This window comes from Oryx dammah, unplaced genomic scaffold, assembly GCF_014754425.2.
Source record: "Oryx dammah isolate SB20612 unplaced genomic scaffold, SCBI_Odam_1.1 HiC_scaffold_28, whole genome shotgun sequence".
Taxonomy (NCBI): domain Eukaryota; kingdom Metazoa; phylum Chordata; class Mammalia; order Artiodactyla; family Bovidae; genus Oryx; species Oryx dammah.
This window is the reverse complement of record NW_024070212.1, coordinates 108,822,260-108,894,348: the sequence shown is the minus strand read 5'-3', so window position 1 is coordinate 108,894,348 and position 72,089 is coordinate 108,822,260. Positions and strand designations below refer to the sequence as shown.

The following is a 72,089-nucleotide window of genomic DNA, read 5'->3' as shown; positions in this document are numbered from 1 at the left end:
CTTCAGCACTCAGCTTTGTTCACGGTCCATTATTAGAGAATAAGGCTCATTATTAGAGAAATGCAAATCAAAACTACAATGAGATATCATCTCACACCAGTCAGAATGGCCATCATCAAATAGTCTACAAACAATAAATGCTGGATAGGGTGTGGAGAAAAGGGAATGCTCTTGCACTGTTAGTGAGAATGTAAATTGATACAGCTACTATGGAAGATGGTATAGCGATTCCTTAAAAAACTAGGAATAAAACCACCATATGGCCCAAAAATCCCACTCCTAGGCATATACCCTGAGGAAACCAAAATTGAAAAAGACACATGTATCCCATTGTTCATTGCAGCACTGTTTACAATAGCTAGAACACGGAAGCAACCTAGATGTCCATCAACAGATGAACGGATAAAGAAGTTGAGGTACATATACACAATGGAATATTACTCAGCCATAAAAAGGAATGCATCTGAGTCGGTTCTAATGAGGTGGATGAACCTAGAACCTATTATACAGAGTGAAGTGAGTCAGAATGAGAAAGCTAAACATCATATTCTAATGCATATATATGGAATCTAGAAAAATGGTACTGAAGAATTTACTTAAAGGGCAGCAATGGAGAAACAGACATAGAGAACAGATTTCTGGACATGGGGAGGGGAGAGGGTGAGATGTATGGAAAGAGTAACATGGAAACTTACATTACCATATGTAAAATAGTAAGATAGCCAACAAGAATTTGCTGTATAACAAAAACTATACAGGGGCTCAAACAGGGGCTCTGTATCAACCTGGAGGGGTGGGATGGGGAGGGAGGTGGGAGGGAGGTTCAAAAGGGAGGGATCTATCCATATCTATGGCTGACTCATGTAAAGGCTTGACAGAAAACAACAAAATTCTGCAAAACAATTATCCTTCAATTAAAAAGTTAATTTTAAAAAATAAAATGGGTTTCAAAAGATAAATAGGAGCTGCCTGGAGAGAGGACAGGCACCCCACACAAGGGCAGGGGTGTAGGAAGAAGTCTGCAAGTTTGGGAAGCAATAGAGAGCTTGGTTTTAGAAATTCTGAAAGAAAAGCAGAGGGAGCCTGATCAGGAAGGCCAGTTGTAGGCTGTTCTAAGGACTTTGTTGTGATGATAATCAGAGGATATGAGAGGTTTTTAAACAGAAGCCTGTAGCCACACTTTTTATTTCAGCTTGCTCACTCTGCAGTGGGTCAGTGAGTGAGTGAGTGAAGTCACTCAGTCGTGTCCGACTCTTTGTGACCCCATGGACGGTAGCCTACCAGGCTCCTCTTTCCATAGGATTTTCCAGGCAAGAGTACTGGAGTGGGTTGCCATTTCCTTCTCCAGGAGATCTTCCCAACCCAGGGATCAAACCCAGGTCTCCCACATTGTAGGCAGACACTTTACCATCTGAGCCACCAGGGAAGAGCCCAGCAGTGGGTCAGAGGAAGTGAAATTCAGTCAACATAGGTTGATACAAGGGACCAGGTAAGAAGTTAAGTCAGAAAGAGAAAAATAAATATCATATATTAATGCATGTATGTGAAATCTATAAAAATGGTATAGATGATGTTATCTGCAAAGCAGAAATAGAGACAGACATAGAGACCAAATGTATGAAAAATAAGGGGGGAACCGAGGGTGGGTTGAATTGGGAGTTTGAGATTAACATATACACACTGTTGATACTATGTCTAAAATAGATAAGCAGTGAGAACCTACTGGATAGCACAGGGAACTCTACTCAGTGCTCTGTGATGACCTAAATGGAAGGGAAACCCAAAAAAGAGGGCACATATATAGATATATATACACACAGCTGATTCACTTTGTTGTACAATAGAAGCTAATACAACATTGTAAGGCAACTATACTCCAATAAAAATTTCTTTAAAAAAAAAAAGAAAAGGGACCAAGCAAGAGATTATCCTTATTCATGTGGTAGAAATATAGATAGAAATGCCTGAAATTAAGAAATGTTTAGGATGTATGATAGATTCGGCAGTAAGTTGGACTGGAAGACAGATTCAATTATTCAATAAGCATTTATGGAACACCTACTATGGAGTAGGCACTATTCTAGATACTGGGAATTTAACACTGAACAGGGGAGCCAAAGTCTTGTCCCTGTGAAACTTAGGTTACGGTGCAGTGAAAAAAATTATAATAAAATAAAGAAGCAAACAAAAACAAACATGATTAAAAACGTGTGAGCTTGAATAAGTCACTTAACTTTTCTGTGCCTCGGTTTCCCCGTCTGCAAAACGAAGATGTTAACAGTATCTACCTCACAGGGTGGTTATGAGGATGCAGTGAGTCAGTATCATAAAAGACTCTGAACAGGCCTGGCCCATAGTAGCCACTATGTAAGTGTTAGTCATCGTGATTAATAAAAACAACACAGGCCCACACATTAGAGAGGGACTCTCACGGTAGAGGTAGGAAAAGATTATTTTGGTTGCCAGGTTAAGAAATTCTTTTCTGGGCTGCTATTCTTGGGCTGGGGCTTCCTAGGTGCTCAGCGATAAAGAATCTCCCTGCCAGTGCAGGAGACTCGAGATTGTCCGGGGTGATCCTCTGGAGAAGGGAATGGCACCCCACTCCGTACTCTTGCCTGGAAAATCCCACGGACAGAGGAGCCTGGTGGGCTACAGTCCAGGGGGGTCGCAGAGTCAGACACAGCTGAGCAACAGCGTGCACATTCTTGACCTGAGATCTTAACAATGGATGCAGAAGCCAAAATGGTTAAGTTCTTTAGAATAACATTCCAGAAGAAAAGCTCCTGAGGCTTGAATGAGCTAGGAGCAGCCAAGAGATAGACAGAAGCCCAGGGTGACCAGAGCACAGTGAATGAAGGATAGGGGTGAGGGATAACCCTAAAGAGGTCGGCAGGGACCAGATCATGGAGGGCTGCCAGACCATGGGTTTTTATTTCAGTAGCAGCATGAAGGAGGCCATCAGAGGGTTTTACCCAAGAGAGCAATAGTCTCTGATTCTTACTTTTGCAACACCATTCTAGCTGCCTGTAAAAGGTTCCAAAATATGGCTCCAATTTCATCTAATCCCTCTATGCATATCCTTTGCTGTTAGAGTTGCCACTCCCTCACCAAGAGGAGAAGCCTGTTTCCCCACCCCGCTTGAATCTGAGCTAGCCTTGTGACTTACTTTGATCAGTGCAGTGAAATGTTTGGCGGTTCAAAAGCTAAACCTCAACAGAGGCACTGTTCATTTTTCTTCCACACTGACCATCTTGCTACCCTATGTGCTTACTTTGTGTGAAATATTAATGTGTCAGTCGCTCAGTCATGTCCACCTCTTTGCAATGTTGTGGACTGTTGCCCACCAGGCTCCTCTGTCCATGGAATTCTCCAGGCAGGAATGATGGAGTGGGTAGCCATTCCCTTCTCCTGGCATCTTTCCAACCCAGGGAATGAACTCATGAACCTGGATCTCCTGGATTGCAGGCAGATTCTTTACCATATATGCTAATCATATTTATTATTTTCTATGTTTTATGATGTTTAGGTATCTTTAGAGGGTCTTGCTGACTGGAGAGAGACTGCCCCTCCCAGAGCTGGCCAATCTCTAGACAATAAACAGTTTGTCAGTGAGCCCACCTTTCATATATATACCAACCAGTTCCCAGACCATAACCCCAGTTACCTCTTTTATCTAACTCTCACACCAGGCCAATATTTCCCCCACCCTAAATCAACCAGGGCCTGCTACCAAACAAGTAGAGATAGCTCCTCTGCCTCAGAGCCTGCTAGAATTATTCAAACCAGCCAGTTCTAAGCTGGTTACCCTGCCCTGCCTGGCTTCCCACACACATTCCAATAAAGACTGTGACCAGTGCCTTCCCCTTACTCCCTTCTGCCTCCTCACTGACACTGGTGATCTGGGGCCCCTGCATGGAGTTCTGTGCTTCTCACTTCTAATGGGACTGTGGTGAGTTTAAATTATTCTTTCAATGACATTGACTTCTCTGTGTTGTTACGCAGTCAACTTCACAGATTAAGATCAGACACAAACCATCCTACCACGTGAGGAAACCCAGACTAGCCTACTAGAAGACGAAACCACATAGAGCAGAGACAAGATCCCACAGCTGAGGGGCCCTACACCAACCAGCCCCAGCCAATCTGTCAGCTAACTGCAGTGGAATGAGTGGCCCAGGTCAGACCAGCAGAAAAACCAGCCAGCTTGAGCCTGACCCAAACTGCTGACCCACAGAATCATAGACAAATAAAGATAGGGGATGATTTGTTGCACAGCAGTAGGTAACTGATACACTGCTCTATGGGGAAAGTGCACTATAAGAATCAGAGTAGAGGCCAATGTTAGGAGGCATTGGTCCAGGCAGGAATGAACATGACTTGGCCTGGAATGGTAGCAGTGGAGATGGAGGGGAGTGATCAGAATCAAGATATGGTTTGAAGGTAACACTTGCTGCTTAGATGTGAGTGGAAGAGGCAGAGCAGACTCAAGTAAGATGCCATGTTTTTAGCCTGAGTACTTGGGTAACAAAGGGGGCATTTACTGAGATGTGAAGAACTGGGGGAGGGGTGGGTTTGAGTTAGGTACAGAGGGAGATCAGCAGTTCACTCTGGGATGGATTCAGTTAGAAATGTCTATTAGATAATTCAAGTGGAAATGTGGAATTCCAAGTTGGACATTCACACTGGAACTCAAGGGAAAGATTTAGGCTGGAGATATGAACGTGTGAGTCAATCAGCTTAGAGGAGACATTGAAAGCCATGGTGTTGAAGCCAAGTCTTTTGAGATCACCAAAAGACGGTAGAGAAAGAGGAGAAAAGAAGGTATAGGATCCCTAGGGTTTCAGTCTGGAGTTGAGGAGGAACAAGCAAGGCAGACTGAGAAAGAGCAGAAAGCAAGGCAGGAGGAGAACCAGTCCGGGGTTTCAGGGAGAAACAGGTGATCCTGTTGAGCATCTGGGTAAGAGGAGAAAGAGAAAGAGCCATTAAATTGGGAAACATGTGAACTCTTCGCTGAGATGAGAGCAATTTCAGTCGCCTAGAGAAGAAGGAAGCCAAGTTCAAGTATGTGGAGGGAAAAAAAATGAGAGTGTGGATGTGAAAACAATGAATCTAAACAAATCCTTTGAGAAACTTTGCTGTAAGAAAACTTTGCCATACAGGGATAGGATGCGAGGCTAAGGGAAGAACTTTGGTTTCACTTTCTATGATTGCAAAGTGCATTCGACCTTCAGAAGAAGAACGATAGCATCTATGTGCTGTTTGAAGGGAGTTTTCTCTCTCTTTTTTAAGATGAGAGGTACTACAGCATTTTGTATGCTAATGGGAATGATCCAGTTGAGAGGGGAGAAACTGATGATGCAGGAAAGAGAAAGGATATTTACAGGAACAAAGTCCTTGAGAAGGTGAGAAAGAATGGGATCCGGGACAGCGTGGAGGGGTCGGCCGCTGTTAAGAGTAGGGACACATCTGCCATTGTAATAGGAGGCTTGTCAGTTTAGTGATGGGAAGACACAGGAGTTCTTGTCTGATTGCTTCTACATCTCATTGAAGTGTAAGACAAGGTCGTGAGCTGACAGTGAGAATGTGGGGGAGGGTTGGGGGGTTGAGCAAAGAGAAACTGAAGTCTCTGAGTGGGAAAGGGAACACGGGGAGGAGGTGTCATGGCATTGCCGGGCACTGTCTACTGCATATCTGAGGTCTGCAGTCACGAATTCAGAGCTAGACCAGTCAGCGGGGTTATAGGGTTTCTGTAGCAGTGCTCAGAGCTGCTGATGATCACAGGACCAATGAGTACGGTTGCGGCTTCCCTTGAGGCTCAGCAGTAAAGAATCCACCTGCCGCGCAGGGGCTGTAGGAGTCATGGGTTTGATTCCCGGGTCCGGAAGATCCCTGGAGGAGGGCATGGCAACTCACTCCAGTATTCTTGCCTGGAGAATCCCTTGGACAGAGGAGCCTGGTGGGCTACAGTCCACAGGGTCGGAAAGAGCCGGACACAACTGAAGCGACTTAGTATGCATGCACACACGAGTAGGTTAGTCAGGTTAGGTCTCTTGCCAAGATGGAGGTTTAGCTCGGAAGGCAGTTAAGGACATTTACAAGGAAACAATTATAATACATCCTGAGCAGGCTAAGGAGCGGGTGAGGGAGATGGTGGGTGACTCGTAGGTTTTTGCTGTGGACCTGCAGGTAGGTGCCATCTGCCAAGACGCCATTCCCATCCAGGAGGAAGCCCAGGTTTCGGGAAGGGCAGACTCTGCGTGAGGACACATAGTGGTGTCTATGGGGACGCGGGCAGGCAGGACACCACCTCCCCTTCCTTCGCCCTCTCACCTGCCCCCTTACCTGGGAAGGTGGGACACAGCCCCAGGGGCCCCGGTGCCCACTGCCCTGCACAGTCAGCTGCAGCATCCCTCCTTCTTTGGGAACCTGTCAAGGCCTGTTTGCAAGTCTTTTTAGTTGAATACATTTTAATCAGAAAATTAATCAGGAAACACCAGTTCAGCAGATAATTGAACAATGAGGAGACACGATAATTGCTGTTTAGTCTAATTAACTTTGGTAAGTCTTTATTGGTAACAGAGACTTCCTGAGTGAAACTTATTAAATGTCCTCCCCTGGAAAACTCAATTCCTAAAGGAAAAGTCACAGGTTCCGGATCTTTGTCTGCATTATTTCCAGAAAAACGACCTCAGCCCCTCAGCAGTCCAGAACATCGCTCCTCCACTTTGGGGGCAGAGGAGACCTGTCAGTCTCTCCATGGGCTCTGCCCAGCTTCCTTCTCCTGAAATCACAGGCATTCCAGCTCCAAGGCACAGGGCTCACTGCCTCCATCTTCCACTCCCCTTTGCCAACTTCTTCCTTCTTTAGTCTCCTTTCCATGTTGACTCCACTTCTCCTGTATTCTCTACCTTGAGTTTTCATTTTGCTGCTCCATCTTGGAACCTTCTCACTTGCTCCGTTCTCCTTCTGCCATGCACTGAAGGGTTTTGGGGTGAGCTCTGGGTTTAGAGGTCTCTTCCATCCCTCAACTACCCTGCATCTCTACCCAGCTCCTCCTCAGATCTCCTGCTGCAGGGGTCATAGCCCTCGTCTGGGACCGTGTGTGGAGGGAGAGGGCTGGTTCCCACCCCTTCCTCCCTTTGTGCTCCCTGCTGCTGCTGCTGCTGCTACTGCTGCTAACTCGCTTCAGTCGTGTCCAACTCTATGCGACCCCATAGACACATCATAAAAATCTTCCCTACATCCTCCTCTCCCTTCATTATTATTTTTTGATTTGTACAGCTTGTAACTAGGCGTTTATGAAGTAAAGGAAAAAGGCGGGGGGGAAGAGAGCCACTTCTGTAGGTCACTAGGCTCTCCCCAAACCACATGACCTACAGCCCATTTGTCCTGTCCTCCTTTTATGCTTTGAGGACGTTCTTAAATAGAGTCATGGAAAGAGCACCAAGCCCTCCACCCAGGGGCAGGGACCACGCATGCAAATCACCTATAGGCAGGACCTGGCAGATATTACACTAATACACCAACAGGCATCTGGCTCCAAGCCATTCAAAAGCAAGCTGTTGGCCTGAGTTTTCCAAATAAAGTGCTGCTTAATCCATATGGTCCCTTTGCAAAGGAGACTGTGACTTCAGGGCCCCAAAGGTATGCAAGGAGATTGATTCATACACTAAATGTTTTCCTCCTTACAATTTCTTCTCACTCTTCCCTCTGCAATCATTTCTTACGTGGGTCCTCTCAGAGGGAACTTGCTTGTAATCTGCTGCCTTGCTACACACAGCTAGTTCCAGCCCCCAGCTCCCATTTCCCCCATGGAGAACCATCCTGATACCAGCACCAGCAGACACAGTCAGGACATCTAACTCATGGAAGCCCCAGAGATTTTACTGAATGACAGGAACTAGGAAATAAGTTGGGGCTTCCCCAGTGCTCAGTGGTAAGGGATCCACCTGCCAGTGCTGGAGACATAGCTTCAATCCCTGGTCCAGGAAGATTCCTACATGCCATGGACATAACCTGTGCACCACAACTATTGAGCCTGTGCTCGAGAGCCGAGGAGACGCGAACTATTGAGCCCACGTGCCAAAACTGCTGAACCCTGTGTGCCTAGAGCTTGTGTTTCCTAACAAAAGAAGCCACTGCAATGAGAAACCCAAGCACTGCAATGAGAGAACAGTCCCCACCTACCGCAACTAGGGGAAAGTCCATGCAGCAACTAAGACCCAGAGCAGTCAAACACAAATAAATAAATAAAACTATTTTTTAAAAAGTAAATGTTACCTGTCAAGCTCAAAAAGCAGGACACTCAGAAGATGCTTCAGTAAGACAGAGAAAGCCCCTCTCTCCTGTTGCAACTCTGCGCGGCCACCTTCGTTTCAACCCCCTCTCACCACCATGGCAACTGGCAAGAGGGCCACCGGCCATCACGACCGCAGCCTGTATTCCAGGGATGCTTGTCCTGAGAGGTCCCCTCCTCCCTCTGCCTTGTGAACTCTTGGCACCTGACCTTTAGCACCTATTCACATGTGCTGAAGGGTCTGGCTGCTCCAGACAGTCTGTCACAGGTGGTTTTATTTATCACAAGGGCTCTCTGTCATGTCTAACATCAATAGGTCAAACAGGTATTAAAGGTATTTAGATCCTGCATGTCAGCCAGGGGAAAGGCGACAGTGAAATGTGCCAGGGAAAAAGGAGGTACAGACCATTTCCAGTGGTTTGGTTTAGCAGGCAAAAAAGGGAAGGGAGACAGGCTTCCACTTCTGCCTTGTCTGGGATAACATCTCCCTCACTGCTGGAAATGGACCCCTCAACCAGTCCTCCAGCTCCTTCTGAGAGTCTCCCCAGGTACAGCGCAGGGTATTCTGGAAGGAGCTGCTGCCATGGCCTCGGGTGAGGTCAGGAGGCTGCTGAGCCCGGTGACCCACCTGATGCCCCCAGATGACCACCTCTGATGCCCTGGCTCAGGATGTGGCTGCTCTTCTGAACCTGTGTCATCTCTTCCCCAAGTTTGCTAATCCCTATATTAGTTATATTAGTGCTGAGAACAAGCTAGAACTTTAGGGAGGATTATTGAAGATTTCAGACTAAAGAAAAGTAAGTACAGCATAAGGCACAATTTAGAACTACTCCTAGAAGTGGTCACCCTTGGAAAAGCTAGCCCCAAACCTGACCTCAAAACCTCTTCCTGGACTGGTTCCCTGCTTAGATGCTGGGCAATTCTTCCCTTCCAAGCACAGATCTGCCTCCCAAGTCCTCAAATCCTATCCCAAAATGCTGGACAACAGGGTCCCCACTGAACTGACCCCACCCCCCCACAGGGGTCTAGCACCAGGTCCCCAATAAGACAACCCCTCGAGAATCTCATGGCACATTTCCCAAAGTCTGGGTCCCTGGTGGAGCCAGGCTGTGCTGGCTGAGGCCAGTCCAGACCTTTCCCCAGTCTGTCCCCTGCAGTGCCTGAAGGTTCAGCTCCACACCCCTCTGTGCTCCCCACTTCCCCAGTCCCTCCTTCCCTTCCATCAAGGGCTCAAAGAAAACTCTCACCATCTTGGTACAAATGCGACAATTTATAGGCTGCTTGGGCAGTCTGGATCCAGAATTAGAAAGGAAAGATTTCTCTAAAGGAAACATAATTTGCAGAGGCATGGCTCTGCTAAAATACCCTCCTGATTTACATTACTAAGCAGTACACCTAACATCGCATTTAGGTCTTCTCCAAGTATCAAGGAGAGCACTTGCTTCTCATTTGCATAACCACAAGGACCCACTCAAGAGGTCTGGCCAAGAATAAAGGGACAGGCTCCACCCTAAAAGACAGACACTGCATTATTTTTAAAATAAGTTTTTCTACTTCAAAAATGGTAAGGTCCGAGCTACCAGGTGCCCTGTTATATAAGGAGTGGAAGGAGGGGATAAATTTGAAGGCAGGGATGATGTCATATTTATCTCTAGATGTGTGAATGCCCTGCTTAAGAGTCTCTGCACACATATAGGTTGTCAATAAATAGTAGTCAAGTGAAATGGTGTGGACAGGGGCAGGTGTGAGATCCAGGTCTGGGGCAGCCTGGAAATGAAAACTAGAGGGACACCAGGCCTAGCTATGCAAGCCAGAAGGAGCCAGAGAAGGTCTTCTCAGGCTGGAAGATGCTGTGGGCTCAGAGAGGCTAAAGTCCCCCATCAAGGCTGTGTGCTCTGGCCTTGGGCCCTAGCTACACCTCCAGCTGAGAGCACGTGGCTCTGAGTCCATGGAGTTTGGCTGCAGTTTCTGTAATAATAATACTTATGTAATAATAATATTCATAGCCTAAGCAGCATGATATATATCAGCTCAAACAATAATCCAAATTCATTTTAATAGGGGGAAGATACCAAGAAGAAGGTATCATTACCACTTCCAATTAATAATTGCAAAGTGAGGCACAAGAGGTTAAGATGTTTGCCTTTTCTCATAACAACCCAGATAGTATATAAGTATTTAGCTTTGCAAGCCATATGGTCTCCATTGTTAAGTCTGAAACTCTGCATTTGTAAAGCGAAAGCAGCCATAAGCAATATGGTAATAAATGGATGTGGCTGAGTCCCAGTAGTGTGAGTTGTTCAGTCCTGTCCAACTCTATGCAATCCCACGGACTGAGGCTCTCCAGGCTCCTCTGTCCGTGAGATTCTCGAGGTAAGAAGACTGGAGTGGGTAGTCATTCCGTTCTCCAGGGGGATCTTCCCAACCCAGGGATCAAACCTGGATCTCTTGTGTTACGGACAGATTCTTCACCCTCTGAACCACCACTATATGTCCCAATAAAACTTTATTTCCAAACCCAGGCAGTGAGACAGATATGGCCCACAGGCTGTAGCCTGCCAGTCCTTGAGCTAGGAGGTAACTGACTTTAGGGTCCACATTCTAAACCATTACCTATATCCTTTTCTAGCAGCTGAAGTGAGGTCCCAGAGCGCAGATCATCAGAGACGGGGAGGCAGACTTTACTTATTGGTCAGGAACTAGGATCAGTCTAGCAGCCAGAGGCTGTGGTCCACACACTTGATGATCTCAACTCTTCACATCGTGTACAGGTGACGCTTTCTGTATTAGGGATGAGAGCTGAACCCTCAAGTCAGAAAGGAGAGGAGATAGAGGTTAGGTTAGAGGTTAGGGTCTGGAGAAAGGCATGGCCCAGATTCTCCCTCACAGCTCTCAGAAGGAACCAGCTCTGCTGACACCTCAATTTAGGCTTCTAGCCTCCAGAACTGCAAGACAATACATTTCTGCTGCTTAAGCCTCCCAAGTTGTGGTACTTTACTATGGCCGCCCCAGCAAATGAATACAATCTCATCAAGTCATTGCTACCACTCTTGGAAATCAGCTCAGTTATTATCCCCATTTTACCTAAATTGAAACTTGAAACTCATAGGCATTGAGTAACTTACCTATAAGAAGTGGAGCTAGAATTTGAACCAAGGTTTGCCAGATTTCAGACACATTTCCAAATAGATGTCTCCAAACAGAATATGCCACTCCCAGAGAACACTTCTTGGGCATAAGGATTATTTTGAGCTGAAGGCAACTGCAAAGAAGCAGATACAAGAAAAACTCTCTACCCTCCCTTATTTGCCTAAAAGCAGGACATAAACTTACAAAGGTGTCCCTCCTTCTCTCTGGACCAGGAAGAACAAAGGTTAATCCACAGAGACAACTGTAGAATCTTACTAGTGATGAAGGCACCAACTTAAATCCGTGTTACAAATTTTACTCTTGTTTGCTGTGCTTTTCCTGGTCATCACCCCAGAACTGGCCTCCCTGACACCTTTCTCTCTTTTGCCTTTAGCTGAAGATGGCATTTAAGCTTGAGTTCCAAGCCACCTCCTGGAGTTACTCATTTTTCTCTAGGTCTCTCCCATGTAGACTTGTGTATGCAGGTTAATAAGCTTCTGTTTCTTTTTCTCTTGTCAGTGTGTCTTTTATGCCAGGAGTCTCAGCCAAGCACTCAGAAGAGTGGCGGGAGCACTCTATACATATTTTAACCACTAATCTACATCACACTGCATGCAGTATGGGGTGCAGGAGAGGGCTGAGTGGCTCTTATCATCTCTTACTTATATCTGCTCCCTGTGCCCTCTCCCTTGCAGGACAAGCCCTGACCTTTCACCTCTCCTGAAGGCCTCACTCTTGCTCCTCAACTATCAGTGCTCTGCCTTGGGGGAAGGCTCAGCTCTGAACTCAGCAGAGTTGGTGAGGAGCCTGGTGACTGTGCTGCAGTATGCCCCATCCCCACAAGAGGCAGGTAATTTTCCCTCCAGTGTTAAAAGGCCTGTGGGGCTGTCAGCCTGCCCAGGGAAGGATCCACATGGTCCACATAGACACTCCTACCCCCATCCAGCAGACACTGGTTGGCCTGTCTCTTCTCATTAGGTCTGAGGGGGCAGGAAGCAGCTCAGTCCAGCAGCTTGCTGCAGCGTCTTCTGCCCAGAGACCAAGATTCTGCTGTGGAGATGCTGTGGCTGCCAGCCCTGAGTCACCTTGTCTGCTCCGGGAGCTTCGGCCTTCCTGGCTGATTATCCCAGGATCAGCAACATTCAGAGGCCTTCTTCACAGAGACAACCACATGCTTGGCCTTTCACAGACAGGAGAAGCCTTCTGAGGCTGTTTTAAGAGAGCAGATTTGTCAGAGTCCGAGAGGAAATTAGTATTTAAGAAGTGCAAGTTAGTGAGGGTGAAGGCTAAGAAATAAACACACACTCTCTCTCTCTCTCATGCACAGTTTCAAATGATTCTTAAAAACTAAACAGAGAGATATGGCACATATATGGAAACCTATTAAAGAAAGGTAGGATTTCACACCAAAGAAGACCAGGGCCCCTCTTAGGCATCACTGCTTAGGACAAACAGTTCAGCTGGGCACTTTAAGGGCTGCAGAAGTTGGTCTTCTTCCTCCTCCTTCCTTGTCTCTGCTAAAGGCTCTACCATCTTGCCAGCCCATGACCAACACTCCTCCACCACACTGTGCACTCACACCCCACATTCCAGGGATGTGCCCTTGCCCATGAAGAGTCTTGAGAGTCCCTTGAATAGCAAGGAGATCCAACCAGTTCATCCTAAAGGAAATCAGTCCTGAATATTCATTGAAAGGTCTGATGCTGAAGCTGAAACTCCAATACTTTGGCCACCTGATGCAAAGAACCAACTCATTGGAAAAGACCCTGATGCTGGGAAAGATTGAAGGCAGGAGAAGGGGACGACAGAGGACAAGACAGTTGAATGACATCACCGACTCGATGGACATGAGTCCAACTCCAGGAGTTGGTGATGGACAGGGAGGCCTGGCGTGCTGCAGTCCCTGGGGTCGCAAAGAGTCAGACATGACTGAGTGACTGAACTGAACTGAACTGAATGAATTTCGTATCACACCCCTCTCTCCAGGCTTCCAGACTCTGCCCTCACTCTGGTCTCATCCCTGGCATGAACCACTGTAAGTTCTCCTATGTGGTCACTCTCTCATTCAATCCATTTTCCATAAAGAATTCAATCATGTTGCCCTCCTGCTTCAAATGCTTTCAGGGCACCCCCTCTGTCCCCCCCGCTTGGCCCTGCCCCAGCCACTGCCGCCAAAATGCCCCATGCAATAGTGCACTCCCCCTTAATCTCCAGCACTGGATTTGAACTGAAGCTCTCCCTAGTTTCCATGTGGCTTTGAACAAGTTATTAAATCTCTCCAAACTCAGCTTCCTCTTCTGTAAAAGGGAGGGTTAAAATCTTACTTACCTCAAAGGATCATTATGAGTGGTTAAAGTAATCAGAGACTTGGAGAGGTAAATGACTCAATAAGGCATGTCTTGTATGATTATCAACACAAGAAGGATAAGGAGCTTGTCCAAGATTGCCAGGAGGATTTGTAGCAAGTCCAGGTCTTCCAACTCCCATGGCCTTGCAACTATTTGTGGGATAAACGATCATCAATCACTCCATCCCAGCCTCCTGTGCTACCCCTCTAGGGATTAGGTCCCATGAGTCTGTTAAAAACCATAAAGACAAAGTTAAGGAAGTCCACTGTCCTTTTTTGACCCAGACATCTCAGGTGGCTTTGTGGCAAAGAATCCACTTGCCAATGCAGGAGACTTGGGTTTGATCCTTGGGTCAGGAAGAACCCCTGGAGAAGGCAATGGCAACCCACTCCAGTATTCTTGCCAGGAAAATTCCATGGACAGAGGAGATTGGCAGGCTGCAGTTCATGGGATCGCACACAGTCTCTTTCAAGACTCAAGAGAGCCCCCTGGCGCTCTCAGCTGGGATTGTTTGAGTAAGCCCAGATTGGTTTGGACCTCCTAAACCCTGCTCTGGTTCAGCTGATCCAGCTGATACAGACTGAAAAGGCACCGTTCCTCTGGTTTCCACATAAGGGTGCCTTGCCCTGTATTGCAACCCAGCAGAGATTCCTTGAGCTCCTGTAGCTGACTCAGGTGAGACGTCAGGTGGTCAGACAGAGGGACCAGAACTGCTCTCTAATGGGATGAGGTCTAGCTGTGGAGGATGGAGCCCCTGAGCCCTTGAACATGAGCCTTATCAGGGGCGCAGCTCAGAGCACTCCTCTGAGATGTGTCGGAGGTCAAGAGCCCTGAGACCTTCACCCACCCTAGCCCAGACCCACCACACCCCCTGCTCAAACTCTCAGCCCTTTGATGCCTGGGGCTACAGACATAAGCATCTTCCTCAACCCCTTTCTCAACTCAGCCCCACACCAAGTCCTATCCATTCTAACTCCCAAATGTGTCCATTTCCCTCCAACACTACCGCCATTGACCTATTCTAAGCCACCCTCATCCCTCTCCTGGGATGGTGCCACAGCCTCCTTTCTGGTCTCCCTGCCTCCAGCCTCACCGCCTGCTATAACCAGAACAATCTTGCTAAAACACAAATCCTACCTCATCATTCCTCTGCTTACAAAAGTTTCTCACAGCACCTGGGAGAAAGTCCCCAATCCTTAACTGGGTTGACAATGTCTGAACCATCTGCTCCTTGCCTTTGGCCCAATCTGATCAGACCCTTGACCTGCCCACTTTTAGAGTGTCAGATTCCTTCTCTGCTCTGGCCCTCGGTATGTGTTATTCCCTCTGCCTGAAATGTCTTTCCACCTCTTCCTCACCTGCTGAGTTTATTCACTGAGCTCTATGGAGTGCCATGGATATGCCAGGCATTGTCCTTCTGAGGCTTTGAGTCTCATGGAGGAGTCATCAGTTAATCAGATAACCATGCAGTGTGTAATTTAAAACTGTGATCAATGCGATGGAGGAGAATGACATGGGGACCTAACCTGGCCATCTGGGAGGAAGCCCTGAGGAAGGGGTCTTTGAGCTGAAGATGGGCAGGAGTTCTAGAACTGGCAGTATGGGCACGTGGGACTGTGAGTGGTCCCATTCCCCACTAAGTGGGAAAAGCCCACCTGCTGTGAGGATAAAGGAAGCAAGAGATAAGAGGAAAGAAGGATCCTGAAGGTGGGTGTGGCTCTAGTTCCTGACCTGAGGCTCCTGAAGCTTCTGCCTCTTATTTTCTGAGGCTCCTCCATCTTTCTTTCATAGACTAGTAATGAGCAAACCCTGAACAATAAAGCAATAAGTCTCCTGGCAGACAGTGGCATGGTTTTGAGATCAGAGGCTTGGATTCAAATTTTAGTGTGTTCACTCTTTACTATGTGTCCCGGAGCCAGTTACTTCCCCTATGTGAGCTTCACACATTTTATCTATAAAATGGGGCCACAGTCCTCTCTTTGCAGAGTTCTCATGAGGATGAAATGAGATGGAAGGTGTGTGCCTTTCATAACGGACTGCAAAGGCATGGCCAGGCATGGGTATTTTTCAGTCTGAGTGAAGGTGAAAGAATGAGGGGACCCTCATGTTCCAGGCCAGATCCAGAAGCTGTGTGAGTTCACAGAGGCAAAATTGGAAGACTCAAAATTTCTCATCATGGAGAAAAGTTAGCAATGCCATCTAAACTGTTGATGTATTCCATTAAAATTGGTTCCCTTTCTGGTGAAAAAAAGTGTAATTGAATCCCTGGACCACTCAATATTAAAGAGGTTCCTGGACTCCTTTCCTGCACTGCCAACCCTCCAACTCTGAAGAAAAGACAGGTTGTAAGGAAACTATCTGCTACTTGGCACTTGACCAGCCCTCCAAACTGAGAAACAGTGGACTCTGGGCCAGACAATGAAGAAAGAGGAGTGGCTGATAAGATCTTATAAGTGACACATTTCTGATTCTGCTTGAATACAGAACTTAGGGAGGCCTGCAGATGGAGAGTGAAGTGCCAACTGTACTATCACGAGTGACGGGCACTCACTGGGAACTCAGATGGCAACACTGGGCTCGTGAGTCTTCCCTAAGTGTCAAACAGCCTCACATCTCCAGCCAGAGGGAGCAGCAGGACTGCAGACTCCACCTCACGGGGCAGAAGATCCGCAGAGACACGAGGGTAGCTGAGCACTCACCCACCCCTCCCAAACTCACTAGTCAGAATTATCAACTGTCCTCTCAAGGAGAAAAGAAGAAATGAGGCAGAAAGAGGCTGGGAAACACTGGATGTAGGAAATAGTCACATCCCTCAACATCATTCATCCCATTCTATGCCCTCTCGATGCTGATCTTTCTTTTGAATCTGCAAAAATGCATGCTTCTTCCCACCCAGGACCTTTGCACAGGCCTTTCTGGGCAGGTATACTTGAAACACTCTCCTCTTTTCTCCCTTTGTCTATTTACTCCTTACTCATCTTTCAGGTGTGAGCTTAAACACCACTTCCCAGGAAACCCTTTCTGATCCCCCATACAAGTTCACATGCTCCTATTATATGCTCTCCTAGCTGTTGTCCGTCCTCCTCACAGCATTTGTCATGACTTTCTGTGCATAACTGTTTCTATGATTATCTGACTAATGACTGTTCTCTGGAGAAGGCTGAGTGCATTGAAGGCAGAGGCCATGGGCATGAGAGTGTCTGCTGTACCCCCAGCAACAGTTCCAGCAATGGCACATGGCAGGTGCTCAAAATAGTGGCTTTACTGTTTGTTTGATTGCTTGTTTGCTTGTGTTGAGTTTTTCTCACTTGCTCAGTCATGTATGATTCTTTGCAACCCACGAACTGCAGCCCACCAGTCTCCTCTGTCCACGGGATTTTCCGGGCAAGAATACTGGAGTGGGTTGCCATTTCCTTCTCCAGGGAAGTGTTGAGTTTTGTTTCTTTTTTAACAGCTTTATTGAGATATAATTGATATACAAAAATTGCATGTAATTAATTTAATGTATACAATCTGATGAGTTTGGGTATATGTAGACACTCCTGGATCTGCCCTCAATGCAAGAGACACAACCCCTGGGTTGTGAAGATCCCTGGAGAAGGAAATGGCAATGCACTCCAGTATTCTTGCCTGGAAAATTCCATGGACAGAGGAGCCTGGTGGGCTCCAGTCCCTGGGTCACAGAGTAGGACATAACTGAGCGGCCAAGCATGAACAGCCTCATAAAACCACCTCCACCCTACTGAACACACCCATCACCTCCTGAACATACCCATCACCTCCACCCTACTGAACACACCCATCACCTCCAAAAGTTTCCTCATGCCTTTTGGTTTTTTTTAAATCTTTTTAGGATTTTGTTTTTGTTTTCATGGCAAGAACACTTAATATGAGATCTACCCTCTTAACAAAAATTTTAAGTGCATAACACAGTATATTAAAAAACAGAGATATTACTTTGCCAACAAAGGTCCATCTAGTCAAGGCTATGGTTCTTCCAGTGGTCATGTATGGATGTGAGAGTTGGACTGTGAAGAAAGCTGAGCACCAAAGAATTGATGCTTTTGAAGTATGGTGTTGGAGAAGACCCTTGAGAGTCCCTTGGACTGCAAGGAGATCCAACCAGGCCATCCTAAAGGAAATCAGTCCTGAATATTCACTGGAAGGACGGATGCTGAAGCTGAAACTCCAATACTTTGGCCACCTGATGCTGGGAAAGATTGAAGGCAGGAGGAGAAGGGGACGATAGAGGATGAGATGGTTGGATAGCATCACCAACTTGATGGACATGAGTTTGAGTAAACTCCGGGAGTTGGTGATAGACAGGGAAGCCTGGCATGCTGCAGTCCATGGGGTCGCAGAGGGTCGGACATGACTGGGCGACTGAACTGAACTGAACACAGTATTGTTAACTATAGGCTTAATGCTGTACGGCAGATCTCTGGAACTGATTCCCCTTGCAGAAGTGACATTTTATAGCCATTGAATAGCGGCTCCCCACTTCCCCCTCCCTCCAGCCCTGACAACTACTCTTCTACTCTCTGCTTCCATGAATTTGACTATTTTTAGATACTTCACATAAGTGGGATCATGCAGTATTTGTCCTTCTGTAACTGGCTTATTTCACTTAGGATAATGTCCTCCACTTTCCTCCATAGTGAAGCATGTTGCAGAATTTCCTTCTTTTTGACGCCTAGACAATATTCCATTGTATGTAATATTCCATTTCTTTATCCACCCATCCACCAAAGGGCATTTCGGTTTTTTCCACATCATGGCTGCTGTGAATAATACTGCAGTCAAATGAGAATGCAGATAGCTCTTTGAGATCTTGATTTCAATTCTTTGGGATATATACCTAGACGTGAGATGGCTGGATCACATGAGGGTGCAATTTTTAATTTTTTGAGGAATTCCCACCCCATTTTCCATAGCTGCTACACCATTTTACAATCTGTGAGTGCTCAAAATATTAATGAAGGAATAATAGTTAACATCAAAGTCATTTTTAGCACGTTACACACATTAAGTTCTTGAAGGTTTTTAGTAACCCTGTGTGTGTTCGTGCTCAATCTCTCAGTCACATCCAACTCTTTGTGACCCTATGGACCATAGCCCACCAGGCTTGTCTGCCCATGGAACTTTCCAAGCAATAACACTGGAGTGGGGTGCCATTTCATATTCCAGAGGATCTACCCAATCCAGGGATCAAACCTGTGTTTTCTGCACTGGCAGGCAGATTCTCCACCACTGCATCATCTGGAAAGCCAAAGTCATCACCACCTCTCTATAATTTCTTTTAATAAAATATGTATTATAATCCTGAGATGAATACTTTTAGTACCTACATTTTACAAGTGTAGAAGCCAAGGCACAGAGAAGTTGGATAATTTGCTCAAGGTCACCCAGCTAACAAGTGGAGCCGGAACCAGAAGGCAGACAGTCAATCTCCACCTACATGTTATTCACCGCTACACTATTCTGGCCCTTGAGGAAGAGGGCACTGGAGAACGGTCGTCCTAGGAATAGAGAGGTGGAGGAGGGCTATGATGCAGAGGGTGTTTGGTGCCCAAGAGACTAGCAGAGGGAAATAAAGACTATGAGAAAAGGCATAAAATAACATCCCAGATGCCACACTAGGATGATGAGTCAGGAGACACCTATGATTTGGGAATCAAATGTGAGCTATAGACAGCCCTGGTACTCACTTCTGCCTCTGGAATCTTAAGCCTGGCCATCAACTCCTGCCCTTGGAGTAGGTACAAGGGCATGGCTATCCGGTTGCCATGGCAAGCTGGCTCTCTCAGCCCTTTGGAGTGGTCTGGCTCTGGGGACCACTGCCTCCTAGATATTCTCAGTACACCTGAGAGATCACACCTGCCTTGTATCAGCACAGCACCTGATGCAGTAAAAGTTTAATAAATGCTTTTAAATCCTTTTAGAAGGGCCCATGTGGGAGGCACAGCCCTGACCAAGGCCTAATAGATGCCAGGGGATGCCTCTCCCTGGAGGGAAATCTCCCTGGGGGACTAATCTTTCATTAACTCTGCCAATGAAGTCCAATAGAGATGGAATGCCGCTGCCTTCCCATGCCCACACCTGCACGGTCAGCATTTGGCAGGCTCATTGTTTTAAGTGATGAGCAATTGTCATTTTCTGTCACCTCCATGATAAATCACTTTAAGAACTCCCTTCTCTCGACAGCATAAGTAATTACAGACCTGGTATCTGGGGCCCTGGCACCGATTAGAAGGGAAGCAAACTACATTGGAGCTGATGCTGACTAATTTTTCTTTTTCACAAGGGCCTAGAGGCCACGAGGTCGGAACCGGCTGGCTGGACCCTTCCTGAGCTGAAAGATGACCCTCCCTTGCCCCAGGAGCCCCTCAGCATCTCTGAGCCCTCCGCTATGCAGCCCACAAAGCCTCCCACCGTTCTTTCCTGCCTTCAAGACACTGTTCCCAAATGGACCAGTGATTAGCAGGAAAATGTATTATAAGAAGGAGGAAAAAAAAAAGGAGAAAAAATTAGGCTAGATAATAAGAGAGGGAAGTGTACCTTGTAAGAGATTCTGCGTGTGGTAACGCAAGCTTGGTATATCCTGTTTTCTTGGTAGACAAGGAATGTATTGAATTAGTAGAATTAATAAACATCTTGGTCTGCAAGAGCAACACATCTCAGTCGGGAAGAATCTCGGTGACCTGGAAATGACAATGGGGAAATGATTAAATGATCCTGACACTCTTGGAACCTGTGACAGAGATCCTGGAATCGAACTGGGCAACGTTTGCATATAGGATAAAGAATTAAAGCCCATGGGACAGGCTTAAGTGGTCTAAAGGATAAACAAAACCCAACTGCTCAGCAAGGTCGTGGGCTCGGTGCCCACGGTCACTTCTCCTGCCATATTGTTACAGCCTAAATAAACCCAGAGAAGAACCCACAAGAAACCACATCTTGCACCTGCGTGCCTACCTCTGCCCACGAGTTAAGGAAGGTCATTCTCTTGGCGGCTTCTGTGAGTCCACTTGGATGCGAGCTATCGTGACAGCCTCCTGTCTTGATTACTCTCCTTGCCCCTTATCAAGAGCCAGGGAGGCGTAAGCTTTCCCAGAAGTGATTAGCTTAGAGAGTCAGCAAACAGTGCTGGGCAATGATGCCAAAAATAAAAAGAGGGAGAGATGCACATGATTAAATAAACGTGGGGATGCTGTGGACTTTAACCTTCTTTAAGAGAGTCCCAGTACTCATTAGCATCGTAAAAGCTCTGAGAAATCCTGCAGTAAATAACCTATTTAGCACTGTTTAACCCATTGCTTCCCAAACTGCTTTGATTGAGACCTTCTTCACAGATAGAAGACCCTCTTTAAGAAAATGTTCCCGGGGCAGCTAAGACATTTGACTGAAGGTAAAGGGACAGGAGCCTGACTCAACCCAAGACCACAGTGACCTGATCTAAGAGGAAATGCTGAAATCAGCTGTGTTCATCTGAAAAAAAAAAAAAAAACAGTAGCTCACACTTGCTGGGCACTTACTCTGAGTTCACGGGTTTCCAGCTGCAGAAACTAAGATTAGAGGAGCTCAAAGTGATGTGCCCTATGACATATAAGAAGTGGTCAGGTCAAGATTGAACCTTGGCCTTCCTGACTTGGGTCTGTCAGGGAGTTTATGAAACTCTCTGGGCTTTCATTTCCTTATGTATGACATGACTGGTGTACCTACATGTACAAAATTGCAGTGAGGAGTGAGCGAGATAAAAAGGACTTAATGCAGGGCTTAGCACATAGTAAGCTTTTAAGAAGCATTATCTGCACAACAGACCCCACAGAATGCCAGACTTACCCTCTACAGTGTGGGTGACAGGGAACTCATTATCTTACAAAGCCCTTTGGGGCAGTTCTAGCCATTAGAATAGTCACCCTGCTACTGAGCCAAATACCTGTCTCCTCTTCCACCTAAGTCCTAAGTCTTCCCTGGAAGAACCCCGGAACTCCCATCCCCCTGCAGCTCCGATGGGACCTCAGACCAGAATGGCATCCCTGCGTTTAACCCTTTAAGTGGAGCATGCCACGTCCCACCACTGTTCTATGTGCTTTATCTACAGATTAACTCCTCTTCCCCACTCATCTGCTCCCCCAGCACACTGAGCTTGGAGGACAAGATGCTCTGCCATGAGCTTAGGACCTTTGAGCACTTCTTTCTCTTCATCCCTCCTCTGGGCAGAATCCTTGGTTTCTCTACCTGGGAAATCCAGCATCTGCCACAGAGCGCTTAGCTCATGAGCAGAGAGGAAGGACATAATCAGCCCAACTCACCTGGGATGACCTTGGGGAGAGCCAAGGGCAGGAGCAGGGACTTGCCGGCCAGCCCTCCATGCAAACTTCATTTCAGGCTGACTGAGATTGCCCCATTGCCAAGGCTCATGGGGGCAGGTCCAGCTTGACCGTGACCTGGAGCTAGTGGGTCGAGGTTCGGCAGGGAGGTGCTGTCAACAGGCCCAGGCACATCCTGAAGGTGAGGGTCCCTGGGAGACCCAGAGGATGGAGGGAGAGAGCAACGTTTAATGATGGTTTAACCCTTTAAGTGGGACATGCCAGGTACCGCCACTGTTCTATTGCTTTATCTACAGATTAACTCATTCATCCTATCTAGACCTCAACTGTTCCCTTTTGGGAAGTGAGCAAACCAGGTCAGACAGAGGTTAAGTAACTGGGCCAGGAAAGGAGGAAAGAAGAAATATAGCTGGCCTGTGAATCCAGGCCACCTAGCTCCAGAGCCCACAGATCTGAACTACAGAGCTTCCCAATACTATACCATCTGGAATTGTCCAGGGAAGAAAGGACCAGAGGAAGGAAGGTTAGAACAGAGACTAAAAGGGTGCAGAAATTTCAGAACGTTGGAGACAAAAAAAAAAGTCCATTCTCCCAGGGAACAGCAGAGATGGGCCTGGAGGAGCAGTGGACGAAGGATGTCAGCTGAATGAACCAGAGTCCAAGACTAAGCTGATTTCATTCTCCCTTCAAGCTGAGGACAATAATCCTCACAGAAGAGACAGGGCAGAGGGGATGGAAGACAGAGTCCCAGCCAGGTCTCTTCTGGGACAGAGACCCAAAGATAAAGAAAGTCCCCATCCCAAGGGGCTCACAGTCTGTGGGCAAAGGCCAAGGCAGTGGCCACAGCAATGACATGAGCTTGAGAGGGCCGCCTCCCACAGATCTAGCCCCTGTGACTCTGAAAGACAGCATCTCCCCATGAAGGGAGCTTGGGAGCTGCTCGGCTTCCTCCATAAAGCAAGTCAGACTCCAGTGGGAAAGCTTCTGGAGTCCCATTAGTACTGAAACAGCCCAGTGCCCCCTCCCTCCACCCTCGCAATGAATTAACTCCTTGACAGAGATGGAGAAGATGCCAAAATGCCCCATCGTCTTCCCTAACCTTGGGACAAATTAAATCAAATTCCCCCGCACAGCCTGAAGGCATAAACTTTGTCAGCTGCACCAATATATCCTGCCAGGCAGGCAGGCTCCCAGGTACTAATTACTTTATTCAGCAAGTTAAACAAATGATATGATATCTAAATTCGAAGAAGCACCCAAGAGTTATGGAGCACATACCACTGGGACTTGCCAATGAATAAAGCAAAACAGAATTGCTAAACTAACAGCTCAAAGTGTTTATCTGTCTGTCCTTTAAAGTTTAGCTCAGGGCTTCCGTTCACCCCTCCTCCAGGAAGCCTTCCTTACTGATACTGTCTCCATGGATCTTTTCTCTCCAGAAGGCTGTATGGCCTGGTGGTTAAGAGCATGGCTTTGGTCTTGGCTAGAGTGGGGTTCTACCATGGACTATCTGTGTGGCTTGGCACATTGCTTAACCTTCAGATCACTCCAAGCTGCCATTTCTTTATTTAATTTTTATTTCGACTGCACTGGGTCTTCCTTGCGATGCACAGACTCTTCACTGCTGCACCCAGGCTTTCTCTAATTGCTGCACATGGACTTGTCTTGTGGTGCACCAGCTCGAAGCATGCAGGCACAGTAATTGTGGCATGAGGGCTTAGACATTGCCCCGTGGCATGTGGGATCTTAGGTCCCCCAGAGACCGAACCCACATTCCCTGCATTGGAAGGCAGATTCTTCACCACTGGATCAAAAGGGAAGTTCCAAGCTTAAGTTTCTTGAATTGTACAGTGGAGATAACTTTAAGACAACTTCCACCTCCTCACATCCACTGTCATGGATTCCAAGTAATCCATGCAAGGATGTGAGCATACAGGAAGATCTCCATAAATGCGAATTATTTCCATTATCATCCTTATTGCTGTTACATCTTTTGGTTATCCTATTTATGTTGTTAGTAACCATTGCAATGTTGGGGTCTCCAAGGGATTCCCAATAAGTAACAGCCTTCTTCTTCACTTAGTCTAGAAAAAAATTTTAATGAAACAAATATGTGCAAGATCAAAATAGTAACAGTATTACTGACAGGGGCTGAGCTGGGACATGGGACTTAATAACCGAAGATGGGTGGGAGAATAAATCCTGGGTTTAAGTGTCATGACAATCCTGACCAGGGCAGACATCTATGTGGGAGGCGGAGCCTGTCAAGACTATTGCAGGGTGGAGCCCTCGGTTCTCTTCTGAAACCGATCATTCCCATGAGAGAAAAGGCACCACACAGGCATGGCCTGTTTTCCTTCCTGAATTTACCAGTTGGTAAGATGAGTCATTCTATCTCCCCTGGGTAGAAAAATAAATGGGTGGAAAGGGTCCCAGAGTTAGGCTAATTGAACTCCCTTCACAGGAAGAACCATCTAGAGCCTTTCCCAATAACACATAGGAGACAATGAAATGTGATTAGAGTCCAAAGGGATGGATTTGGACCCATTCTTTCATCACATATGTTGTATGTGTTTTGGAGAGAGAGCCTTAATCTTTTAAGGCTCCTATAAAACCTGGCTTTAGCAACACACAAACCACTCAGCACTTTCCTGAGCTTGCTCCTTGGTTCTTTGTTCCCAGAATGCAGACACAGCCATGGATCCTGAATCTGGCATCGCCTTGGGACCTTGACTTTCTGACTTCCTCCACTCGTGTCCTCATTGCTGACCCTGTTGCCCACTTTCAGAGCTCCTAGAGCAGAGACAAAGCTCACACATCACCAAGCAGAACCACGATCAGCCGAGCCACCTCACATACATGTCCACAGGCACCCAGTCAAAATGCAGCTTAATGTCAATCCTACACTCTAGGATAAGCATTCAGCCCCTCCTGCTTCTTCCAGCTACTGAACATCTCCCTCACTGCTGGGTGACAAAGTGAGGAAGCAAGTGCCTCTGGTCCCAGAAAAGAAATGGATATACAATAGCTATTTGTATGTGGTGCTGTAGAGCTGACAAAGAACTTCCGTGTACATACCTTATCTCCTTTCCCCTTCATTATAGGTAGGAATTGTCATCCCACTTCCTAGAAGAGAAAACTGAGGTTGGAAATATTAGAGTCTTTTGGAGGACCGTGAGTCCCTTTCTGGATACCCAAGATGATTGACCACACCAACATTAATTGTAGGAAACGACTTCATCTTCCTGGTTACATCTGATTGGACGACAGGGAGCACATGACTCAAGCTGAGCCAATCAGGTTCTCCCAGTAATGTGTGGCTTCCATAATTCATGCTGTTGAGAAAGTTGGAAACAGTGGGGCAACCATCTAATCTGTCAAAGGGATAGATAAAACCAGACAAGAGAGAATGAGATTGAAACATGAAGCACAATCCCAGAGAAATCCCAAGATGAAAGACCTTCTGGCTCCAGAGAAAATAAGACACACAAACGGGAGACTGCAGTGTCTCTTGGTAGCTTCCTGGTTAATGATCTCTGTATCCCTGCAAAAAAAAAAAAAAATCTGCTTTTGTTTAGGCCAAGTTGGTCTCTGATACTTGCCAATGAAAGAATAGTAATTAAAATACTCAGAATGGTTAAGGATCAAGCTATAGAGCCTCCAATCTTCTAAATCCCACCCTCCTGGCTGACTGTGGGGAAAGTGGGTTCTGGAAGGACCTATTGCCCCTTCCAGGAGGGAGGGAGGAAGTCCTGAAAGTGAAGCTGATGATATGTGCAGACTCAAAGCCTACTATCCATGTCCTAGACCCAGTACAGTCCAGAATCCCAAACCAGAGGACAGTTCCCATTCTGTGACTCATTATGGCAATTCTCCACTAGGGAGGATGGCAATTCTCAGATTTCATGAGAAATTTTCTTTTAACTAGTATTTTTGGGGTTTTACAAAAAAAAAAAAAAAAAAAAAACAAGCACATGATTCTGAATTTTCCATTGGAATGCCCAGGACAATTTACACTCAGTCACTCCCACACATCTGGGTCTGAAAAACTTCGCATTAATCTATCATGAGAGAAAAATTCACTTTTTCTTTTTCTGATTTTGGCATCCACCACATTGGCAGTCTGGATGCTCCCAGTAGCAGGCAGTGAGACCATGGAGTTACCAGCTCCTCAGATGTGTACACCAAGGGGGTGGACAAGGGGTCTTCTCAGAGTTGTTAGTGGGGGCAAGTCAGAGGCTATGCAGGAATTCTACTCCTGGGCAAAGGACCCACCCAGAACTCATGACCAAACCCTGACACATATTGCTGAATAAACGTTTGATCAATAAATTAATCCCATCTACCATTCAAGCCCTCATCCCCACCACCAACCTTCATTGGCCCAATCCAACCCACACTCCCTCCCTGAAGCTTCACCAGAACCACCACTGGTCTTGATTAGATCGTATATTCTTCTCCCAGAGACTAGCAGAAAATAATTCTCTGGACTCCTCATCAACCCTCTCTCTCTGCCCCAATCTAACTTCCACTGCAGTGGCTGCCCAGTGGTCTTCCTGAAAGAGCCCCTTCACTCCCAGATTAACAGCCTAGAGAAGCTTCCACCAAGGTCCCCAGAGACCTGCCACTGCCCATCACTCAAGCTCCAACTCTTACTTTACCTCTTGCCCTGGGCAGCTCTGAGCTCTTGACCTTATGGAGCTCTTTCCAGATTCCATGCCTTTGTACAGGCAGTGCCTTACCCTTCTTCTGTCCTTGGCCTGTCTACCTCTTAACTCCCCGCATAGCCCTCATGACTCACTTCCGGCAAACGTCCTCTGGGAAGCTCCTCCTACCTCCGCTTTCCTGTTCCGCCCTCCGTGGGCCTGGGTTCATCGGGCCTGGGTTCATCGAGCCTGTCACGTGACCGCAGGGCTGTGGTGATGGTGAAGGAGCACAGGAAACGAGGCCCTGTCCAGCGTGGGGAGGGATAATGCACGGAGGGACAGGCACAGCGGGAAGCTGACAGGTGCATGGCTGAGAAGTCCAGGAAGCAAAAAGTCGGAACTGAAAGGCAAACGTGAGAACAAAACCTGCCCCAGGAATCTGCAGAAAGCCTGGGCAAGGCACTGAAGAAAGGACAGGGCTTGTCATTTTCTTTAAATGTTTGACGCGTGTTCAAACGAATTGAATCGAAACACTGGTCAGTTTGGAGACCTCTGAGACTGGCCTGCAAACAGGTGGGGCAGCTGTCTTCCATGACAAGTGGGAGAGGGGAAGAATGTCAGAAATGCTTAGCAAAGAGTATTTCCCATGGCTTAACAGAGGGTGTATGAAGAGAGAGACTCTGGAGAGAGATGAACGCTGACAAGGTTTTCTTAGAAAGGCTGGTGAGAACACTGGAGGAAACAAAATCTTCAAAGGCCTGAGTAAGAGGAAACCTTAGGGAACATCTGGTCCTCAGATGGCAAATGGAGCTCAATGTAAGTGCCAACTCTGATCGACTGGTAGTGGCTGTCATAGCACTGCCTTAGGAAGAATTCTAAGGCTCTAAAGCTTGTCTGGAGTCAGCAAGAAAGAATTCAGTGATCAATTAATATGTCTGCCACTGGTGCGGGAATGAGAGCATGTGTGCCGCATCTTTGCCATCTCTAATCTAGCCCAACTTCCCTTTCTATAGATGGAAAAAGGGAGGAACTTACCCAAAGTCACATAGTCCCTGGCTAGAGCAAGTGTTGAATTCTGGATTCTTCTATGCACTGCACTAACTACATATACATGAAACAAAAGGTGGGGGAGTGGGAAAAATTAACACATCGGCTCACTATCTGGTCCAACAACCAGTGCAGAAGCACAGACTGTGCCAGAAGAAGGGGCAAGTGAAACTGTATTAGGTTTATATCAGGAACAGGTTTGGGCCAGACAGTCTCTTCATTCACTTTGAGGCCATGCGGCTTCACGGTGCAGAAGAGCTGCAGTTCAGCTTAGCATAGCAGTGTAACCACGATCCAAGCTCAGGAGTAGGGCTAGAAATCCCCATGACAGGGAAGAAGACAGAGTGACCTAGGAAGTTCTGGTTAGTGTTTTTAGAGTCTTATGCATTCATTCAAAAATATTTTTTGAGCATCTTTCAACAAACTACAGAACAGGGAGCTGGGGCTACAGTTTTTGAGACTTTTACATCAAGGAAGAGGGCGGAGACAGGCGTGAAACAGCTAATTATGCAATTAGTTCTTTGATTACAAATGATAATAAATGCCATGAAGAGGTACAGGGAGCTCTGACAGCAAACAACCCGGGGATCTGGAGTAATCCAGACAGAAAGGGAAAGCTTTCCCAAGGAAGTGGCATTTCAGCTGAGACTAGGAGGATCAGAAGAGGAGTGAGAGATGGATGGTGGGTAGAAGGCGGCAGCAAGGGGGAAAAAGACGGAGACAGAGGGCAGAAGGAAGAGCCTGTTTAGCGCCTAAGGAGGGGAGAAACATGACACTTCTGAGGAACTGGAAGGCCAGAAGGCCAGAAGTGTGCTTCAGTTTTTTTCCAGATTGCTGTTTTCAGAGGGAAAGAGTTGGGAACCAACAAAGGATAAACTGTCACAATGAGCTCAGCAGAAATGGCAGCCCAACAGCCTACCTCCCCTGCTCCCCTCTGCAACCTACACAGAGCCTTGGCATGAATTTTTAGAAGCACCTCTCTGGACTGACCACTCAGGCACACAGCTAGGTGAGTAGAGCCCAGGCTGGCTTTCAGCCCTCACTTGCCTCCTCAGCCAGGCAAATTTGTGGAGTGTGTAACCTGCACAACCGCCCGTGGCAGTCCATCCCCACCCCACCTCATCACAGCCCAGGGAAAGTAAGCTAGATCCATTGGCACAGGAAACTCCTGGAGGTCCCATTAAAATGCAGATTCTGATTGTAGCCTGGAGTGGGGTCCAAGATTTTGCATTTCTAATGCACTTCCTGTCTCTTTTTGAATAGCAAAGAACCAGCAGACAAGTTGTGAAGGATTGGGCTTTAATATCCCAGGGCAAACTGGGAAGTAAAAGAAACCCACAGAACACGATTCTGCTTGATTAAATGAAATCCTTTTTGGATTGTTCTCCACTGTGTCCCAGGCCTTTTCCTGCTGGAGACAGGCAGGCATGGCACACTCCTTGTCCACATGCATGCATGCTCAGTTGTGTCTGACTCTTTTGCAACCCCATGGACTGTAGCCCTCAGGCCCTTCTGTTCATGGGATTATCCTGGCAAGAATACTGGAGTAGGTTGCCGTTTCCTCCTCCAGGGGATCTTCCTGACCCAGGGATAGAACCTGCGTCTCCTGCGTTGGCAAGCTGATTCTTTACCACTGAGCCACCAGGGAAGCCACTTGTGCACAGAAAGGGCCCAGAACCTGGTGGGACAGATGAGCATGTACTGGACACCTGGGCAGGAAGTAACCACTTCCATTAAAAGAGCCATGGAGGTAGAGGAGGGAGGCTCAAGAGGGAGGTGATACAGGTCTAATTTTGGCTGATGTGTGTTGCCGTATGGCAGAAACCCACACAACACTGTAAAGCAATTTTCCTCCAATTAAAAAATAAGTTAAAAAAAAAAAAAAAAAACAGAACCATGGAGCCCAGAAGAGATGACTAGTGTAATTAGGAAAGTATGGGAAGACTCCTTGGAAGAGGTGACATTTGTGGAATGAACAAGATTTCAACAGGAAGAAAGTGGGAAAAGGAAAGCAAAAGAGCCAAAGTATGTAACCAATCAGTACGTAAGCACATGAAATTTTTTTTAGTTTAAAAAGACAAATGAATACAATTAACTGAAATGTGAAGAAACATGAAGATCCCAAGCATACGGACCTTGTCATTCATGCAAAGGGACGGAGCAGGGAAAGTTCATGGAAGGCGGAGCTAGAAAATTAGTCCAACGACAGGTCATTCTGGGCTGAAAGAAGAGAAACATAAGAGATCTGTGTGTTTTACTAAAACGGAAAACATAAAGCCCCACCAGGCAGAGTCTGGGACCACCTTTGTGAGCTGCAGTCCTGTGCCTTCCCCATCAGGGCTCCCAGGACTGATGCCCCATGCAGCTTGCAGAGGCTCAGTCGAGGTCAGTACAGAACTGCTTTCCAGTGTCTGGGCTTCCATCGTCAACACAGGAAGGTCAGGACAACAAAGTCAGAGGACAGACATCACATTGCACAGAGTGGGGGCTCGGCTGAAAAGAAAAGCTTTCAGCTACAGAAAAGGCAACCCCTGAAAAGGACTCACCAAGAAGACGTGGAAGATAAAGCCCACGGCCCTTAAAAAGAAGCGGTCAAGTGGTGTGTACAAGATAGAAGGTGGTGAAGAAAAAGGGATGGTTTGAAAGGGAGGAGATTTAGAAAGCTCTTCAAGAGGCTGCAGGAAACAAGCAAGCCAGCACCAGAGCTGAGCACCCTCCCCAAGCTCCCTGCTCCCCCAGGACCTCCACCTCATCCCACCTCCATCACAGCTGAGATCACGTGGCCCACACCTGCAGCCCTGCCAACCCTGGACCCCACCTCCCAGTCCTGCCCTCCCCCCAGCTTCAGGCTCCCTTCTATCAAGGACTCCCATCTTGCCCCAGAGAGGAAATTTTTAATTTATGTTGCAGAACACTGGAACCATCTAGATAGTGGTCTGCCCGGTCTTTCCAGGCTGAGACCCCCAGTGAGCTCTCCTTTCCTCTGGGAGTCCTCATTCCAAATCACTCGGCTCCCATCATTATTTCTATCTGCCTGATGAGTGACAGAGAAGCAAATGGCAAAGGAGAAAGGGTAAGATAATAGCAAGGAGAGGTAAGAAAGCCTTCCTCAGCGATCAATGCAAAGACATAGAGGAAAACAATAGAATGGGAAACACTAGAGATGGCTTCAAGAAAATTAGAGATACCAAGGGAATATTTCCCACAAAGATGGGCTCAATAAAGGACAGAAATGGTATGGACCTAACAGAAGCAGAAGATATTAAGAAGAGGTGGCAAGAATACACAGAAGAATTATACAAAAAAAGATCTTCCTGACCCAGATAGCCACAATGATGTGATTACTCACCTAGACCCAGACATCCTGGAGTGTGAAGTCAAGTGGGCCATAGGAAACATAACTACAACCAAAGCTAGTGGAGGTGATGGAATTCCAGCTTGGCTATTTCAAATCCTAAAAGATGATGCGGTTAAAGTGCTGCACTCAATATGCCAGCAAATTGGAAAACTCAGCAGTGATCACAGGACTGGAAAAGGTCAGTTTTTATTCCAATGCCAAAGAATGCTCAAACTACTACACAATTGCACTTATCTCACATGCTAGCAGAGTAATGCTCAAAATTCTCCAAGCCAGGCTTCAACACTGTGTGACTCATGAACTTCCAGATGTTCAAGCTGGATTTAGAAAAGGCAGAGGAACCAGAGAACAAATTGCCAACATCTCTGCTGGATCATTGAAAAAGCAAGAGAGTTCCAGAAAAACATCTACTTCTGCTTCATTGACTTCACTAAAGCCTTTGACTGTGTGTGTTAGTCGCTCAGTCAAGTCCGACTCTTTGCGACCCCATGGACTGGGGCTCACCAGGCTCTTCTGTCCATGGGATTCTTCAGGCAAGAATACTGGAGTGGGTTGCCATTCCCTTCTCCAGGAGATCTTCCCAACTCAGGGATTGAACCCGGGTCTCCAGCATTGCAGGCACACTCTTTACCTTCTGAGCCACCAGGGAAGTTCTTTGACTGTGTGGATCACAACAAACTGGAAAATTCTTCAAGAGATGGGAATATCAGACCACCTTACCTGCCTCCAGAGAAATCTGTATGCAGGTCAAGAAGAAACAAGCTTCCCTGGTGGCTCAGAAGGTAAAGAGTCTGTGTGCAGTGCTGGAGACCGGGGTTTGATCCCTGGGTTGGGAAAATCCTCTGGAGAAGGGTATGGCAATCCACTCCAGTATTCTTGCCTGGAGAATTCCATGGACAGAGGAGCCTGGCGAGCTACAGTTCACGGGGTTGGAAAGAGTTGGACACAACTGAGCGACTAACACACACACACACACACACAAGAAAGCAACAGTTAGCTCTTTCTGCCGCCATCTTGGTTCCGCGTTCCGCACACAAAATGCCCTGTGAAGCCACAGAAACCGTCCCTGCTACAGAGCAGGAGTTGCCACAGCCCCAGGCTGAGACAGGGTCTGGAACAGAATCTGATAGTGATGAATCAGTCCCAGAGCTTGAGGAACAAGATTCTACACAGGCAACCACACAACAAGCTCAGCTGGCAGCAGCAGCTGAAATCGATGAAGAACCAGTCAGTAAAGCAAAACAGAGCCGGAGTGAAAAGAAGGCACGGAAGGCTATGTCCAAACTGGGTCTTCGACAGGTTACAGGGGTTACTAGAGTCACTATCCAGAAATCTAAGAATATCCTTTTTGTCATCACAAAACCAGATGTGTACAGGAGCCCAGCTTCAGATACCTACATTGTTTGGGGGGAAGCCAAGATTGAGGATTTATCTCAGCAAGCACAGTTAGCAGCTGCTGAGAAATTCAAAGTTCAAGGTGAAGCTGTCTCAAACATCCAAGAAAACACACAGACTCCAACTGTACAAGAGGAGAGTGAAGAAGAAGAGGTTGATGAAACAGGTGTGGAAGTTAAGGACATAGAATTGGCCATGTCACAAGCAAATGTGTCGAGAGCAAAGGCAGTCCGAGCCCTAAAGAACAACAGTAATGATATTGTAAATGCTATTATGGAATTAACAATGTAACCATCTGAAAAGAGGGCCTTTTTTTGGTGTTTCAAAAGAGTAAATGCAGCTGGGTTTGAAATTTGTACTGTTTCTATCATTAATAAAGTTATGGCTTCTTGTTGGGAAAAAAAAAAAAAAGAAAGCAACAGTTAGAATCAGACATGGAACAACGGGCTGGTTCCAAATCGGGAAAGGAATATATCAAGTCTGCGTATTGTCACCCTGCTTATTTAACTTCTATGCAGAGGACATCATGCAGAATGCCAGGCTGGATGAAGCACAAGCTGGAATCAAGACTGAGGGGAGAAATACCAATAACCTGAAATATGCAGATGACACCACCCTTATGGCAGAAAGCGAAGAGGAACTAAAAAGCCTCTTGATGAAAGTGAAAGAGGAGAGTGAAAAAGCTGGCTTAAAACTCAACACTCAAAAAACGAAGATCATAGCATCTGGTCCCATCACTTCATGGCAAATAGATGGGGAGACAATGGAAACAGTCAGAGACTTTACTTTTTGGTAAAGATGGTGACTGCAGCCATGAAATTAAAATAAGCCTGCTCCTTGGAAGAAAAGCTATGATCAACCTAGAAAGCATATTAGAAAACAGAGACATTACTTTGCCAACAAAGGTCCATCTAGTCAAAGCTATGGTTTTTCCAGTAGTCATGTATGGATGTGAGAGTTGGACCATAAAGAAAGCTGAAAGTGAAAGTCTCTCAGTCGTGTCCAACTCTTTGTGACCCCATGCTCTACACAGTCCATGGAATTCTCCAGGCCAGAATATTGGAGTGGGTAACCTTCCCCTTCACTAAGAGATCTTCCCAACCCAGGGATTGAACCCAGGTCTCCCACATTGCGGGCGGATTCTTTACCTTCTGAGCCACCAGGGAAGCCCAAAGAAAGCTGAGCGCCAAAGAATTGATGCTTTTGAACTGTGATGTTTGAAGACTCTTGAGAGTCCCTCGGACCGCAAGGAGATCAAATCAGTCAATCTCAAAGGAAATCAGTCCTGAATACTCATTGGAAGCACTGAGGCTGAAGCTGAAACTCCAATACTTTGGCCACTTGATGCTGGGCAAGATTGAAGGCAGGAGGAGAAGGGGATGACAGAGGATGAGATGGTTGGGTGGCATCACTGACTCGATGGACATGAGTTTGAACAAACTCCAGGAGTTGGTGACTGAGAGGGAGGCCTGGTGTGCTGCAGTCTATGGGTTCTCAAAGAGTCAGACATGACTGAGCAACTGAACTGAATTGAACTGATGAGTGACAAGAGTGCCCTGCATCATCTGAACCAGTCCTGTGCAGAGTCCAGATGCTGAAGGATAACAGGGACTTTTTCCAAAGGCAGCAAGAATCAGACTAGATTCAGAGATGGATACATAGAAATGTGATCTGGTTTTCCCCTCCTTCCTACATCTTGGGTATTTCTTGGACATTCATTCATTCCCCAAGTATTCGCAAATGCTCAGAGTTAAACTTCAACCTGAGGGTATAGAGGTGGTCCAGGGGTGTGTGGTTCTGAAGCAGAACTTCATCATAACATGAACATGATGGTCTCCTGGGCTCCTGACACCAGGCAGATCCTTCTCTGCCTTCTGGTGGGGGGCAAAGCTGCAGCCAGGATGCTACCAAGGCTCCTGGTAGGTGGCAGTGCCAGCCCTGTGTTCTGACTCTGCCATGGGGCTGTAGTAGGAGAGACTGAGGGTAATGGGCAGGTGGCTGGCCATGTCCAGTTAGCTCTGTGCAGAAGAGAGCTTGAAGGCTTTCTCTGGCCCAATTCCTGCTGATGAATAGTGAATAACCCCGTGTTTGTCCTCCCCATGTGGGTGAGATGCCCTGGGCTTCCTAATAGCCCCCAGCAACAGCAGACTGTCCTCTGAGATCCCTTCTCTCTGAACTGTAAACAAGGGGTCAGGTCCCTAAGTCAGGGCTCAGAACCAGTTTACAGACGTCACTGTCTTCTACCAAATGCCCCAGATAGGTGTCAGTTGCCCCACGCCATTCACAGTGTGGTCATATCTAGAAGCTCCAACTGCATGCCCCGGCAGCCTCAATCCTGGAAGGACCGATCTCACCCTAGCACGTGCAGCCACTGTGGATGATTCATGTCACACCTGCTAAAATGTTGGATATGAAAAAGAAGGAGGCTGGAATGAACCCTGAGGTGCTGAAGGCATCAGGATGGACCCAAAGTTTGTAACTGATAAATATAGCTATGAATACAGAAGCAGAGAAGTGTGTGATACTGATACAAATATTCATCTAGGTATTTGTATATAAAGATACTTACCTCCATCTCCTAGCTCTGTCTGCTGAGAGGGCAGAGAAGCAAAGAAATTCTCATGGCAACTAGCACACCAAGCATCTTGATCTTGGTTCCTAAATACCACTCTCCACCAGAAGAAATCAGGGTTCTTTCAAAACGCCAATCCCAGGAACTGGGTAGGGAAAATACAAGCTAAGCCTGGGACACACCTGGCCTTTGCCCTGGCTGTCCCCTCTCCTGGGCTGCCCTCTGACCCGTTCTTCTGGGAAGAATTCTTCTGGAAGTTCTTCTCACTTCCCGCAATGACACTCCATCAGATAAACAGTACACCTATGCATCTGCCCCTGTTCAACTCCCCATTGCTGATCAGAGACATGGCAATGCACGTGGGCCAGTGCAGCACTTTTGGAAAGTCAAAGAAGTTGGGTGCAAACCCCAGCTCTGTCAGGTACTGACTTCACCTGTCTGAGCCTCAGTTTCTTCCTCTGGAAAATGGCGATACTGATACCTACCTCCTGGGGGGCTGGGAGGCCTCAGGTAGGCAATCCATGCTGACCCAGCAAATGCTAAGTGGGGCATTTTATTCCCCTGTGAAATCCTGAGCTCCGCCTCCTCTACTCTTCCCATCCCCCAACACCCAGCACTGTGCTTGCATCCCAGGACTGATCAGTCTGTTTCTTAAACTGCTTAATTGAATCAAAGGCTGATAGTTACTGACCCACCTCGTTGACTGCAATGTACCGACTGGCACCTTCCAGCTGGCCCTTGGCGTGTGCCCACATCTATTGATTAGGCTTGTCCTGCCAACACTCACTGATTGACACCCACCTGGAGCAGTCCCTCAAAGCATCTGCCCGGGCTCCAGCCTCTGCAGTGAAAGCCCCTGGAAGAAAAGCTCTCTGACTCTCCCTCCAGCTGCCTTTCTTGTGCTCTCTCTGACACTCCCATTTCTCTACGTCTCCATCTCATCTCACCTCTGTCTCTGTTCTTTGTCAGCATTGCATTGTCTGACTTCCTCTGTGCCTCGGTGACCCTGTTCTGTCGCCGGCTCTCCGCCCACTTTGCAGGCTTCATTTCTGGCTTTTCTCCTTGCCATCATCTTCCCCTCCCACAAAAATACTGCCCCCTCCCCTTGCTGTGGCCCTCACCATCCACCCTCAAGGACACAGCACTCTCAATCACACACTTGTTGTTACTTCTTTATTGTTCTCCTGGAGACGGACCGTCTTTTCTTCCTTACTCTTTAGGGATTCAGGGCAAATGGTTTTCTTTATCTGCTCCATCTGGGATGCCTGCTCACTCACTCCCATTCACTTTCCCCAAACCTAGAATCTCCAGCAGTGGCATTGTCTAGAAAACCAGGGAAGGAAACTCAAGATCCAGGCAGGAGAGGACCTCCATATGCCTGAGGAAGGATGGCTGGAAGCAGCCTGACGATCTCGCAGCTAACACACAGGAGAGGGAAGGATGTGGTCACATGTGCCCCACACAGGGAGACATGCTCCCTCTCCAGAGTCATCATGACAGTTCATACATCATGTATCTGGACCACTTATTTAAGGTTGCAGACAGGTGTGTACCGGAGGACATGGTGGCTAGGGTGGAGATGTGAATATTGGAGAGAAACGGGCGTGCACATAATATCTGACCCTTTGTTCTCATGAAACCAATTAGTGACGAGCTCCACACCCGAACGGACCTTCTAATGCTACTGTTGTCTGCCTCTGCCATCTTCCTCCTCACTAAGGACCACAAGTCCTAGACAGAGGCTGCCTCTTCAGCCCTGCTGCCAGAATGAAGAAGACGTGCAACTCAAAACAAAACAGAGACAAGACATCTGACCTCCAGATAAGAGGTAAAGAGGGGAGCATAAACACGTGTTGTTTATGAACCACTGAAATTTAGGGGTTGTTTGTTACTGCAGCATAGCCTAATGGAAGCTGACTAAAATATCTCACGTAGTCCCATGGTTTCATCATTTGCTAATGGCTCTTGTATGTATATCACCAGGCAGGCCCTCTTCTTGAGCTTCAGACCCATACATTCAACTGCATATTCTAGTCTCCAATTGGGTATCGAACAGGTAATCAAACATAGCATCCACCATGTAACTAAACAAAAAAATTTTGAACCACTGCTCTTCCACTTGCCACCATATACAAAATGTGTGACATTGTAGATATCTGTTGTCAACTTAGTGTCACCCCTACATACATCATGCTACATGCCAGTGTATCAAAGTGGACCTATCCTTTGATTTTCAGGGTTTTTAATGGAATACTTTTCAAATTGTTAAAGGAATATATGCTTGTTGTAACAACTGAAATAATAATAGAAAGCTTTATAAATTATAGCTTTCTCAGTCCCCACTCCACTAGCAATGCTGTAACCAATATTAATATTCTGTTATGTAATCTACAGGTGGACATTTATGATAAATAATCCTAGTTGTGCCTAAAATCAAGTGGCCACAGGACTGGAAAAGGTCAGTTTTCATTCCAATCCCAAAGAAAAGCAATGCCAAAGAACATTCAAACTACGGCACAATTGCACTCATCTCACATGCTAGTAAAGTAATGCTTAAAATTCTTCAAGCCAGGCTTCAGCAATACGTGAACCATATTGATTCAATACTTGAACCAGATGTTCAAGCTGGTTTTAGAAAAGGCAAAGGAACCAGAGATCAAATTGCCAACATCCACGGGATCATGGAAAAAGCAAGAAAGTTCCAGAAAAACATCTATTTCTGCTTTATTGACGATGCCAAAGCCTTTGATTGTGTGGATCACAATAAACTGTGGGAAACTCTTTAAGAGATGGGAATACCAGACCACCTGACCTGCCTCCTGAGAAATCTGTATGCAGGTCAGGAAGCAACAGTTAGAACTGGACATGGAACAACAGACTGGTTCCAAATAGGAAAAGGAGTACGTCAAGGCTGTATATTGTCACCCTACTTATTTAACTTACATGCAGAGGACATCATGAGAAACGCTGGGCTGGAGGAAGCACAAGCTGGAATCAAGATTGCTGGAAGAAATATCAATAACCTCAGATATGCAGATGATACCACCCTTAAGGCAGAAAGCAAAGAAGAACTAAAGAACCTCTTGAAGAAAGTGAAAGAGGAGAGTGAAAAAGGTGGCTTAAAGCTCAACATTCAGAGAACAAAGATCATGGCATCCGGTCCCATCCCTTCATGGGAAATAGATGGGGAAATAGTGGAAACAGTGGCTGACTTTTTTATTTGGGGGGGGGGCTCCAAAATCACTGCAGATGGTGATTGCAGCCATGAAATTAAAAGACGCTTACTCCTTGGAAGGAAAGTTATGACCAACCTAGACAGCATATTCAAAAGCAGAGATATTACTTTGCCAACAAAGGTCCATCTAGTCAAGGCTATGGTTTTTCCAGTGGTCATGTATGGATGTGAGAGTGGGACTGTGAAGAAAGCTGAACACCAAAGTATTGATGCTTTTGAACTGTGGTGTTGGAGAAGACTCTTGAGAGTCCCTTGGACTGCAAGGAGATCCAACCAGTCCATCCTAAAGAAGATCAGTCCTGGGTGTTCACTGGAAGGACTGATGTTGAAGCTGAAACTCCAATACTTTGGCCACCTGATGCGAAGAGCTGACTCATTTGAAAAGACCCTGATGCTGGGAAAGATTGAGAGCAGGAGGAGAAGTGGACGACAGAGGATGAGATGGTTGGATGGCATCACCGACTCAATGGACATGGGTTTGGGTGGACTCCGGGAGTTGGTGATGGACAGGGAGGCCTGATGTGCTGCGGTTCATGAGGTCGCAAAGTCGGACATGACTCAGCGAATGAATTGATTGATCAAAAATCATCATTGGAAGGATTGATGTTGAAGCTGAAACTCCAATACTTTGGCCACCTGATGAGAAAAGCTGACTCATTTGAAAAGACCCTGATGCTGGGAAAGATTGAAGGCGGGAGGAGAAGGGGATGACAGAGGATGAGACGGTTGGATGGCAATACTGACTCAATGGACATGAATTTGAGTAAACTCTGGGAGTTGGTGATGGACAGGGAGGCCTGGCGTGCTGCCGTCCATAGTGTCGCAAAGAGTCGGACACAAGTAAGTGACTAAACTGAACTGAACTGAAAATCATCAATGCACAAATCTACTCTCTTCCCTAGTGGCTCAGACAGTAAAGACTCTGCCTGCAATGCTGAAGACCTGAGTTCAATCCCTGGGTCAGGAAGATCCCCTGGAGAAGGGATGGCTACCCACTCCAGTATTCCTCCCTGAAGAATTCCACGAACAGAGAAGCCTGGCGGGCTACAGTCCATGGGGTCTCAAAGAGTTGGACACAACTGAGTGACTAACACCTTCACTTTCACTTTTCACAAGCAAGGCAGGGTGTGAAAATACAGTCCTTGTTTTCACTCACAAGTTAAGGAATCCCTGGAAGTTCTCTACACCTCCAACAGGGAAGAGTAGCCAGAATTGGCTAGTGCCCACACAGTTTAAGTGGATCAGCAAACAGCAGACTCTGCCTCTAAGAGGGACACCCACGCTGATAGTTAACACAGGGGGCTAGTGTTCTTGGACAGAGCCAGCTTTGCATGTGTGAGATCATGAGTAGAGTTCAAGTGCCTGGTTCTCCAGGCTATGCTCAGAAATGACAGAATATAGTGGTGGAGATCTGGATCAGGCAGCCTAGGGTTTAAATTCCAGTCTGCCTTTTTCTGTGTATACTTGGGCAATTGACTTCTCTAAACCTGTTTATTCGTATGACAAAAAGAAATAAGAATGACATCTATGAATTAGTGTCCAATAAAAAACATGGAAGCCACTCTATCTATTCCAAGTAAAAAGTTGGGTTTTGGTTGGATTTTTTTTTTTTTTGGCCATGCCTGGCAGCTTGCAGAATCTTAGTTCCCTTCTCAGGCTGCAAGTGGGAAGCAAATGAATCTCAGAAGCTCATCTGGAAGGTGCTTCGAAACTTGTGTCTATGTATCAACCTGACTGTCTTCCTCCACTTTCCAAACCTCCCAACAGTATCTTCTTTGGTCAGCTGAAACCAAGAACCATAGCAATTTACAATCATAAGGCTATAACTGCTTGCTCACAAATGGGGTTGTTATTGGATTTCCTTGTGCGTTCTGGGCGTTCTGGGAAATGTAGGTCTCAGCTTCTCCTCTGCAGTGCAAGAAACACCTGACAACAGGTGGCCGTGATGCCACACAGACAACTGGGAACCCAGTGTGACCCACCCCATAAAGATTCTCAGGGATTAAATGAGAATGCAGATAAATTCTTAGTCAATTGTCTGACACATGGTTAATGCAAAGTAAGTGGCAGTTAGTACAATTATTTTTTTAATTTTTATCTTGGAATTGATGACTTTCCACACCAAATACATTTCACGTTACAGAAAGCCCTAGGCATTTGGGTTCCCATCAAAAGATGCATTCCCCATCGCCTCACATCATTCAGCAGGTTCTATCATTTCTTTTTCAGATCCGATTATGATGGCAGCATTTGTAAATTGCTGATCCTTTAATTCCGCATAAGCACACATTCAACGTATTCAAGCCAATTACACTCAGGGGCATGAACTAAATTCTCTACTTCTGTGTCTCACAGTTTTGGATTCTGTGGAGATTGTACCGAAAATCAGCACCCCAAAAGAGCTTCATACATCAGGTGTGTCTTCTCCATCATCCATCAATCCAGGCACAAGGAAATCCAATAACAACCCCATTTGTGAGCGAGCAGTTCTAGCCTTATGATTGCTATCACCAAAGCAAATACATTACAGAATAATGAAATGTTTCCAATAAGAATTAATTTTTAAAACCTAAGCCACATGCAGACTTACTCTCATGAAACTAAATTCAAGCCATTCTGTGGGTATAACGAAATTATCCTTGGAAAGAGCTCAAATTGATTGGACCTCAAAATTCAAAATTCAATTGTAGAAAATAAAATCGGTGATAAACCGCAAGGGCCTTTGGCAAGCCATCCCCTGCTCTGAAGCATAATCCAAACATCACATGGTCGCAGGTCAGTGCTTCCTGCGAAGAAATCCATTTTACAAACAAACCTAGGGTAATAGCACCCAGATCTATAATTCCTTATCCTGATTAATGATGGGCCCACACACTGTCACATCCATGATGACCAAGTAAAGCTAACATTCTGAGAAGCAGCATTACCCTTACAATTGCAATAATCTCCAGGGAAAATGACTCGATTTAAACTTATTCTTTCTTCAGCTTGAATTTGGTTAGCTTTTCTAAACCTGTTCTGTGCTGTTACCCACATCCTGCAAAAACAGGCCCCTGGTTATTCTATTCAACTCTCCTTTCAATCAGAAAGGTGAAGTCTTCACTGATTTTTTTTTTTTTTTTTGGTAGCTGAATTTTTTTTTAATTGAGGTATAATTGCTTTACAACGTTGTGTCTTCAGTGATTTTTAAAAGCAAGTTAACACCCCCTTTTAGGATGATGCTTTCAAAGGACAAGTCAGTGCCTCTAACTAACCTCAGGCAGTCAGCTTCCAATTGGCTTTTTTTTTTAACCCTTAATTCCTATGCCCAAATGTCCTTTCGGTCTGCCAGTCTATGTCTAGGTGCTGGGGTGAATGAGTCAGCAAAAGTCCCAGACCTCAGAGAGCTTACATTCTAATCAGGAGAGACAGATAAATGAGCAAACAAGAGCACTTCAGGATTTGTAAGGGCTGATCTGAGTCTCTTCCACTGTTCTGTCTGCTCCTAACCAAGGGACATTCAGTCTTGATTGCTAGAGTGTCACAATGAAAACTGATAAAATTAGTCTCCACCTTATTCTTCTCTGGCAATTTTTTTTTTTTTTTTTTTGCCTTTTGCCTTTATTCTTCCATAGATACTTTAGAATCACTTTGTCAGGATCCATGGGAAAAGAAACCTATTGAAGTTTGATTGGAATTGTTCTGAATCTAGGTCAGTTTCAGAGAAATGACATGTGTGCCTTATTGTCTCCTGATCCATGAACTTAGTATACTATTATTTAATCATTTTTAAATATCTTTCAATAGTTTCCTAATTTCTTGCATAAAGTTCCTGCATGTATATTTTAGATTTATTCCCAAGGATTTTTTCTTTTGGAAGTCCTATAAATGGCATCTGTTTTTAAGTGCAGTTTTTACTGCTTATTGTGATATAGAAAATGCAATTAACTTTTTGTACTAACCTTATATACAGCAACCTTGATAAACTCTTTTATTAACTCTATTAATGTGTCTGCTTATTCTTTGGAGATTTCTTCTGTTTATAATCAGATCATCTCAACCTAATAACAGTTTGATTTTTCTTCCTAATTATTATTTCTTCTTTTAAATCTTTATTTGCCTTATTTCATTGGCTATGGCCTTTGGTATGTTGTCAAAGAGATGTGGAAATAGTAAGCGTGTATACTAAGTCACTTCAGTCATGACCGACTCTTTGCAACTCCAGGGACTGTAACCCCCCAGGCTTGCTGTCCGTGGGATTCTCCAGGCAAGAATACTAGAGTGCATTGCCATTTCCTCATCCAGGGGACCTTCCCAACCCAGGAATTGAACCCTCATCTCCTGAGTTTCCTGTGTCTCCTGCATTGCAGGCAGATTCTTTACTACTGAGCCACTATGAAGCCCCACATGTTTTCTGTGGGTTCCCCTTACCAGGTGAAGCCATGTCATTCTATTTCTGCTTTATAGAGACTTTTTTAAAAATCTTAAATGAATATTGAATTTTATTAGGTTGTCACATCTATTAAAATATTATTTTTCTTCTTTTTTAGGGTAGGAAATCACATGAATTTTGTATGCTTTAAGGTTTACCCAGTCTCACATACCTTGAGTACACTAGGTCATGACACAGCTTAATACATGGCAAAATTTCTTTACCAACACTTGGTTTAGAATTTTGTATCTGTGTTTTTGAGTGACATTAGCCTGTAATTTTCCTTACTGATACTGTCCTTGTCAGAATACAGTATTAAGATTTGTGCCAGCTTCATAAAATGGATTGGGGTGTGTTTCCTCTTTTTCTACACTGTGGAATAGTTTGTGTTAAGATTGGAAATATCTATCCCAATAGAAGTCTGATGGCAGAACTCCCAAGTATAATCATTTGGGAGGTTCTGTTGTTTTCTTTAGGGAATATTTTTTAACTAATAATTAAGTTTATTTAATAATTATAGTTCAAGTTTTATATTTTTCTTTCAAATTATTTATTTATTTTGGGCTGTGATGAGTCTTCATTGCTTTGCTTAGGCTTCCTCTAGTTGCGGTGAGCAGGGTCTGTTCTTTCTTTGAGTGCACAGGCTTTTGATTGCGGTGGCATCTCTTGTTGCTGAGCACAGGCTCTAGGCTTGTGGGCTTCGGTAGTTACAGCACACTAGCTTATAGTTGCAGCACATGAGTTTAGCTGTTCCTCAGCCTGTGGAATCTGCCCAGACAAGGGATTGAACCTATTTGCCCTGCATTGGCAGGGGGATTTTTAACCACTACCCCACTAAGGAAGTCCTTACACGTCTTTTTGAATCAGTTTTTGTAGTTTATATTTCTTTAGAAGTTTTTTTCATCTTTTTTCCTAAGTATTAGCATAAAGTTTATCATTATACCTTATCTTTTAAATCTCTGCAACACCCATAAATATGTTCCCTTTTTTTATTCCTTGTGTTATCTGTCTTCTTTCTTTTTTCCTTGATCAATCTCACCAGAGATTTTTCAATTTTACTAGTTCAAAAAAAGAAAAAACACCTTTTGGCTGAGTTGGGCTTTTCTACTGTATGTTTGATTTCCATTTTATAAATGTTTGCTCTTGTTTTTAATATTTTCTACCTTCTATGTTTTGGATAATTTGTATATTATTCATTTTAAAATTCTTAAGGCATATATTTAGTCTAAGGCTTCTCAAATAGAGGTGATTTTGCCCCCCAGGGAACATATCACAATACTTGGAGACATTATTTGCTGTCAGAACTGGGGGGAAATGATATTGACATCTACTGGGTAGCTGCTAAAATTCCTACAAGGCACAGAACAGCCCCCAACAACAGAGAATTTGCTACCCAAAATGTCAGTACTAATGAGGTTGACAAGCCCTGGTCTAGCTTATTAATCGTCCACCTTTCATCTTTTCTAATGAGAGCACTTAACACTAAAACTTTCCAGCTGAGTACACTCTAGCTGCATCCCATAGGTATCTTTTTCAATTTAAATGAAGTAAAATTGACTTTCTTTTTGGTGTACAGTTCTATGAGTTTTACCACGTGTAGATTTGTGTCCCTACCACCACAATCAGAATACAAGACAGTTTCATCACCACACAAAATGCTCTCAGGCTGCCTCTTTGCAGCCAAACACTCCCCCTACCATTAGCAACCACTGATTCACTCTCTTTTCAGTTCAGTTCAGTCCCACAGTTGTGTCCAGCTCTTTGCGGCCCCATGGACTGCAGCACACCAGGCTTCCCTGTCCATCACCAACCCCCAGAGCTTGCTCAAACTCATGCCCATCAAGTTGGTGATACCATCCAGCCATCTCATCCTCTGTTGTCCCCTTCTCCTCCTGTCTTCAGTCTTGCCCAGCATCAGGGTCTTTTCCAATGAGTCAGTTCTTCGCATCAGGTGCCCAAAGTATTGGAGCTACAGCTTCAACATCGGTCTTTCCAATGAATATTTAGGATTGTTTTCCTTTAGGATTGACCGGTTTGATCTCCTTGCAGTCCAAGGGACTCTCAGAGTCTTCTCCAACACCACAGTTCAAAAGCATCAATTCTTTGGCACTTTCTTCAGTTTTCTTTAGAGTCCAACTCTCACATCCATACATGACTACTGGAAAAACCATAACATTGACTGTACACACCTATGATGACAAAGTAATATCTCTGCTTTTTAATATGCTCTCTAGGTTGCTCATAGCTTTTCTTCCAAGGAGCAAGCTTCTTTTAATTTCATGGCTGCAGTCACTATCTGCAGTGATTTTGGAGCCCAAGAAAATTAAATCTGTCGCTGTTTCCATTGTTTCCCCATCTATTTGCCATGAAATGATGGGACCAGATGCCATGATCTTCGTTTTTTGAATGTTGAGTTTTAAGCCAGCTTTTTCACTCTCCTCTTTCACTTTCTTCAAGAGGCTCTTTAGTTCCTCTTCACTTTCTCCCATAAGGGTGGTATTACCTACATATTACATATACATATATTGATATTTCTCCAGGCAATCTTGATTCCAGCTTGTGCTTCATCCAATGTGGCATTTTGCATGATGTACTCTGAATATAGAGAAACCTATATGCAGGTAAAGAAGCAACAGTTAGAACTGGACATGGAACAACTGACTGGTTCCAAATAGGAAAAGGAGAACGTCAAGGCTGTATATTGTCACCCTGCTTACTTAACTTACATGCAGAGTACATCATGAGAAACGCTGAGCTGGAAAAAACACAAGCTGGAAACAAGATTGCCAGGAGAAATATCAATAACCTCAGATATACAGATAACACCACCCTTATGGCAGAAAGTGAAGAGGAACTAAAAAGCCTTTTGATGAAAGTGAAAGAGGAGAGTGAAAAAGTTGGCTTAAAGCTCAACATTCAGAAAACAAAGATCATGGTGTCTAGTCCCATCACTTCATGGGAAATAGATGGGGAAACAGTGGAAACAGTGTCAGACTTTACTTTTTGGGCTCCAAAATCACTGCAGATGGTGACTGAAGCCATGAAATTAAAAAATGCTTACTCCTTGGAAGGAAAGTTATGACCAACGTAGATAGCATATTGAAAAGCAGAGACATTACTTTGCCAACAAAGGTCTGTCTAGTCAAGGCTATGGTTTTTCCTGTGGTCATGTATGGATGTGAGAGTTGGACTGTGAAGAAAGCTGAGTGCCGAAGAATTGATGTTTTTGAACTGTGGTGTTGGAGAAGACTCTTGAGAGTCCCTTGGACTGCAAGGAGATCCAACTAGTCCATTCTGAAGGAGATCAGCCCTGGGTGTTCTTTGGAAGGAATGATGCTAAAGCTGAAACTCCAGTACTTTGGCCACCTCATGCATTGGAAAAGACTCTGATGCTGGGAGGGACTGGGGGCAGGAGGAGAAGGGGACGACAGAGGATGAGATGGCTGGATGGCATCACCGACTCGATGGACGTGAGTTTGAGTGAACTCCGGGAGTTGATGATGGACAGGGAGGCCTGGCATGCTGCGATTCTTGGGGTCACAAAGAGTCAGACATGACTGAGTGACTGAACTGAACTGAACTGAACTCTGCATATAAGTTAAATAAGCAGGGTGACTTGATGTACTCCTTTCCCAATCTGGAACCAGTTCGTTGTTACATGTCCAGTTCTGTTGGTTTTTGACCTGCATACAGACTTTTCAGGAGGCAGATAAGATAGTCTCCCATCTTTTTAAGAATTTTCCACTGTTTGTTGTGATCCACACAGTCAAGGTTTTAGCATACTCAATGAAGCAGAAGTGTATGGTTTTCTATAATTCTCTTGTTTTTATATGATCCAACAGATGTCGGCAATTTGATCTCTGGTTCCTCTGCCTTTTCTGAATCCATCATGAACATCTGGAAATTCTCAATTCACGTACTGTTGAATCCTGGCTTGGAGAATTTTGAGCATTATTTTGCTAGCTTGAGATGAGTGCAATTGTGTGCTAGTTTGAACATTCTTTGGCATTGCCTTTCTTTGGGATTGGAATGAAAACTGACCTTTTTCAGTCCCATGGCCCCTGCTGAGTTTTCCAAATTTGCTGACATATTGAGTGCAGCACTTTCACAGCATCATCTTTTAGGATTTGAAATACCTCAGCTGGAATTCCATCACCTCCACTAGCATCACTAGTTCGTAGTGATGCTTCCTAAGGCCCACTAGACTTTGCTTTCCAGGATGTCTGGCTCTAGGTGAGTGATCACAACATCGTGGTTATCTGAGTCATTAAGATGTTTTCTGTACAGTTCTTCTGTGTATTCTTCCCACCTCTTCTTACTATCTCCTGCTTTCGTTAAGTCTATACTGTTTCTGTCCTTTATTGAGCCCATCTTTGCATGAAATGTTGGTATCTCTAATTTTCTTGAAGAGATCTCTAGTCTTCCCCATTCTTTTGATTTCCTCTATTTCTTTGCTTTGATCACTGAGGAAGGCTTTCTTATCTCTCTTTGTTATTCTTTGGAACTCTGCATTCAGATGGATATATCTTTCCGTTTCTCCTTTGACTTGTGCTTCTCTTCTTTTCTCAGCTATTTGTAAGTCCTCCTCAAATAACCATTTTACCTTTTTGCATTTTCTTTTTCTTAGGGATGGTTTTGATCACTGACTCCTATACAGTGTCACAAACCTCTGTCCATACTTCTTCAGGCACTCTATCAGATCTAATCCCTTGAATCTATTTGTCACTTCTACTGTATAATCATTAAGGGATTTTATTTAGGTCATACCTGAATGGTCTAGTGGTTTTCCCTACTTTCTTCAATTTAAGTCTGAACTTGGCAATAAGGAGTTCATGATCTGAGCCACAGTCAACTCGTGGTCTGGTTTTTGCTGACTTTATAGAGCTTCTCCATCTTAGGCTGCAAGGAATATAATCAATCTGATTTTGGTGTTGACCATCTGCTGATGTCCATCATCTCTTGTGCTTTTGGAAGAGGGTGTTTGCTATGACAGTGTGTTCTCTTGGCAAAACTCTGTTAGCCTTTTTTTTTTTCCAGGATGTCACATAAATAGAATCTATTTGAAAATAGTTTCTTTCACTCAGCACAATGCCTTTGAGATTCCTCCATACTATTATATGAATCGATAGCTCATTCATTCTTGTTGCTGAGTAGTATTCTATTGTATGAATGTGATACAGTGTTTTTATTCATTCACACATGAACGGACTTCTGGGTTGTTTCCATTCTTTTGATGATTGTGAATAGAGCTGTCGTTTGTGTACAAATTTGGGGATGAACATAAGTATTTATTTCCCTAAATACCCGGCTGGGTCACATGGTAAGTATATGATTAATTTTATAATAAACTGAAAAGTGATTTCCAGGGTTGGTTCTACCATTTGGATTCCTACCAACAGTGGATGAGAGCTCCAGCTACTCCACATACTCACCAGCATTTGGTGTCAGGTTTGGGGCTTTGTTTTATTTTTGTTTTTGTTTTAGCCATTCTAATAGGTGTGTAATCATTTTGGTTTTAATTTGTATTTCTATAGTGGCTAATCATTTTAAGCATCTTTTTTTGTGTTTATATGTCATTCATACAGCTCCAGTGAGATAGCTGTTCAAATCTTTGCCTATTTTTTTAAGTACATTATTTGTTTCCTTGCTGTTGATTTTTTAGCAATTTTGTTGAGGTCTAAGTGACATACAATAAACTGAAGATATTTAAAATGTTCATTTTGAAAAGTTTTGACCTCATATATATGAATGTATATACAGGTTGATGCTTTTGAACCGTTGTATTGGAGAAGACTCTTGAGAGTCCCTTAGACTGCAAGGATATCAAACTGGTCAATCCTAAAGGAAGTCAGTCCTGAATATTCATTAGAAGCACTGATGCTGAAGCTGAAGCTCCAATACTTTGGCCACCTGATGCGAAGAACTGACTTGTTGGAAAAGACCCTGATGCTAGGCAAGATTGAAGGCCGGAGGAGAAGGAGATGACAGAGGATGAGATGGTTGGATGGCATCACCAACTCAATGGACATGAGTTTGAGCAAGCTCCAGGAGTTGGTGATGGACAGGGAAGCCTGGTGTGCTGCAGTCCATGGGGTCAAAAAGAGTCAGACACGACTGGGCAAGTTAACTGAACTGAACTGATACACTCATAAAACTATCATCAAAACAAAGATATGAACATAAGCATCACTCCTCATAATTTCTTTGAAATCCCTCCTTCTCTTCTCCCTTCCCCCAGTTCCCAGGAAATCATTGATCTTTCTGTCATAAGTTTGCATTTTCTAGAATTTCTAAAAATGAAATCATATAGTAGGTATTCTTTTTATTTGACTTCTTTCATTTAACAAAATTATTTTTGAGATTCATCCATACAGTGTGTGAAGTTCATCCCCTTTTATTGCTTAATATTTTCCATTGTATGGATTTATCACAGTTTACTTATCCTCTCACTAGTTGATGGACATTTTGGTTTTTCTAGTTTTGGACTATTGTTTAAAAACAAAAGCTGTCAACTGTATGAATATTCATAGACAAATATTTGTATGAACACATACTTAGGAGGAAAATGCATCATATGGTAGACGCATAATTAAATTTTTAAGAAACTGCCAAACTGTTTTCCAAAGTGGTTCACCATTTACATTGTTACTAGAAGTTTATGAGTTTCAATTCCTTTATACCCTTGCCACACTCACTGTGGTGGGTCTTTTTCATGTTAGCCTTTCTAGGAAATGTGGAGTGGTATCTTACTGTGGTTTTAATTTACAGTTTCCTGATGATTGATGATGTTGTACACCTTTCACATGCTTATCTGCCATTCATCACTTCAGTTCAGTCGCTCAGACGCGTCCGACTCTTTGTGACCCGATGCACTGCAGCAAACCAGGCTTCCCCATCCATTGCCAACTCCCAGAGCTTACTCAAACTGATGTCCATCACGTTGGTGATGCCATCCAACCATCTCATCCTCTGTCATCCCCTTCTCCTCCTGCCTTCAATCTTTCCCAGCAACAGGGTCTTTTCAAATGAATCGGTTCTTCACATCAGGTGGCCAAAGTAGTGGAGTTTCAGCTTTAGCATCAGTGCTTCCAATGAATATTCAGGATTGATTTCCTTTAGGATGGACTGGTTGGATCCTTACAGTCCAAGGGACTCTCAAGAAGTCTTCTCCAACACCACAGTTAAAAAGCATCAATACTTTGGTGCTCAGCTTTCTTTATAGTCCAACTATCACATCCATACATGACTACTGGAAAAACCATAGCTTTGACTAGATGGAACTTTGTTGGCAAAGTAATGTCTCTGCTTTTTAATATGCTGTCTAGGTTGGTCATAATTTTTCTTCCAAGGAGCAAATGTCTTTTAACTTCATGGCTGCAGTCACCATCTGTAGTGATTTGGGAACCTAAGAAAATAAAGTCTCTCACTGTTTCCACTGTTTCCCCATCTATTTGCCATTAAGTGATGGGACTGAATGCTATGATCTTAGTTTTCTGAATGTTGAGCTTTAAGCCAACTTTTTCACTCTCCTCTTTCACTTTCATCAAGAGGCTCTTTAGTTTTTCTTCGCTTTAAGCCAACTTTTTCATTCTCCTCTTTCACTTTCATCAAGAGGCTCTTTAGTTCTTCTTCGCTTTCTGCCTTAAGGGTGGTGTCATCTGCATATCTGAGGTTATTGATATTTCTCCCGGCAATCTTGATTCCAGCTTGTGCTTCATCCAGCTCGGCATTTCATGTGATGTATTCTGCATATAAGTTAAATAAGCGAGGTGACAAAATACAGCCTGGAGGTACTCCTTTCCCGATTTAGAACCAGTCTGTTGTTCCATGTCGAATTCCAACTGTTTGTCATCCATATATCTTACTTGATGAAGTGTCTGTTTAAATCTTTTGCCTCTTTTTAACTGGACTATTTGTTTTCTTATTATTGAATTTTAAGAGTCCTTTATATATTCTGGACACAAGCTCTTTATCAGATATATGCTGTGCAAATATATTCTCCCAGTTTATGACTTGTCTTTTCATTCACTTAATGGACATGAATTGGGGCAAACTCAAGAAGATATGAAGGACAGAGGAGCCTGGCATGCTTCAGTCCATGGGAATCCCAAAGAGTCGGACATGACTCACAGACTGAACAGCAGCAGTGTCTTTTGAAGAGCAGACAGCTTTAATTTTGAGGAACTCCAGTGTATCAATTTGTTCTTCTACAGATATGCCAAAAATCACAAAATTTTTCTCCAGTTTTCTTCTAGGAATTCCATAGTTTGAAATTTTACTTTATCTTCTATGACCAAAGTTGAGTAAATGTTTTATACGGTGAGAGATATGGATCAAAGGTTTTTTGTTTTCTTTTTTCTTTTTATTTTTATGGATTCATTTATTTTTGTGTGTGGATGACCAATTGTTCCAACACCATTTTTTGGAGAGATTGTCCTTTCTCTAGTTGATCTTTAGTGCACCTATCTGTAAAATGACAGTATGAACATTTCCTACTCCACATGGTTGGGAAGAGGATAAAATTTTGTTACAGTCACTACATTAAATGTCACTAATGTCAGACATTAACATCTCTCTAAGAGAAACAGAGGATGAGATGGTTGGATGGCATCACCAACTCAATGGACATGAGTTTGAGTAAACTCCGGGAGCTAGTGATGGACAGGGAGGCCTGGCATGCTGCAGCCCATGGGGTCGCAAAGGGTCGGACACGACTGAGCAACGAAACTGAACTGAGCTGAAAAGAGAATATATAGGAGTAGGTGTGTGGGCCTTTGGTTCAAGTCCCAGCTTCCAAGTTACACTCCCTGCGTATGACTCTTACCCTATCACTTGCTCTTACTATTTACTCATTTTTTCAGATCTTAAAGAAGTTAGCAAGTCTTTCTGTACCTCAGGCTTCTCATCTGAAAAATGAGCCTAATAGAGCCATCCTTGTAGGATTTATTGGAAGATTGAATGTGATAATGTATGTAAAAAGTCAAGCGGAGTGTCTGGGATATGCAAAGTATAAATGATAGCTTCCACATTAATTTTTCACTGTTGAAGCCTCCTTACCTAGCACAGTGCTCAATCAATATGATTTAAATAATAAATAAACCTGTTTATGAAAGCATTTGTAACATGGAAATTCCCCCCACGCACACAAAGCAGGAGTGTGGGTACTGATGTTTTTGTTGTTACATGTACACTGTAACCTCTCTCTGACCCTCACCACACTCTTTGCTCTCCACTTTCAAGATTTTTGTCATCTGTGATGTGTTGATCTGTTTATAATCCTTCTCCTTGCTATGGTATGAGCTTCTTAAGGGAAAGGACCCACACTACCTTGTTCATCTCTGTATCATCCATTTCCAGCAAGGTTCTTAACATGTAGTAGCCCTCAAAACATCTTGAAATGAAGGCATAAAGAGTGAAGAAAGGATCAAAAAAAAAAAAAAAACTGAAATGCCCAAGCCAATGTGAAGCAATTTTCCAAGCCCATGTCAAATAGCCATAGGAAATTTCAATGCTCTAATCATTCCTTGGAAGGAAAGTTATGACCAACCTAGATAGCATATTGAAAAGCAGAGACATTACTTTGCCAACCAAGTTCCGTCTAGTCAAGGCTATGGTTTTTCCTGTGGTCATGTATGGATGTGAGAGTTGGACTGTGAAGAAGGCTGAGCGCCGAAGAACTGATGCTTTTGAACTGTGGTGTTGGAGAAGACTCTTGAGAGTCCCTTGGACTGCAAGGAGATCCACCAGTCCCTCGTAAAGGAGATCAGTCCTGGGTGTTCTTTGGAAGGAATGATGTTGAAGCTGAAACTCCAATACTTTGGCCTCCTCATGCAAAGAGCTGACTCATTGGAAAAGACTCTGATGCTGGGAGGGATTGGGGGCAGGAGGAGAAGGGGACGACAGAGGATGAGATGGCTGGATGGCATCACCGACTTGATGGACGTGAGTCTGAGTGAACTCCGGGAGTTGGTGATGGACAGGGAGGCCTGGCGTGCTGCGATTCATGGGGTCACAAAGAGTCGGACACGACTGAGCGACTGAGCTGAACTGAATCCTTCCACGAGAACTTCTACTTCTACTTTTCTGCCCACTGCATTTCCCTGCACAGCATCAGGGAGCAGAAAAGTTCCCCAAGTGAGGCAAGGTTGCCAGTCCCTGAACCTAACACCTCGTGGCCCAAGTCAGGAATGCAAGCTACTTTTCCAAACAACTCCAAGTAAAGGATCTCAAACTGTCTCATCATCCTCACTCAGCTGAGGCAAAAATCCATGACTTATCTCCCAACATGTTGCCACTTTCCAGATGGGGAAGTAAGTTTGGGAAGCTCTGTGATTTCAAAAAATTGGAAAGAGACAACATAATAATTGTTGATATACATGAGCATATTAAGCTCTATTGGATTATATACGTTAAGTGGGTGAATTCTGTGATATGTGAATTATATCCCATTAAAGCTGTTTTTCTTGTTTGTTTTTCCTTTTAATTTTTAAGGAAAAAGACCAAGAAGGCTACAGGGCTTCTTCACTTAAGTTTTGGAGGGGAGGGAGTGGTTGGAGGGTGTCAGGAGGGTTGGTTGGTTTAGGTTTTTACTATAAATAAATTAATAAGGGGTTTTGTTAATAGTGATTTTCTGTGATCTTTAATAACTCATCCAATAAGTAACTCTAGATTATACAAAACCAAAAGTCTGTAGACTTTTGCACAGCATTTATATCTTTTTTAAAAAGCAAAAACAAAGAACTTAGATTTTTAGATTAATCTGCAGCCTATCAGGAGGCCCTGTGTGAGCCCAGAATCACACCTGGAGAATCCTCAGTCTAAGCACCTAAAACGCTTTTAAGCGTCTCTATGTCAGAGGGGAAAATGAGCTCAGACCCAGCTTCTCACCTAGAGAACTTAGAAAGATGGCTCTGTAGGTAAGGATAGTTGCTATTAAGTGTTAGCGCAGGCACAGGAGGGCCTAGAGGAGCTATCCCACATTGAAGGTCAGGAACGGCGGCGGTAAGGAGATACCCCTCGTCCAAGGTAAGGAGCAGCAGCTGTGCCTTGCTGGAGCACCCTTGAAGAGATACCCCATGCCCAAGTAAGAGAAACCCAAGTAGGATGGTAGGTGTTGCAAGAGGGCATCAGAGGGCAAACACACTGAAATCATACTCACAGAAAACTAGTCAATCTAATCACACTAGGACCACAGCCTTGTCTAACTCAATAAAACCAAGCCATGCCTGTGAGGCAACCCAAGACAGGCGGGTCATGGTAGAGAAGTCTGACAGAGCGTGGTCCACTGGAGAAGGGAATGGCAAGCCACTTCAGTATTCTTGCCTTGAGAACCCCATGAACAGTATGAAAAGGCAAAATGATAGGATACCAAAAGAGGATCTCCCCATGTCATTAGGTACCCAATATGCTACTGGAGATCAGTGGAGAAATAACTCCAGAAAGAATGAAGGGATGGAGCCAAAGAAAAAACAATACCCAGTTGTGGATGTGACTGGTGATAGAAGCAAGATCCAATCCTGTAAACAGCAATATTGCATAGGAACCTGGAATGTCAGGTCCATGAATCAAGGCAAATTGGAAGTGGTCAAACAAGAGATGGCAAGGGTGAACGTCGACATTCTAGGAATCAGCGAACTAAAATGGACTGGAATGGGTGAATTTAACTCAGATGACCATTATATCTACTACTGTGGGCAGGAATCCCTCAGAAGAAATGGAGTAGCCATCATGGTCAACAAAAGAGTCTGAAATGCAGTACTTGGATGCAATCTCAAAAATGACAGAATGATCTCTGTTCATCTCCAAGGCAAACCATTCAATATCACAGTTATCCAAGTCTATGCCCTAACCAGTAATGCTGAAGAAGCTGAAGTTGAACAGTTTTATGAAGACCTACAAGACCTTTTAGAACTAACACCCAAAAAAGATGTCCTTTTCATTATAGGGGACTGGAATGCAAAAGTAGCAAGTCAAGAAACACCTGGAGTAACAGGCAATTTGGCCTTGGAATGCAGAATGAAGCAGGGCAAAGACTGATAGAGTTTTGCCAAGAAAATGCACTGGTCATAGCAAACACCCTCTTCCAACAACACAAAAGAAGACTCTACACATGGACATCACCAGATGGTCAACACCAAAATCAGACTGATTATATTCTATGCAGCCAAAGATGGAGAAGCTCTATATAGTCAACAAAAACAAGACCAGGAGCTGACTGTGGCTCAGATCATGAACTCCTTATTGCCTAATTCAGACTTAAATTGAAGAAAGTAGGGAAAACCGCTAGACCATTCAGGTATGACCTAAATCAAATCCCTTATGATTATACAGTGAAAGTGAGAAATAGATTTAAGGGCCTAGATCTGATAGATAGAGTGCCTGGTGAACTATGGACGGAGGTTCGCGACATTGTACAGCAGACAGGGATCAAGACCATCCCCATGGAAAAGAAATGCAAAAAAGCAAAATGGCTGTCTGGGGAGGCCTTACAAATAGCTGTGAAAAGAAGAGAGACATAAAGCAAAGGAGAAAAGGAAAGATATAAGCATCTGAATGCAGAGTTCCAAAGAAGAGATAAGAAAGCCTTCTTCCATGATCAGTGCAAAGAAATAGAGGGAAACAACAGAATGGGAAAGACTAGAGATCTCTTCAAGAAAATTAGAGATACCAAGGGAACATTTCATGCAAAGATGGGCTCGATAAAGGACAGATATGGTATGGACCTGACAGAAGCAGAAGATATTAAGAAGAGGTGGCAAGAATACACGGAAGAACTGTACAAAAAAGATCTTCACGACCCAGATAATCATGACGATGTGATCACTAATCTAGAGCCAGACATCTTGGAAAGTGAAGTCAAGTGGGCCTTAGAAAGCATCACTACAAACAAAGCTAGTGGAGGTGATGGAATTCCAGTGGAGCTGTTTCAAATCCTGAAAGATGATGCTGTGAAAGTGCTGCACTCAATATACCAGCAAATTTGGAAAACTCAGCAGTGGCCACAGGACTGGAAAAGGTCAGTTTTCATTCCAATCCCAAAGAAAGGCAATGCCAAAGAATGCTCAAACTACCACACAATTGCACTCATCTCACATGCTAGTAAAGTAATGCTCAAAATTCTCCAAGCCAGGCTTCAGCAATACGTGAACCGTGAACTCCCTGATGTTCAAGCTGGTTTTAGAAAAGGCAGAGGAACCAGAGATCAAATTGCCAACATCTGCTGGATCATGGAAAAAGAAAGAGAGTTCCAGAAAAACATCTATTTCTGCTTTATTGACTATGCCCACGCCTTTGACTGTGTGGATCACAATCAACTGTGGAAAATTCTGAAAGAGATGGGAATACCAGACCACCTAACCTGCCTCTTGAGAAATCTGTATGCAGGTCAGGAAGCACCAGTTAGAACTGGACATGGAACAACAGACTGGTTCCAAATAGGAAAAGGAGTACGTCAAGGCTGTATATCGTCACCCTGCTTATTTAACTTCTATGCAGAGTACATCATGAGAAATGCTGGACTGGAAGAAACACAAGCTGGAATCAAGATTGCCGGGAGAAATATCAATAATCTCAGATATGCAGATGACACCACCCTTATGGCAGAAAGTGAAGAGGAGCTAAAAAGCCTCTTGATGAAAGTGAAGGAGGAGAGTGAAAAGGGTGGCTTAAAGCTCAACATTCAGAAAACGAAGATCATGGCATCTGGTCCCATCACTTCATGGGAAATAGATGGGGAAACAGTGGAAACAGTGTCAGACTTTATTTTTTTGGTCTCCAAAATCACTGCAGATGGTGATTGCAGGCATGTAATTAAAAGACATTTACTCCTTGGAAGAAAAGTTATAACCAACCTACATAGTATATTCAAAAGCAGAGACATTACTTTGCCGACTAAGGTCCATCTAGTCAAGGCTATGGTTTTTCCTGTGGTCATGTATGGATGTGAGAGTTGGACTGTGAAGAAGGCTGAGCACCAAAGAATTGATGCTTTTGAACTGTGGTGTTGGAGAAGACTCCTGAGAGTCCCTTGGACTGCAAGGAGATCCAACCAGTCCATTCTGAAGGAGATCAGCCCTGGGATTTCTTTGGAAGGAATGATGCTAAAGCTGAAACTCCAGTACTTTGGCCACCTCATGAGAAGAGTTGACTCATTGGAAAAGACTCTGATGCTGGGAAGGATTGGGGGCAGGAGGAGAAGGGGATGACCAAGGATGAGATGGCTGGATGGCGTTACGGACTCGATGGATGTGAGTCTGAGTGAACTCCGGGAGATGGTGATGGACAGGGAGGCCTGGCGTGCTGCGATTCATGGGGTCGCAAAGAGTTGGACACGACTGAGGGACTGAACTGAACTGAAGTGACTGGTCAGAATGGCACCCCACTCCAGTATTCTTGCCTGGAGAATTCCATGGACGGAGAAGTCTGGCAGGCTCAGTCCCTGGGGTCACAAAGAGTTGGATACACCTCAGTGACTAAGCAAGAGCAGCACTGGTCAGGAAGGGCAAAGCAAGGGACTCTGCTTGGAGACCTAGCCTATCTCGTTTCATTCTCACGACACCACCGTGGCCCAAACCTGGTGACCCTCAAGGAAACGGAGGTTCAGAGAGGCTTATTTGGCCAAAGTCATACAGGAGTAGCGGCAGAGGTAGGATGACTTTCTCAGCCCCGTTCTTCCTGCCAGCATATGCATTTTATACCCAGTTTATGGTGTAGTTGAGTTCTTTGCTTCACACACACTTTACAGGACATGAGGGTCTGTTGGATAATTAATGCACATGTGTTCGTTTTCTAGAACCCAGCACTTATTTTCATGTTTTAAAATTATGGTTGCGTTTATGGTTATTGCAGCTTTACATTATGTCATATCTGTGATGATCCAATGATCCCACTGAGGAAACATGCTGCTCTCCAGAGACAGCTCACCAAAGTGGTGGCTTCGTCTGGGAAGGACAGCCGTCAGGGAGATGGGGTGAGCCACGCTTGACTCTGCTGGGAGAAAGGGGAGACATGGGCAATTTAGGGTTTCAAATAACAGGAAGGCAGCAAGGAGTGATGTAAATAGTGAATGCACGCTCGGTGGCTCAGTTGTGTCCAACTCTTTGCGACCCGTCTTTGGGACTCTTGTGGACGATAGCCCACCATGCTCCTCTGTCCATGGGATTTTCCAGGCAAGAACACTGGAGTGGGTTGCCATTTCCTTCTCCAGGGGATCTTCCCCACCCAGGGATCTAACCCATATCTCCTGCATTGGCAGGTGGATTCTTTACCATTGAGTCACATGGGAAGCTCCGGTGCAAGTAGAACAGGGTCTGATAGGGAAGCTTCATGTGAAGGAGAGGGCATCTGTGCTTTATCCTATAGGCAAGGGATGTTCTCACAGAGCAGTGTTCCTGCTTTCCTGGGTTTTAAAAGCATTTCTGTTGCTTTGGAACAGGCCAGAGGCCCACGAGGAGGAGGGACCCCTCCGCGTGCTGGGGGTCTGCTGGGATAAAAGTTGTCTATGCTCAGGCCGAGATGTAGCTTGAATGTCTCTGGCCTAGCGCTGTCCATTTTCATGTCTCTGTTGCTCCAGGTTCTGTTTCTCCAGTTGACCCTCCTCTGCATCCCATGACGGTCACATTGAACAGCCCGGATCTGCATCCTGACTCCAGTGCTTACCAGCTTCGTCCCAGTGGTCCAATTTCCTCTGTGCCTCGATTTCTCCACTCATAAAAGGGGCTAACAATGAATTCACCTTCTATGATTGTTATGCAGATTAAAGTAACCAAAGCCCTTAGAAAGGAGCTTGGTGCCAAGTATGCATCATATAAGCTTTCATGCTGATCCCTATTACTCAGACTGGACAGCCTCAGATCGGGGCTGATGCAAATTCTCAGGCTCTCTACCAACACTTGATCAAAGGTTGGACTTCCAGATGAAGTCTTCCCTCCCGGTGTTTCTGTAGCTCTCTCTCCTTTCATTCTCCCTGCCACTGAAAGGAGTTCATGTAAATGCCAGGGCTGTGCCTCTGCTCAGAATTCTGGGCTTACATCTGTGCAGCTGTCTGAAAACTCTTGGGGGTACTTTTGTCTGACTCCTTCACTCTTTGTGCTGCAAAAAGAGACAACGTGGAAGACTTCTATGCTTTCAATGGAAAGAGAACAACTTTCTTACCGACTGTCTTCTCAGAAGTCAGCCATTCCCTGCTATTTCCCTGAAATCAGTAGTCCCTCCCAAGACCTTGGCAAGCTGATGAAAAGAAAGAAAAGAATGCTGTTTCCCCCTCCCACCCCACCCGCCCCATGGCTTCACTGGTGGCTGCTTTTTAACTGTTTTCTGCCTACTTATGGGCAAGCCACATAGGCATTCCCAGGGATTCCCATCTCCACACTCTGGTTCCTTCCAATCAGAAGGTGGTTGCCAAGGGAACCACAGGTACCAGTCTCCAGCCATTCCCCTGAATCAAGGCCTAATCTACATTGAGAGAAATTTCCATTCCGGAGCATAGCAGATTTCAATATTTTACAATCCCCTTAAACTCTGGTGGCAGTTACTTCTTCCTTAAAGGGGCTGGCCTTCCTCTGAGGTAGTTAAAGACTATTCTTTTGCCTGAAAATGTCCATGGTGCTACTGAGACTTCCTTATAGGATTAATTTGGTTAATTGATCTCTCCTGAGATGTGAATGATAGAGTAAAAGGACAATAAAGGCCTTTTGCAGAGTCATTGCAAAGATTGAATGAGAAAATGCAGAGAAAATGGTTGGCACAGAGTAGGGGACTCAAACTATCCTGAGGGTAAGTGATGACAATTCAATGAAGGTACCGCTAAAGGGGGAACTGTAGAGGAAAAGAGAACATGCTCAGGGACGCCACCTGGGGATGGCTCTCAGAATATGCCTCCCTGTGAGAAGGGGCCTCCCATTCCCCGACCCTCTTCAGTTTGGATTGTCCTTAATTACCTGATTTCCTAGTGGGAAGAGAGAACCTGTCACCACACTACGGGTACCTTTCTAGAATTTGTATCTGGACGTGGTGCTGTGTCTAGTTAATTTGTAGGTCAACCCAAAGAAGATTTCAAAGGGCAAGAGCCCATTCTTGCCTTTTGGGGTCCCCCGTGTTGCCACCAGCCCCAGGACACTTCCTTGCTCCTACAAGTTCCACCCACATCTAGAGTGATCCACTTGCCTCCTCAAAACCGTCTGGACACCTACCCAGACTGGGGACCCAGATGGCTCGCATGATGACTGAAAGCTTCAAAAGCAAGTGCCCAATAAGCCAGACAGAAACCTTATCACTTTTTATAGTCTAGCCTCAGAAGTCATAGGGCATCACTTCTGTTGAATGCTACTTGTCTAAATAATCAAAAAAGCAATCCATTTTCAAGGGAGGGGACATAGACCTCATTTCTAAATGAGAGTGGTGTACAGGTTGTATGTTAGCTTGCTAGGGCTACCATAACAAAATACCAAGCCTGAGTGACTCAAACAACAGAAATGTATCATTTTGTTGCCGGCAGGTGGACCCCTTCCAGGGCCCGAAACTGGGCTCTTGTCTAACACTTGGAAATGAATTGTCTAAGGAGACACATGTGCTGACAAAGCAAGAGATTTTATTGGGAAAGGGCACCCGGTTGGACAGCAGTAGGGTAAGGGAACCCAGGAGAACTGCTCTGTCACGTGGCTCGAAATGTTGGGTTTTATGGTGATGGGACTAGTTTCCGGGTGGTCTTTGGCCAATCATTCTAATTCAGAGTCTTTCCTGGTGGCACACGCATCGCTCAGCCAAGATGGATGCTGGCGAGAGGGATTCTGGGAAGTGGACGGACACACGGTGTCTCCTTTCAACTTTTCCTGGACTCTTCCGGTTGGTGGTAGCTTATTAGTTCCGTATTCCTTATCAGGATCTCATGTCATAAAACAACTCATGCAAATGGTTACTATGGTGCCTGGCCAGGGTGGGCAATTTCAATCAGTGTGCTTCCCCTAACAATTTCACAGTTCTGGAGGCTGGAAGTCCGAAATCAAGAGGTCGGCGGAGCTGGTGCCTTTCTGAGCACTGAAAAAGAGATTCTGTCCCATGCCTCTCTCCTAACATGTGGCAGTTTCCTCGCAATCTTTGGCGTTTCTCAGCTTGTAGAAGCGTCTCCTGGATCTCTGCCTTCAGCTCCACACAGTGTTCTCCACCTGCATCCAAATTTCTCCTTTTATAAGGACACCAGTCACATTGGATAAGGCACCCACTGTACTCCAACCTGACCTCATTTTAACTAATTACATCTGCAATGACTTCATTTCCAAATAAGATCACATTCTGAGGTGCTGGGAGATAGGACTTCAATATGTGAATCTGGAGGGAGCACAATTCAATCCATAACATTTACATTATAACAAGAACATGTGGGATGGGAGATGCTATTGTAGCCATCTTTGTGAAATACATTTTGCCGCATTCATCTACCTCAATGGCCAATAAATGTCCATGCTTTATAGGAAACCTCTAATCACACAGAGGAGTTATTGCAAATAATAGACATCTCCCATAAGCTTCTTTGTAATGTAGGATTCTCCTTAATTAAATAAAGATATCAAGACCCCTTCCGTTCTGAGATCTACACAATCTGCCCAATCAGTGTGTTTATTTGCAGTACATCTGAATGGGTATTCTTATAGCCATTTTTAAATAATTAAAGGGAAAGTAAAAGTGTTAGTAACTCAGTCATGTCCGACTGTTCGCGACCCCATGGACTGTAGCCCACCAGGCTCCCCTGTCCATGGAATTATCCAGGCAAGAATCCTGGAGTGAGTTGCCGTGCCCTTCTCCAGGGGGGTCTTCTTGACCCAATGATCAAACCAGGGTCTCACACATTTCAGGCAGATTCTTTACCATCCAAGCCACGAGGGAGTTAAATGACATCCAAATCAATCATTTGCAGAACTCCTGAGGCACCTGCTGAATATGTTTTGGAAACATGAGATCCAGGCCAAAAGCATACACATAAATAGCTATGTGCATCTACACAGCTGTTGGCCAGGAACAGAAGCCAAGTCCACCTCAGGGAGAGGCCCTTGACCTGTCCCAACAGAGGACACTCCCCATCCCATCTTCTGCTCTGATAACAGGAGACTCCACTACCTATATAGCACAGTGTCCAAAGTCCCGTCTCCTCCCACTCCTGCCACCAAAACAAAGAGTGGGAGTCTAAGTAAGGTTAAAGATCCCACTTGGGTATTCCACTTGTACACGGCCAGGTAAGAGTCCACTCGTACATGGTGGGCTTCCCAGGTGGCTCAGCCTGTAAAGAATCCTCCTGCCATGCAGGAGACCTGGCTTCAATCCCTGGGTTGAGAAGATTCCCCTGGAGAAGGAAGTGGCAACCCACTCCAGTATTCTTGCCTGGGAGATCTCATGGACAGAGAAGCCTGGCGGGCTACAGGCCACAGGGTCACAAAAGAGTTGGATATAACTTAGCAACTAAACCACAACACTTATATGTGGTACCAAGAACAGGCAAACCCATACAGGCAGGAAGTAGAATAGCAGTTACTTTCCCAAGAGAAAAGCTGGGAGTGGGGCAAGGGGAGGATAAGGAGCTAGTGTTGAATGGAGACAGAGTTTCTGTCTGGGATGATTAAAAAGTTCTGGAACTACACAGCAGTGACAGTTGTACAACTTTGTGAATGTACTCAAGGACACTGAACTGTACATTTAAAGAGGATTTAAATTCTGTTAAATCCTCTGTAAGTGTAACTTAATATGTACATATGTACATGTACATAACTTAAATTCTGTTATGGTAGTTTATCACAATTTTTTAAAATGTACCACGACTGCTGAGCCCAAGTGCCCTAGAGTCCATACTCCGCAACAAGGGAAGCCACCACAACGAGAAGCCCCATGCTTTGCAGCTAAAGAGTAGCCCCCACTCACTGTAACTAGAGACCACCCATGAACAGCAGTGAAGATTCAGTGCAGCAAAAAACAAGTAAATAAATGGGAGACAGACAAAGGAGTCCATGCAGTGACTGGCCCTTTAAGCGATGGAAGTTTTTTTGCTTTTAGTTTTTCATTTCATGGACTCATTGGATACCAAAAACTGGAAGGACATTTAGAGGTCTGATGGAACTCCTTCAGAGGGGAAGTCTACCGGGCTGGCTGGCCTGCTGTTGGGCCCTGACCAAAGGCTGTGGAGGCCGCTGGGCTTGCCGCCCGCTTTGTCTCCCTTCTTGAGGGGGTGAAGCGCGTGGGTCTGCCTCCCTCTCTTGTCCCACCCGTGTGACCTTGAGTTTGTCATTAACTTCTCCACATCCATCACGTGAGCATCGTCAGATAGGTCCTGCCTGAACAGGACCGACAAATGGAGGATCAAACCACGGAAGTGAAGACCACAGAACAGGTGGCTGCTGTTACCCAGGATAGCCAGCCTGATCCCTGAGGCACAGCATCGAAGGTGCAGCCGCTCTGGAGACAGACTGCAGCCTGGGCTGTTTGCTTGCTTGTTTTGGCTGTGCCGCACGGCAGTCTCCCAACCAGGAATCTTCACCTCCTGCAGTGAAGAGCGGAGTCTTGCTCACTGGACTGCCTGGAAAGTCCTTGTCTTGTTTTGTTTTGTTTTTTTAATTAACAGCCTTTTTGAGGCATAATTGATATATTAATACAATAAACTGTACACGTTTAAAGTACACATTTGATAAGTTTGGACATATGTCTACACCCTTAAAATCATCATCACAATTAGGATAATGAACATCTCCATCCCCCTAAATATTTCTTTGTGTCCTTTCTGATCCCCTCTCCAGGCCCTCCTCATTCCCTATATCCCTATCCAGGCAACCACTGATCCATTTCCTGTCACCATAGATTAGCTTGCATTTTCCTGAATTTTATATAAATAGAATGCATTCTTTTACATCTGGCTTCTTTCATTAAGCATTATCATTTAGAGACATATTCACACCGTTGTGATATCAATAGTTCAATCCATCTTGTTGTTTGTTCAGTTGCCAAGTTGTGTCTGACTCTTTGCGACCCCACAGACTGCAGCATACCAGGCTTCCCTGTCCCTCACCATCTCCTGGAGTTTGCTCAAGTTCCTGTCTATTGAATCGGTGATGCCATCCAACCATCTCATCCTCTGTCGCCCTCTTCTCCTTTTGCCTTCAATCTTTTCCAGTATCAAGGTCTTTTGCAATGAGTCGGCTGTTCACATCAGATGGCCAAAGTATTGGAGCTTCAGCTTCAGCATCAGTCCTTCCAAAAAGTATTCAGAGTTGATTTCCTTTAAGATTGACTGATTTGATCTCCTTGTTTTCCAAGGAGCTCTCAAGAGTCTTCTCCAGCACCCCAGTTCAAAAGCATCAATTCTTCGGCTCTCTGCCATCTTTTTTACTTCCTTTTTACTGTCTAGTATTATTCCATTGTATGTGTTTGCCACTGTGTATCAATTCACCTGTTGACTGACACTTAGGTTGCTTCCAGTTTGGGGCTTACCAATGTAGCTTCTGAGAACATTCATGGCCAAGACTGTACATGGATATGCTCTCTTTTCTCTTAGATAAATATCTGGGAGAGGAATGGCAGGTCCAATCATAGGTGTACATTTAACTTTTTAAGAAACTGCCACACAGTTTTCCAAAGTGGTTGCCCCATCCTACTTTTCCCAGCAGCATTTGAGAGCTCCAGTGACTCCACGTCTCTGTAGATATGGTTGATATGGTCAGGTACTTTTCAGATTAGCCATTCTCGTGGGTATGCAGTAGCATCTCATTGTGGTTTTAATTTGCATTTCCCTGATGACTAATAATGTTGAGCATCTTTCCATGTGCTTATTTGCCATCCATATACCTTTTTATGGTGACACGTCTGTCCAAATCTCATCCTCGCCCCTTACCCACTGAGTGACGGCAAGCAAGTGACTTCTCTGTGCTTCTGATTCTGTAAAGCAGAGGACAGTGACAGTCCCCACCTCATGAGGTTGTTGTGACAGCACCTCCACCCCCAGAGCCCTGTGAGCCTGCCCCCACCCCTACTCCACAGAGCTTTACAACAGGCAGGCGCTCTATGCCTGATCCTTAAATTCCTTCTTTATCAAAGGTAGCTCTCCCCACTTGTGTACATAGGCACACACTCACACATCACATGACTCTGCTCTCCTTCCGGCTGTAGAGATAAGAGACAGACATCAGGAGTGGAGGCATATTGGTCTGGGTACCCAGGGAGTGCATTTGACAGTCTGTCTCTTGGGCCCTTTAAACTACTACCAAAAGACACTTGATATATTAAGATGTTTTTCTTTCTGCTTAGAATTCCAATCTGTCTGTCTCCCAGATGAAAGATGTCTGTGCAAGGCAGGGGGAGGGGAGAAGCCACTGAACTGATGCAGAGGCCATCTGAATCCCTAAGTCAGCACGACCCCACAAGCCCCCCAAGCTCTAATGCCAGCTCTCAGAGGGAGGGAGAAGAGGTGTCCCTCCTTTTAGTTTCCAGGCTCTGCTTCCCTTTCCCTCCAGCCCAGCAGGTCTCAGAAGTGTTGGTATGCAGCCCAATCCACAGAAGGTGTGGCTGCTCCTACAAGGAAGAAGGGAAAACCCTGAAAACAGACCAAGCGAGGCCCCAACAGGCTAGGGAACTGGACAAGATGACAGAACAGCCATCCAGAACCCAATCTGAAAGGAAGACAAATCAAGTCCTATGCAGCCTGGATCCTTGGCTGCAGGAGTACAGCAGAGCGCAACCATGGGACTTGGGGACAATGCCCAGGTTACCTGGCAAACTAAAAGATCACCCCAGCATGGTGATTCTCAACTCTAGTCCTCAGAGAAGCTACTCTGGTCACCTGAGAACTTGTTAGATATGCAAATTCTCAGACTCCACCTGGAGACTCTGGTGGTGAAACCCAGCAATCTGCTTGGAGAGATCTTCCTGGTGACCCTGATGCAACTCAAGTGTAAGAATTCCTGGCCTTGCAGAGGAAATTTCTAGGCCAACAGATGGATCTAAGAACCCAGCAGTCTTTTCTAAGGACAAAAATGGGACAGTGTCTTTTCTAAGGACAAAGGATATTGTGGTCACAAGCCAAGCAAAGGTTTGAGAGAAAAATGAATCTTGGTTCACATTCCAGCCCTGCCACTTCCTAGATGCATGACTTTGCGCTTTTATAAGCCTCTCTTTCCTCCTGCATAAAAACTGGACAAGGCCAACATCATGGGACTGATGCTGAAGCTAAAGCTCCGATACTGTGGCCATCTGATGCGAAGAGCCAACTCATTGGAAAAGACTCTGATTCTGGGAAAGATCGAGGGCAGGAGGTGAAGGTGTGACAGCAGATGAGATGGTTGGATGGCACCATCAACTCAATGGACATGAGTTTGAGCAAGCTCCAAGAAATAGTGAGGCACAGGGAAGCCTAGCGTGCTGCAGTCCATGGGGTTCCAAAGAGCTGGACACGACTGAATGACTGAACAACAAACCTCATGGGGTTGTTTTGAGGATTTAAAGAGTTAATATGCATGGAGGACAGGGCTCATATTAAGTACTCGAAAAAAGTGAAGTCATCCAGACAAGTCACAAGCCCAGATGATGACTTTGGGTACTTTAGACAAAGCAGTCCCTTCCTCATATCACTTTACTACCATGTGGGGAAATGGTCTAACTTTTCAAACCTATGAGAACAACTTTGAGGAGTACACCTACCTATGCAATGGGCGCTCTGAAGATATGCAAAACAGAACTTAAGTTCTAGCAGCTTCATTGGTTATTATGAAGTTCACATCTTTAAGGTGCAGAAGTCCAGGCAGAAAAGAATGCAGGACCACCCCTGGTATCAGCTCCCCAGAAGGTTAATGTCTGATTCTTCTGGAGCATTCTCCTCTACTATCCACAGAAGTAACCTCATTCTCCATCCCAGCTATCTAGGGGAAGAACAGGCTTCTTCCCAATTTTTCCTACCATTTTCAAGGGATGCGTCCTCTCTCCTGGTCACTTCTGGCTCCCAACTCCTGCTCTCATCCCAGTTCTCAACCCCCTCCTGAAACCCAGAAGTGCATCTCAGGGGCTTTCCGGAGCTCCAGTTCTTTATGTCTTAGTACAGAAAAAATTCAGCATGAGGCAAAGTGATAGGGAAGAAGTGACTTACTAGAATAGGATGCTTTGAAGCTTACAAGCTGGTAGGCAAGAGCATGCTGTACCTCAAGAACTTAGTGGGCTACAATTTTATAATCAGAGGAAAAGTGGGGAGTGGGGGGAGGACCACCTTCTTCCTTATTGTTGAGTAGATGTCAAGCTTCCATCACCAGTTTCTCCTCTACACCAGACAGCAGAGTTTTCTTTGTCCCCATGTGGTCAATCTGGGACTGTCACAGCACAAAGCAAATAAGCAAAAAGTCAGTAACATATACTAAAAATGGTAAACCATTTCAGGTTTCAGCATAATGTCATCCTTTCCTTATTTTTTTTTAAATTTTTATTGGTGTACAGTTGATTTCAATGTTGTGGTTAGTTCCAAGTGTACAGCAAAGTAAATCCGTTTTATATATTAAAAAATAAAATGTAAATGTCGCTCAGTCGTGTCCGACTCTTTGCAACCCCATGGACTGCACCCTACCAGGTTCCTCCGTCCATGGGATTTTCCAGGCAAGAATACTGGAGTGGCTTGCCATTTCCTTCTCCAGGAGATCTTCCCAACCCAGGGATCGAACCCAGGTCTCCATCATTGCAGGTGGATTCCTTACCATCTGAGCCAGGGAAGTACCACCATTATATATATATATTTATATTTATATTTATATTCCTTTTTTAGATTCTTTTCCCATATAGGAAATTAGAGTATGGAGTAGAGTTCCCTGTGATATACAGTAGGTTCTTATTAGTTATCTATTTTATATATAGTAGTGTGTATATGGGCTTCCTGGGTAACTCAGCTGGTAAAGAATCCACCTGCAATGCAGGAGACTCCAGTTAGATTTCTGGATCAGAAGTTTTATGGAGAAGGGATAGGCTACCCACTCCAGAATTCTTGGACTTCCCTGGTGGCTCAGATGGTAAGGAATCCACCTGCAATGATGGAGACCTGGGTTCGATCCCTGGGTTGGAAAGATTCCCTGGAGGAGGGCATGGCAACCCACTCTAGTATTCTTGCCTAAGAATCCCCATGGACAGAAGAGCCTGGCAGGCTATAGTCCATGGGGTCACAAGGAGTCGGACACGACTGAGCAACTAAGCACAGCATACAGTGTGTATACGTCAATCCCAATTTCCCAATTTATCCCTCTCCTACTTATCCCCGGTAGCCATAAGTTTGTTTTCTACATCTATGACATTACTTCAGTTTTGCAAATAAGTTCATCTGTACCCTATTTTAGATTCCATATATAGGTGATATCATATGATATTTGTCTTTCTCTGTCTGACTTATTTCACTCAGTATGACAATCTCTGGGTCTATCCATGTTGCTGCAAATGGCATTATTTTGTTCTTTTGTATAGCTGAATAGTATTCCAATGCATTTTTGTACCACATCTTCTTTATCCATTGCTCTGTTGCAAGTGGAGTAACTGACAAGAGATTAATCTCCAAAATATGCAAACAACTCATGAAGCTGGATATCAAAGCAAAACAAACAACCCAATCAAAAAACGGGCAGAAGATCTAAATAGACGTTTCTCCAAAGAAGAAATACAGTGGCCAAAAAGCACATGAAAAGATGCTCAACATCACTAATTGTTAGAGAAATGCACATCGAAACTACAATGAGATATATTACCTCACATCAGTCAGAATGACCATCATCAAGAAACCTACAAAGACTAAATGCTGGAGAGGGTGTGAAGAAAGCGGGAACCTCTTACACTGTTGGTAGGAACGTAAATTGGTACAGTCACTATGCAGAACAGTATGAAGGTTCCTTAAAAAACTAAAAATAGAAGTACCATCAGTGCATGCTAAGTCATTTCAGTCATGTTCAATTCTTTGCAACCCTGTGGACTGTAGCCCATCAGGCTCTTCTATCTATGGGATTCTCCAGGCAAGAATACTGGAGTGAGTTGCCACGCCCCAGGGAATCTTCCCAACCCAGGGATCAAACACCACATCTCTTATGTCTCCTGCATGGCAGCCAGGTTCTTTACCACTAGCACCACCTGGGAAGTCTAGAACTACCATATGATCCAACAATTCCACTCCTACAAATATAACCAGAGAAAACCATAATTCAAAAATATACATGGACCCCAATGTTCATTGCAGCATTATTTACACTATCCAGGATTTGAAAGCAGCCTAAGTGTCCTTTCTCTATATTTTTGTTTTTAGTGTGCCCAGAGGAGCATGTCCTAGGAATCACTAACCTACTGAGCTCCCTGGGCAGCGTGTGGGCCTCATGGCACCATTGTTTTATTGTTTGGGGCATATTTCATGCTTCGGCCGCATGGTTTTGTTGTTAAGCAAGCCTGCTTGGCTCTGTGGTTAAGCAACCCTGCTTTCCTGAGTGACCATTAATTTACCAGGATTCTCCTGTACATATTTTTTAACTTTACAACCCCTTAGTTGGATTAACTAATTACCTACTTTGTCCCTTTACTCTGTGTCACTCCCACCTCAGACTTTCTATCCCTACTGACCTGTTACCCACCACTTTTCTCCCTCAGGAACCCAGGTCCTCGACCTTCAGATCACAGGCCATTACTACACAGAGCCTACTGCGTGTAGCTGACTTTACCGAGGGGAATTTCAACCTAGTACACAACCGGAAACATTTAACATTGGATAGTCATGATCTCAGAGTTCCTCAGTCAACCCAACACAGGGAATTTCTCATCAGTCATCATTCATCTGGGGCTGAGACCTGTAGCCCTGGCTGCTGCTGCTGCTGTGTGCTCGGTCGTGTCTGACTCTTTGAAACTCCATGGACTGTAGCCCACCGCCTCTTCTGTCCATGGGATTCTCCAGGCAGTAGTACTGGAGTGGCTTGCCATTTCCTCTTCCAGGGGATCTTCCCAACCCAGGGATCAAACCTGCGCCTCCCGCATCTCGTGCATTGCAGGTGGATTCTTTACCACTGAGACACCTGGGAAGCCTAACCTGATAGGGAACGTTTGATTTCCCTGCCATGAACTTTCTTTAATTTCCTCTTTTCATTGAGACTTGCAAATCTCCCTTCTTCGTGTGCTGCCAGTGGACAGTTTTCTGATTCCTATTAGTTTCTTCTGTAGAGCAATTTAATCCTTGATAGAGCCTCCACCTTCCAGACTATGTGAGGTGGGGGTAGGCAGTCTTCTGTTACATAATCAAAAAAGCTTATTTTTAGTGTTTTCTTAAACAAAAAAGCAGCCTTCCTTCTGCCAGGCACCATTCTTACCCCCCCACCTGGAGCGTAAAAGTGGCTGTAGGCATTTTGGGTTTAAAATAGCTATTTTTCCCTTGCTATTACACATATGCAATGCACAAAAACCCCTGAAAATTCCTCAAGTTTTTATTAAAAATTCCAGATGGTGCAACAGATATTTCAGACATTAAGCTTCTATTAACAACAGGAAATTAATAACCAGACTGACTCACAGTCATCATCGTCTGGATTGGTGATGATACCTTGGAAAAAGAAAAAAAAAAAGGAAGTAGGGTAGCACAGCATTTGAGGCAAAAGTTGTGGAATTGGCAAAGTTTGGGTTTAAGTCCTGGATCTCCCATTTATAGCTGGAAGGTTGGGGAAGTCAGTCACAGGCCTGGTAAAGAATCTGCCTGCAGTGCAAGAGACCCAGGTTTGATACCTGGGAAGATTCCCCTGGAGAAAGAAATGGCAACTCACTCTAATATTCTTGCCTGGAAAATCCCATGGACAGAGGAACCTGGCAGGCTAGAGTCCATGGGCTCACAAAGAGTCAGACATGACAATTGAGTGGCTAACACTTTCACTTTCTCTGGGCAAGTCACCTACCCTCCCTGTACCTCAGCTGCTTCACGTGCAAAATAGAGAAACAATAGTACAGTCAGTTCTGCTGTAAGGTAACATGAATCCTTCGTAAGCACCACCATATTGATACTATGTGTGGCATAATAAAAATAGACTTGGTCCTTGTCCCGGGTTCCTGGCACAGAGCTCCTAAAACCCTTGGAATTACCTGAGTGATAGGAACATCTTTCATTATTTATAATAAGTCCCTTTCAATCATACCTGAGTTTATACTAATGAAGTAACTTAGGTTAGGACCCCCTAGAGAGCCTCAGGATGGAGCTGGTCACTAGAAAGACCAAGTGATTAGAGGTTTGGACCTTTGAGCTTCCAGGTTGTTGGACACATTGAAGATCTGGGAGTGTGATGTGCCTGGAGAAGGCAAGGAAGATTCATGCCCCCACTCCCTATACCCGCCACCTCTTCATTTGGCTATTCCTGAGTTGTATTCTTTATAATAATCCCATATGGGTGAGTGAAGTCACTTCCTGAGTTATGTGAGCCATCTAGCAAATCATTGAACCTTAAAAGGGGGTCATAGGAAACTCCAATTTATAGCCAGTCAGTCAAAAGTATGGGAAGCCTGGGACTTGTGACTGATGTCTAAAGCTGGGGTAGGCTTGTGGGGCAGAGCCTTAAGAACTGAATTGAACTGTTTGATACTCAGCTGGTGTCCAAAGAATGGGAGAATTGGTTGTAGGTATTTGAAAACACTCCAGACCATGGATAAGCAAAATGTAGTATATACATACAAAAGAGGGGCTACCCAGATGCCCACTCCAGTATTCTTGCCTAGAGAATTCCATGCACAGAGGAGCCTGGAAGGCTACAGTCATGGAGTAGTGAAGAGTTGGACATGACTGAAGTGACTTAGTATGCATGTACATACAGACAAAAGAATATCATTTAGCCTTTAGAAAGAAATTGTGACACATGTGTCATACACAATGGATGAACATTGAGCCCATTATGCTAAATGAAATAAGCCAGTCATGAAATATTACATGATCACACTCCTATAAAGAAAACTGAGCACCAAGGAATTGATGCTTTTGAGCTGTGGTGTTAGAGAAGACTCTTGGGAGTCCCTTGGACTGCAAGGGGATCCAACCAGTCCATCTTAAAGGAAATCAGCCCTGAATATTCATTGGAAGAACTGATGCTGAAGCTGAAACTCCAATACTTTGGCCACCTGATGCAAAGAACTGACTCATTTGAAAAGACCCTGATGCTAGGAAAGGTTGAAGGTGAGAGGAAAAGGGGATGGCAGAGGATGAGATGGTTGGATGGCATCACCAACTCGATGGACATGAGTTTGAGTAAGCTCTGGGAGTTGGTGATGGACAGGGAAGCCTGACGTGCTGCAGACCATGGGGTCGCAAAGAGTCGGACATGACTG

General features: G+C 44.9%; 1 protein-coding gene across 1 annotated transcript; it reads left to right on the top strand.

Annotated features, from left to right (window-relative positions):
* Window positions 1–32,159: 32,159 nt before the first annotated feature.
* LOC120856450 (nascent polypeptide-associated complex subunit alpha-like) lies at window positions 32,160–32,948 on the top strand. Its single transcript, XM_040231762.1, has one exon. The coding sequence runs from the start codon at window positions 32,196–32,198 to the stop codon at window positions 32,841–32,843; it is 648 nt and encodes a 215-aa protein (XP_040087696.1). The 5' UTR covers window positions 32,160–32,195; the 3' UTR covers window positions 32,844–32,948.
* The last annotated feature ends 39,141 nt before the right edge of the window (window positions 32,949–72,089 follow it).

Bases quoted from the DNA above. Each gene is read 5' to 3' on its own strand.
- LOC120856450 (XM_040231762.1), top strand. From the start codon at position 32,196: ATGCCCTGTGAAGCCACAGAAACCGTCCCTGCTACAGAGCAGGAGTTG.